The 72,089-nt window shown below is 43.9% G+C and overlaps 3 protein-coding genes and 2 pseudogenes across 3 annotated transcripts; all 5 read left to right on the forward strand.

Annotated features, from left to right (window-relative positions):
- Positions 1 to 10,728: 10,728 nt before the first annotated feature.
- On the forward strand, positions 10,729 to 11,760 carry LOC136154360 (melanoma-associated antigen B4-like). Its single transcript, XM_065916666.1, has one exon. It carries the CDS (start codon positions 10,729 to 10,731, stop codon positions 11,758 to 11,760), a length of 1,032 nt encoding a protein of 343 aa, XP_065772738.1.
- A 3,772-nt stretch (positions 11,761 to 15,532) lies between these two features.
- LOC136154361 (melanoma-associated antigen B5-like) lies at positions 15,533 to 23,140 on the forward strand (annotated as a pseudogene).
- Positions 23,141 to 23,205: 65 nt separating this feature from the next.
- On the forward strand, positions 23,206 to 44,010 carry LOC136154363 (melanoma-associated antigen B4-like). Its single transcript, XM_065916667.1, has 6 exons — positions 23,206 to 23,538; positions 23,673 to 23,820; positions 41,801 to 41,865; positions 42,075 to 42,157; positions 42,921 to 43,032; positions 43,120 to 44,010. Exons 1-6 carry the CDS (start codon positions 23,206 to 23,208, stop codon positions 44,008 to 44,010), a joined length of 1,632 nt encoding a protein of 543 aa, XP_065772739.1.
- A 17,538-nt stretch (positions 44,011 to 61,548) lies between these two features.
- Positions 61,549 to 62,580, forward strand: LOC136154364 (melanoma-associated antigen B4-like). The gene has a single exon (XM_065916668.1). It carries the CDS (start codon positions 61,549 to 61,551, stop codon positions 62,578 to 62,580), a length of 1,032 nt encoding a protein of 343 aa, XP_065772740.1.
- A 396-nt stretch (positions 62,581 to 62,976) lies between these two features.
- LOC136154365 (melanoma-associated antigen B5-like) overlaps positions 62,977 to 72,089 on the forward strand; it is an 11,391-nt pseudogene continuing 2,278 nt past the window's right edge.

Here is a 72,089-nt window from a genome sequence, read left to right on the forward strand (position 1 = left end):
AGAAGGGAATGAGAGTGTCAATTCGTAGGTAGTGGGGAATGAGAGAGTCAATTCCCAGGTAAGTTATAAGAAACCCAGGGTTCCTGAGGAGGAGATAGGGTTTGGAGCCTTCCAGAATGAGAAAGGGGTCTGGGGCTCTCAAGGAGAAATGGACAAATATATAAACATATAAATGTCCTTTTCTACATTGCTTTGTCTTTGTCAATATAATAATGTATCTTGCTTGAGAACATGTTTCTCCTTAACAAGAACCTTCTGACTATTCCTGTCATCTTAAAATGTATATTATGGAAGTGGGTCTGGTAAGACCTTTCTATTATTTGTTACACTCTTGTTAATTTAAGATGTTTGTTGTGATAATGGGTCTGGAAAAAGTATATAAAGCCTTGATATGACTAGCTAGGGGGCATTCTCCATCCCCCTTCTGATGTCTCTGTCAGAAGCTTTCTCTGTCTCTTTTGTTACTTTAACAAAACTCTGCTACACAAAAGCTCTTGAGTGATCAAACCTGGTCCCTGGTGCCTAAGCTAAATCTTCTTCAGAGATCATGAATCTGACATCGTTCACCTTAAGCGGGGCTTCCCTGGTGGCTCAGACATTAATGTGTCTGCCTACAATGTGGGAGACCTGGGGTTGATCCCTGGGTCGGGAAGACCCCCTGGAGAAGGAAATGGCAACCCAGTCCAAATTTCTTGCCTGGAAAATCCCATGGACTGTAGCCTATCAGGCTACTCGGCCCATGGGGTCCAAAAGAGTCAGACACGTCTGAGCAACTTCACTTTACTTCACTTCTTCACCTTAAGCTATCAATAGGCTGTTATTTAACACAGTGTTTTTATATGTTCACATGTATCTTTCAAAATGGGAATGTCATACAAAGGAAACTAGGATCCATAACTTTAAATATTTTTCTTTTTTACTGAAACTCTTTTTACTTTCCTAGTTAGTATGGGGGAGCAAAACATGCCATCTCAAAATGTCTCTTTTGATATGCAGATTATTTCTACCTGAAAACAATCAAGGCCAAATGACTCAGGAAGGAACTTGATCTTCTGCCTAACTGCCTCAAAGAATTCAGTCAGAACTTAAGAACAGGACAAAGGTCCTGTTCCCGGAACAGAACTATGACCAGAGATATCCACAAAGATTATGGGCAAAGTATGGTGGGGAAATCTTAGCAGGGCCTAGAGATGAGAGTCCACTCTGTGGTCCGGGGTCTCTGTCTGGCACAGCAATCATTTGCTTAACAACATTTGCTTTTCCATCTTCATGAGAATGGCTTTCCTATCCTTGCAAGTCCCAAACCACTACCATTAACTTCTTTTGCTTTCACAAAGGGCTTTGGCCATGTTGGTGAGTTATTCAGTTTTCCTGGGTCTCTCTCATGTATATGTGTTATTAAACTTTTATTTTATCCTATTAATCTGTCTCACCTCAATTTAATTCTTAGACCACACACAAAAATCTAGTAGGACAGAGGGAAATTTCACCCTCCCCCACATTAGCTACATCTCACATATTTCTTTCTGAGTTCAAAATCCCTCTTAATGAGGTTTTCAATGCAAACTTGATGTCTAAGAATGTCATTAATGATTTTACTCATATTAATATAATTACATATTTCATTATCCCACAGAAAGTTGTATTTATTTATCTTTGGAGATTCTAGGAATATACATATTATTTATTTAACTTTAGTTTTATTTTTTTTAACACCAAAAACATTTTGTACTGGGGTATAGTGGAATAACAACATTGTGATAGTTTCAGGTGAACACTGAAAGGACTCGGCCAGACATACACATGTAGAGTCATTTTTATCTCTTTTTTTTTGAATCCTGCTCTCTTTGCAAAATTTAATCCCTGAATATTCTGCAAATCTTTTTAATCTAAAGGTAACTCTGCAATTTTCCACAAGAGATGATATGAACAATATTTGTTTGCAGTGTAATTCTCCTAACCTACTAACATCACAATTAGGTACTGAACAACAATCGACAAGAGGATGTTGGAATCTACCAGAAAATGATACTTCACAACCAAGGAAAAAGGAGAAGCTACAAGGAGACAGTAGAATGGACGCAATCATAATAAAATGAAATGTCTTACCAGCCGGGTAGGCGACGCGCAAATTGGAGAACAATAATACAAAAGAAGTTCTCACACTGTGGCGAAAATTCTAGGCCCCAGATTGGATGTCGCAACGTGGGGATCCAGCAAAAGGAGTGGGAATCCCCAAGGGAATTTTACTTTGAAGGACTGTTAGATTTGATTACAGAACTCCCAGAGGATTGGCAGAAAAAGAGACTCTTGGAGGGCAGAAAGAAGAGTTTGTGTGCAGCAGGATACAAGGAAAATGAGCAGTGACATCACAAGAGACTGAGCCAAACCTGCCTGTGAGTGTCTGAGGGTCTTCTGCACAGTTGGACGGCCACAGTGGCCTGCTGCGAGGACAGCATGAAGACACCATGCCCACCAGAGCAAGAGTCAGGTTTCCCCACAGCCAGACAGACCCTCCCATCAGCAAGCTTCCACAAGCCTCTTAAACTCATTTTTCAGAGGACAGACAGAAGAAGCAAGAACTACAACCCCCAAGTCTCTAGAACAAAATGACAATCAGAAAAAGCTAACCTAAATGATCTCGTGGATCACACCCTTGTTCTAACTAAAGAACCTATGGGCCAAGGTGTGCAGGGCCACCCAAGGTGGACGGGTCACGGTGGAGAGTTCTAAGGAAATGTGGTCCACTGGAGAAGAGAATAGCAAAGAACTTCCATATCCTTGCCTGGAGAACCCCATGAACAGTATGAAAATGCAAAAAGATATGGTACCAGAAGATGAGCCCATCCAGGTACGTAGGTGTCTATTATACTATTGGGGAAGATCCCAGAAAGAGCTCCAGAAAGAATGAAGAGACTGGGCCAAAGTTAAAACGATGCTCAGTGGTGGTTGTGTCTGGTGGTAAATGTAAAGTCCGATGCTATAAAGAACAGTACTGCATAGGAACCTGGAACATTAGGTGCATGATCAACGGTAACTGGACGTGGACAAGAAGGAGATGGCAAGAGTGACCATCGACATTTTAGAAATCAGAGAACTAACATGGATGGGAAAGGGCGAGTTTGACTGAGATGACCATTACTTCTATGGGCAAAAATTCCTTAGAAGAAACGGACTAGCCTCATAGTCAATAAAAGACTGTGAAATGCAGTACTATGGTGCAGTGTCCACAAGGACAGAATGATCTTGGTTCGATTCTAAGGCAAAACATTCAGCATCACAGTAATCCAAGTCTATGCACCAATCCCTGATGCCAAAGAAGCTAAACTCAAATGATTCTATGAAATCCCACAACACCTTCTAGAGCCAAAACCCCCAAAAGGTGTCCTTCTCATCATAGGGGATTGGAATGCAAAAGCAGGTACTCAAGGGATAATTTGAGCAGAAGGTGGAGAAGCTGTACACAGTCAGCTAAAACAAGACCTGAAGCTGACTCTGGCTTAGATCATAAGCTCCTTATTGCAAATTTCAGGCTAAAATTGACGAAAGAAGGATAAATCACTAAGCCATTCAGATATAACCCAAACCAAGTCTCATGATTATACAGTGGAGGTGTGGAATAGCTTCAAGGGGTTAGATCTGGAAGACAGAGTGCCTGAAGAACTAAAGATGGAGGATCAGAACGAGGTACAGTTGGTAGTGACCAAAACCTACCCCAAGGAAAACAAATGCAACAAGGCAAAATGGTTGTCTGAGAAGGCTGTACAAATACGGGAGAAAAGAAGAGTAGTGAAAGGCAAAGAAGAAAAGGAAAGATATACAAATCTGAATGCAGATTTCCAAAGAACAGCAAGGAGAAATATGAAAGTGTTCTTAAGTGAACAATGCAAAGAAATAGAGCGAAGAAATAGAATGGGAAAGACTAGAGTTCTCTTCAAGAAAGTTAAAGATAACAAGGGATAGTTTCATGCCAAAATGGGCCCAATAAAGGACAGAAACACCAGGGATTGCACTGAAGCAAAAGATATTAAGATGAGGTGGCAAGGATACACTGAATTGTATCAACATGGTCTTAAAGACCCAGATAACAATGACGGTGTGATCACTCACCAAGAGCCAGACGTCCTGTAGTGTGAAGTCAAGCGGGGCTTAGGAAGCATCTTTATGAACAAAGTTAGGGGAGGTGATGTTATTCCAGCTGAGGTATTTCAAACCCTAAAAGATGATGCTGTGAAAGTGCTGCACTCAACATGCCTTCAAATTTGGAAAACTCAGCAGTGGGCACAATATTGGAAATGGTCAGCTTTCATTCCAACCTCAAAGAAGTGCAATGCCAAGGAATGTTCAAGCTATCATAGAACGTTACTCATTTCACAAGGGAAATGCTAGGAAGGGAATGCTCAAAATCCTTCATGCTATGCTTCAACAGAACGAGAACCAAAAACTTCAATCTATACAAGCTGGATTCAGAGAAGGCAGAGGACCAGATTACATTGCCAGTATCCGCGGGAAAAAACAAGGGAATTACAGAAAAACGTCTACTGGTTTCACTATGCTAAAGCCTTTGCCTGAGTGGATCAGAGCAAACTGGAAAATTCTTAAAGACAAGGGAATACCAGATCAACTTACCTGATTTCTGAGAGGCCTGCATACAGGGTATGAAGCAATAGTTAGAAGTGGACAAAGAACAACAGACTGGTTTCAAATTGGGAAAGGAGTAAGTCAAGGTGGTATATGGTCACCCTGCTTATTAAAGCTATCTGTAGAGTACAGCATGCACATTTATGGGCTGGATGAAACACAAGCTGAAATCAAATTGCTGGGAGAAATCTCAACACCCTCAGATATGCATAAGATACCACCCCTATGGCAGAAAGTCAAGTGGAACTAAAGAGACTCTTGATGAGGGTGAAAGGGGAGAGTGAAAAAGCTGGCTTAAAACTCAACATTCAAGAAACTAAGATCATGGCATCTGGTCCCAACACGTCATGGCAAACAGATGGGGAAAAAATTAGAAACAATGTCAGATTTAATTGTCTTCTCTGATATCACTGTGGAGGGTGAATGCAGCCATGACGGTGGTGGTGGTGGTTTAGTCACTAAGTCTTGCCTGACTCTTGCGACCCCATGGGCTGTAGCCTGCCAGGCTACTCTGTCCACAGGATTGTCTAGGCATGAATACCGAAGTGGGTTGCCATTTCCTTCAGGGGATCTTCCTGACCCAGGAATTGACCCCAGATCTCCTGCACTGCAGGCAGATTCTTTACCAACTGAGCTACGAGAGAAGCCCCAAATTAAAAGACACCATGAATTTAAAAGACGCTTGCAAGAAAAGCTATGGCAAACCTAGATCATGTAATAAAAAGCAGAGAGATCACATTGCCAAAAGAGGTGCGTCTTGTCAAAGCTATGTTTTTCCCAGTGGTCATGTGTGGATGTGAGTGCTGGATCGTAAAGAAGGCTGAGCGCTGAAAAATTGATGCTTTTGAATTGTGGTGCTGGAGAAGACTCTTGAGAGTGCCCTGGACAGAAAAGAGATCAAACCAGTCATTGCTGAAGGGAATCAACCCTGAATATTCATGGGAATATCTGATGCTGAAGTTGAAACTCCAAAATTGTGGCCACCTGATAGGAAGAGCCGAATCATAGGAAAAGACGCTGATGTTGGGAAAGATTGAAGGGAAAAAGAAAAGGAGGCAGCAGAGGATGAGATGGTTGCATGGCATCACTGACTGGATGGATATGAATTTGAGCCAGGTACAGGACATGGTAAAAGATAGGGAGCTTGGTGTGCTGTGGATCATGGGGTCACAGTCAGAGATGACTGAGCAACTGAACGAAAACAACATAGAACTGCCAAACAACAAAAGTAAAATAAATTGTAAACAATGGACAATAGTTAATAATACCATATTGATATTAGTTGCTCAGTTTTAACAAATGAACTTGTACCAGTTGAACCAATCCGAGATGTTAATAACAGAAAATGCTAAGTGGAGGAAGAGACTGGCTCTATAGAAACTCTGTACACTATCTGCTTAAATTTCTGTAGTCCTAAATCTGTTCTTTAAAAATAACACAGAGGCTCACAAGACAAGATGCTCACCACTCATTATGAAAGAAACTCAAAGGACAGTTACAACAATGTATCACCTCACACTTGCCAGAAAGGCTATCATAAAAAAATCTAGAAACAATAAGTGATGAAGTGGCGTGGAGAAAACAGAACCCTCTTGCACTTTGAGGGGAATGTAAGTTGATACAGCCACTATGGAGAAGTGTGGAGATTCCTTAAAAAACTGTAAATAGAACTGCCATATGACCCAGCAATGCCACTCCTGGGCATACACACCGAGGAAACCAGATCTGAAAGAGACACGTGTACCCCAATGTTCATCGCAGCACTGTTTATAACAGCCGGGACATGGAAGCAACCTAGATGCCCATCAGCAGATGAATGGATAAGGAAGATGTGGTACATATACACTATGGGGTATTACTCAGCCATTAAAAAGAATTCATTTTAATCAGTTCTAATGAGATGGATGAAACTAGAGCCCATTATACAGAGTGAAGTAAGCCAGAAAGATAAACACCAGTACAGTATACTAAAGCATATATGTGGAATTTTAAAAGATGGTAACGATAACCCTATATGCAAAACAGAAAAAGAGACACAGATGTACAGAACAGACTTTTAGTCTCTGTGGGAGAAGGTGAGGGTGGGACGTTCAGAGAGAACAACATTGAAACAAGAATACTATCAAGGGTGAAACAGATCACCAGCCCAGGTTGGATGCATGAGACAAGTGCTCAGGGCTGGTGCACTGGGAAGACCCAGAGGGATGGGATGGAGAGGGAGGCGGGAGGGGGGATCGGGATGTGGTACACATGTAAATCCATGGCTGATTCATGTCAATGTATGGCAAAAAAATGCTACAATATTGTAAGGTAATTAGCCTCCAACTAATAAAAATAAATGGGAAAAAATTTTAAAAATAAATAAAAAACAATAAATGATGAAGCAGCGTGGAGAAAAGAGAACCCTCTTGCACTTTGAGGGGGAATGTAAATTGATACAGCCACTATGGAGAACAGTATGGAGGTTCCTTTAACAACTAGAAATAAAACTACCTTATGACTCAGCAATCCCACTACCAGGCATACACACTGAGAAAGCCATCCTTGAAAAGATTCATGGACCGCACTGTTTCTTGCAGCAAAATTTACAATAAGTAGGACATGGAAGCAACCACCTGAACTTCCACTGACAGATGCATAGTTACAGAGGTTGTGCTCGATATATACAATGGAATATTACTCAACCATAAAAAGTAACAGATTTAAGTCAGTTGTAGTGAGGTGGATGCACCTAGAGTCTGTTATACAGAGTGAAGTCAGTCAGAAAGAGAACAAAAAATATTGTGTATTAACACATTTATATGGAATCTAGAAAATGGCACTTAGGAATCTATTTGCAGGGTACGAATAGAGACACATGTAGAGAAAAGATGTGGACACAGCAAGGGACGGAGAGAGAGGGACAATTTGAGAGTGGCAATGACATATATGCACGACCATGTGTACAAGAGATAGCTAGTGGCGAGATGCTGTATAACAGAGGGAGCTCAGACTACTGTTCTGTGACAACCTAGAGGACTGAGATGAGGGTTGCATGAGGGATGCTCACCGGGGCGGGGTATACATATAGCTGCTTCATACTGTTGTACAACAGAAACTAACACATTATAAAGCAATTATCGTCCAATTAAATTTTTCATAAATGTGCTACTGATTTAAAATGTAGAAAAAATCTGGACAAGAACACAAAGCCAGTACAGAGCTATATACAACAATGCCAAATGAATATGAGACAGGAACAATGAAAGGCAAATGATAACATAAGAATTTATCCTCGAATTAAAAATCTTAGGAAACATGCACATAAAATATCAAATAATTAAATAACTTCAGCTATCTGGTATACAATAATTCACCATAGCAAAATCAACAGTCTGGCCTGGAAGAATCAACAATTACTTAGATCACATAATAGAAAATACACCATAAACAAAAGCAACCATACACAAAATGTACCTACAACGAAACCTCAGAACAATGTATACATTCCACAAGGAGGCAACAAGAATTTCCTGACAGCTTTAGGAGAAAGAAGTCGCAAACAGAAGAGTATGTGTATTAATGAGGAGCAGAGATTGTAACACTGTCGATGTTCCTTAGCTCCTTTACAGATCTACTACCGTCAGACTAGCTGAGACCACAATCAAACATGGGCTGCTGATTTCTGTACCCAGAATAAACCATGGAAAACTTATACAAGGAATAAAGAAAACCAGTAACAGAAGCAAATACACAAAACTAAATAATCCCTGAGGGAAAATAAGTCTCCAATGATCTTGACCCTGTGAGTGCCAACGTGAGGGAGTACTCCCAGATTGACAAGGGGTGTGCAGCCTACAAGGGAAGCAGACAACAGGATCAGCTGCAAAAGGTGTTAAAGTTCAGCCCTTGATTCTTCCACTGTGCCCTGGGGCCATGACTCTCTATAGCCTCACTGAAGGAATCTGAGGTAGCATCTCAGAGGTCCCATGAAAAGACCATGGGCACAAAAGTTTGGGTTGGATGTGGCATTATGGCCCAGATGTCATGAAATAGCCAGCACAAACTTTCTCAGTGGATGACAACTGGCCCTTTTAAGTAACTACCTTAATAGACTATCACACAAAGACTAGAAGTGAAAACTTAGTACCACAGAAATTGTACCAAAGGACAGAAATTCAACTCAGAACTTTCGAGCAATGCCCCTGCAGTCGACTAAGAGCCCACAGTGAGAACTGTCGGGCTTAGGAGCCCCTTCACGTACTCTGCTGGGATTGTGTGGAACATGGTTGGGGACAGGGGAGGATTCATACCAGAAAGCGAAGGATTTCCAGGTCCTGCTAGCAGTCAGTATGAACATCCTGAGTGAGATGTGAGGGGTTCCACACCACAGAAGGCAGTCTCCCATCCTTCCCTCTCAGCTCATCTCTACCTGTAGCAGTTATTTCCTGGGAGCCTCAGGCAGAAGTGTCCAGAGGAGATGTGGGTTCACTTCTCACCAGGAGTCTTGGGGCTTGACGTTTCCGATGTGAGGCCTTGTCCTCAGGTCAGAAGAAGGGACATAGCCCACCACTTCAGGGGCCAAGGGAAGACACGGAGAGTGGATGGAGCATCACTCAGCACAGAAGACAGGGCCCGAAAATGCCCTTTCGTTCATTCTCAGGAGATCCAGGAAGCCTGTTCGGCCAGGCCACAAACAATTCTTGCCGGGATGCTGACGGAAGCTAGAGCCTGGGATGGAGATTCCTAGAATCAGCTCAGTAGAGGGAAGGTGTCAGGAACCCCTAAGATTCAAGGAACGGGGCACATGCCCATCCTGCCGGACACTCTCCCGGAACCCTGACCACCCTGGCCCCGACTCTCCTGTCCGCCTGGAACACAGAAGCACACGGCCGGAAGTGACGACACGCGCACTCACGCTGGGGCTGCGAAGCCATCTTTGACAGCTGCTGCCATCTTTGACAACTGCCGTGTAGGGGGCGCAGACGGAGGACTCCCAGGTCTCATCAGGTGCCCAAGTGTGAGGTGACGTGAGTTACAATTGTGGGAACACACATCCGGCACGGTCAAGCCTTTCCCTCTGAAAAGATGGGGCCGGACAACTCCCGGCCACCCTACCCTTGCTCTCACCCAGAAGATTTGGGCTTGCATCTTAGGCCCCAAGTTCATCCGCTTCACCCAGGTGGTCTCTGAGAGGAAGGCTTCGGTCCGGGGCTTGTAGACCCCAATTCTGCACAGTAGTGGGAAAGCCCTGAGCCCTGGAGCTAAAGGAGGGACCCTCGGGAGGCACTGTGAGGGTCTCCACACACCAGAACGGCGGCCATGCGAGGCCCCCACCCCCTGAGACTTGGCCTCGGAGCATCCGGGCAGGATCCGGGCAGCTCTAATGTTTGCGGGGCACCCTCATTGCGATCTCGGATGCGGGACACTGAGGGAGGAGGGGACCTCGGTCGGAGGGGCTGGTAGCTGGTCAGAACAGGGAGGATGTCAGAGCTCAGAAGTCGCCAGGGTGAGGACTTTCCTCCCCGACACATGCGCGAATCAGCACCCACTCCTGTGGTCAGCGCATCCTCCCGGCACAAGGGGAAGGGAGGCTTTGCTCTGAGTGGGGAGGTTAGAGATTGTTGCAGAAGGGCGGGTCCTGGAACCCTTCGGTGGGAGGCTGAGTGCTCCCTCCCTCCTCTCCTTCCCCAGAGTCACAGGGAAGGTGGCAGCATCACCTGCAGAGCAGAAGAGGGAACTGGGCTGGTGCTAGAGGGTCTTTCCCCATTTCTCATCCTAACTCTGAATGTGAACTGAAGGGACAGGCCTCCCCTGCCAGCCCCCACAGGCCCCCCTCTAATGCCCAGGCAGGGCTGTCTGGCTGCGCCCCAGGGCTCACTCTCACTTCCTCCTCAGGGGTCTCTGGGCACAGGCTCCCCAGGGAACAGGAGATTTGTGGGTCTTAGAACAGTGGACTCAAGGCCCCCTAAGGAGCGGACTTGGTTTAAGCCGGGAATGACTCTCCCTGATGAAGGTGCTCACAGCATTTCTTTGTCCTTCCTTAAAGTGCCCTCCTTGCCTGCCTTCCTAACTGTACGCCGCCTGAGGTCCCTGACCTGTGTCACCATGCCTCGGAAGCACAAAAACAAGTCTCATGCCCACGGGAAACGCCACCAGGTCCAGGGGGAAGCTCAGGAGCCCCAGGCCAGTGCTGCTGCAGCCCCAGGAGAGGAGCGCCCCTCCTCCCCCTCTTCTGTCCCTCAGGGTTCTCCCCCAAGCTCCCCTGCTTCTGGCGATCCCCAGGAGCTTCAGGGAGCCATGGCCCCTAGCTGTCCTGATGCAGGGCCTTCCTGCGCAGGATCTGATGAAGGTGCCCAGGGCCCAGAGGAGGAAAGTGAAGATGCCGCCCAGTCAGCCCTGGTCGTTCGGAGATTTCGCAGAGATCCTCTGAACAGGAAGGCCAGCATGCTGGTGGAGTTCCTGCTGGAGAAGTACAACAAGAAGGAGCCCATCACGCAGAACGCCCTGAAGAAGGTCATCAGCAGCAAGTACAAGGAGCACTTCCCTGAGATCCTGAGGAGAGCCTCAGAGCGCGTGGAGCTGGTGTTTGGCCTGGAGCTGAAGGAAGTCGACTGCAGCAGGAACATCTACGCCCTCATCAACAAGTTCAGTCTCGGGGCTGAGGAAGGTTCACGTGGTGAGCGGGGGATGCCCAAGTCTGGTCTCCTCATGGCGCTCCTGGGCATCATCTTTATGAAGGGTAACCGTGCCACCGAGGAGGAGGTCTGGGATTTCCTCAGTGTGTTGGGGATCTATGATGGGAGGAACCACTCCATCTTTGGGGAGCCCAGAAAGCTCATCACCAAAGATCTGGTGGAGAAGGGGTACCTAATCTACCGCCGGGTGTCCAGACGTGATCCTCCGAGCTACGAGTTCCTGTGGGGCCCGAGAGCTTATGCTGAGACCAGTAAGATGAAGGTGTTGGAAGTTCTGGCCAAGATCCAGGATACGGTCCCGAGTTCCTTCCCAGACCTCTTTCACGAGGCTCTGAGAGATCAGGTGCAGAGGGCAGGGCTGAGAGGCGCTGCCATTCCTCCACCTATGGCTAAGGCCAGTGCCCCTTCCAGGGCCAAGTCCTGCAGCTCCTCCCACATCTAGGGAGGGGGCAGGGCACTTTGTTCCCTTTGTGTCGGAAGAGAACGGTCCACCTCTATATAGCGTAGGGTAGTATGGGTGGAGGGAACAAAACCCATATGTTCTTCACAGTTCTAAGTAGTATGGGCGTTTAGGTGCAGTTTCAACAAAATGTGTATGTTTTCCTTTTATCCATATGAATTATATCTAGTCAAAAATAGATGATCTAGGTAGGTAGGTAGAGGTGTCTTATATTTTTAAATGTTACTACTCTTCATAACTTTTATTGTGCTACAGAATCTAGGTTTATTAATGTCATGGATGTCATGTTTACTGCTGTTAGGTTTATGATTAGGAGTTTGTTATTTGTAAACAAGTTGAAAAGACTTCAGTATCTTCCTAGTGGTCCAGAATGAGGTAACATAGTGTTGGAGTAGAATTTTACTTGGAAATGTGTAAGAATCCTAGAGATAAATATTTGGGATCACAAAACTTTCAGACTAAATGCTGGTTTACTCTTCGTTTGTCTTATCTGTCCTCTTTCCTAGTAAAAGTTAATAATGTGGACTAAGATTTGCTTAGCTTATTCAAACTGTATGACACTTCAATGATAATAAAATAGAGGCTTTGCTCATCATTTCCTTTTTCTTCCAAATTAATTGATCATCTTTTGTTTAGAAGGCTTTCTTATAGTACTGGTTTGGTAAGAAAATGACCAAGTCCCTACCCATGGAATTTTGAGTCTAGCAGCAGGTACCATATAAGGAAGGTGGTGAGATAAGTCTAAAGAATAACCAAATCATAAATTAAAAGGGGGGAGGTGTGGAAGAGGAGGCTCCAGATGAGAGCAAGCAAGTCTAAGTTACCTGATTAAGGCGGCATTGGTTCTTGGGAAACATCTAGTTCTCGGTGGGAGGTAATTTTCAGTCCAGATGCATGGTGGGCTAGATGAAGCTGTGGCAGTGATGCCAGACACTCATATGATGGTTCTCAGAGGTGAGGCTGTAAACCTGGAATATATCTAAACCATATATTCACCATTCTTTGGGGTTATCAGGAAACCATAGGGAATGGAAGGGGCCCTGTGCGCTTGAGCCAGTGCAAGTGAACACTCAAACTACATATTTTGATCAAAAGCTGTCCAGAGAGTTTCTGAGAAATAAGACTGATACCCATTGAAGTGAGATGCCAAGATGTCACTGGACTGTCTCTCTTTTTCGGGGATGGGAGCATCAGAGCTTGCTCTGTTCAACGGGAAGTTTAATTAGGTTATCTTGAGTGTAATTTGGCAAACTTTCAGGGAGGGCTCAATTATTAGTGGCAATAGTTATTAAATTAGGGGTGGTTTGGATAAAAGGGATCTGAGAGGGAAATTGCTGGTCCTTGAGACAAATGAACTTTTATTTGCATCCATGTGGAGAAGATAATTTCATATCCATATTAAAACAGAAGCTCCAATAGGGAAAAACTGCTTAGTTTTACTTGCTTGGGAGCATTAGTGCCAATGTGGATTTGATTATTATTTAAGGTTGCATATTCTCTAATATACACCGGAAATAAAATTATGTGATGGACGTTTGCTATCATTTGCAGTAAAAATCATCTTCATAATTACTGCCATTCATTGAAAGTACCAAAGTTTGTCTCATACTGTGCCAGGTGATTTACATACATCACACGTGTCTGTGGTCCCACACTATAGATTTTTCAAGCACAATTGGCAGATAAAAGGAGCTGGAATAAAGAAGCTCAAATTCAAAGGTCATAAATGACAGGAGCTGGACTGAACCCCAGCACCGTATTCCTCTAGAGTCCATACTGTGCCACTCCTCCAGGATGAGGCCAACTTGGGTCGCTTCCTCTTTCTGAACACTAGTCCAAAAGGTATTTCACACGTTAAATAGCAGAATTTCCCAAGAAGTCTTTCAGAGAAGAGACAGGAGTCAATGTAAAGATACATGAATGAAGGCCGAGGGGACAGAAAACACATCATAACTGAAGTCACAGAGAGACTGGCCTGTGTCTGCTCTCAGAAGGCCAAGACGGGGCTGCCAGGCTGAGGATTCCCTCCCTTCATTTCAGGGCTTGGAAGGACATGATCTTTGTTCTACATTGGTCACTGTAGTGTTAAAAATAGGAAATTTAGAATCCCCCAGGAGTCAAGGTGAAGAACCTGAGTGAGGGCATTACCCCAACGCTGAACAGAGTGGGCCCCAAGAAGCCTGAATCCTGATGTCATCCCTGAAGGGGCACATGTAGGAGTAGCATCATTTGCAATTCCCAGACTTTCCCTGTCTGGCACCACAGGACTGAGGACCTTAGTCTGAGGGGAGCTCCCTTGCGTAAACAAAGAAAGGAGCCCCAAACCCTGCCAGGAGTCAAGCTTTGGACTTGTGAAACCCCCTGACCTCAGAACTCAGGAAACCCCACAGAACCCTGCCCTGCCCTTCCTGGCATCCCTGGGATACCTCCTGATTGTTGACATGACATGCCCATTTCCTTCTGTGATGTCACAAGGGGATTTGGGACATGGCCCAAGGGGTATAGCCTAGGGCCAGCAGTGGGATTATTTCCAGATTTTCCAGAAACCAACTGAATACCCTGAAGTCAAACGGACCCACACACCTCAAAACCATACGATTCATCTCATCCTCTGCATCTCAGAAGACCAAGGACAGGTATGGAGGGATGAGGAGAATCTTACTTCCTCCTAGGGGTCTCATGGAGATGCTTGCCCTAATATAAGAAAGTACAGTAGTATAAGGGGTGGGCCTAAGGGGAAGGGAGATAGAATTTCAGGCCACAAAAGAGGTCAAAGCAAGGACTGAGGGATCATCTACCAATAAAAAGAAGTGATAACGAATACAGCCCTGTTCCTTGTAGCCCTTGAAGAACCAGGGCAGAGTGATCAAGCTGAAGTTCCACCAACATTTATTTATTTCAGGTGTGTAGGAGGTGAAACCCTTAGTATAAAGGTGCAAATACCATTCCAAGAAAGGGGTGGGGACACCAGGCCCTATGGGGAACCAAATGAAGTACTCTTAATGAGTATTGAGGACTCCAGAGGCCAGGACACAGCTTCCCACTGAGCACTCAGTACTGGGTGATAACTTCTGAATGGGGTGATAAGCTGAGGATCCCTTCACTTCTCAGAAATCCCACGGAGGTTTGTGATGCCAACTACAGAACAGCAGAGGGAATGGGTCTGATGACTGGCCACCAGTTCGGTCGTGGTCTTGAATGTGAAATAACAGAGGCCTCTGTGTAGGAGAATACCAGCCCCTTCTGTCAGCCCAGCATTCCCGAGGCAGGGGTAGCAGGAAACAGCCTAGAGATCACTCTAATTTCCTTCAAGAGGTTTCTCAAAGGACAGGCTCATTAGGAGAATAGGAACCCTGGGGGTTTTCAGAACAGTGCCCTCAAGAAAACCACAAATGTAGCCTTCCTTATAACCAAGGTGGTATTTCCCTGCTGCGGCTGCACACTCAATATTCGTCATCCTGCGGGTGCTTGTCACCTGCCCTCCTACTCACACTATCCCCCAGGGCAGTCGTTATGCCTTGGGGTCAGAATCATAAGCTCTGCATCTGTGAGAAATGCCACCAAGCCCAAGATGAGGCCCAGAGTCACAAGGGAGTTGAGCCCGCTAGAGTAATGGAAGGGCTTCCCTCTACCTCTTCTCTTTTAGAAGATAATTCACAGAGCTCATCAGCTACTGGGTCAAATAGCAGTTCCCAGGGGTCTTCGGAAGCCTCATCTACTACCAGCACTTTTTCAAGTACTTCTGACGTATCTGATGAGGAAGATAACCAGTCAAGATGAGGAAGATTCATGTTCCTCCCATGTCTCAACTTCTACTGAGAAGACCTACAGTGATACTCTGAACACCATGACAAGTTTGTTGGAGCAGTTCCTTCCGTATAAGTAAAAAATTAAGCAGTCCATTATGAAGGAAGACATGCTGAAGATTATCCACCCAAGATACCATGACCGATTTGCCGAGATTCTCGAGAGCTTCTGGACACATTGAGGCTCTCTTTGCAGTTGACTTGAAGGAAGTTGACTCAACCATCCACTCCTATGACCTTGTCAGAAAACTGAACCTGCCCAACAATGGCAGGGTGTGGGATGGTAGGTGCTTACCTAAAACCGGTCTCTTGATGACAGTTCTGGGTGTGATTTTCCTGAAGGGCAACTGTGCCACTGAGGAAGACATCTGGAGATTCTTGAATATAATGCTAGTATATGCTGGGAGAAAACACTTCTTCTTCGGAGAGCCCAGGAAGATCATCACCAAAGACTTAGTGATGATGAAGTACCTGGAGTACCACCAGGTTGCCAGCAGCGATCCTCCACATTACAAGTTCCTGTGGGGCCCAAGAGCCCATGCTGAAACCAGCAAAATGAAAGTCTTGGAATTTTTGGCAAAAGTCAATGATAGAGTTCCCAGTGCCTTCTCAACACAATATGAAGAAGCTTTGCGAGATGAGGAGGAGAGAGCTCGAGCCACAGACAGGTCTGGTATGACTGTCACTTCCAGGCACGTTCCATGGCCATGTCCAGCAGCTTCTCCCACATCTACTTAAAATCAAGACTTTTAAAAAACCATCCAGATAAGAACATTTGATATCAAAACAGGGACTTTTGTTGAAATGGGAAGCAATCTCACAGTAAAACTGCTGGGAGAATGGAATGAAAAAATAAAATGAAAAAATTTCAAAACATGATCAACCTTGATTTCTCTCCATCTTTTTTGTCTTCTGTTTTGTAAAATTAAATAATTAATACCTTGATATGCTTATTAAAAAATGCAGGAGGTATTAAACCTTAACAAGTTAGACCTCTTACTGTATTCATTTTTTTTTTGAGCATCTGCTCTTTGAAAGGCTCTATGCTAGTTTTGGTGAGGATAAGATCAAGACCTAGCCTATGCCCATACAACTTTAGAAACGGTCGCTGCAATTACATAAGGAAGATGTTGAGATTGCCTTTATGAATGACAGGAAAGTAAAAAGACTATCCAGGAAGAAATCTCTACCTGGGGTAACGTCCTGATTTGTTAGGCTTTCCACAACAAAATCCCACAGAATGCGTGGCTGAAACAACTGAAATTCTCAGAGTTCTAGAGGCTGCAAGTCCAAGATGAGGGCTGGTTTACCCTAAGGCCTCTCCCCTTGGCGGCCATGTGGCTGCCCTCTTCACTTGGAATTTCTTGTGAGTGCATATATCCCCGGTGCCTCCTCTTGTGTCCCAATCTCTTCTTGTCACACTGGGTTATGGCCCACCCTAATGACTTCATTTTAACTCAATCATCTCTTTAAAGACCTTATCTCTTACTACAGTTGCATTCTGAAGTACTCTGAGTTATGCCTTCAATATGCATTTTTGGAGGGGACACAATTTGGCCCCTAACAGACAGAAATGGAAGGTGTCTCTGCTCTAATCTCAACGCAGGAGATTCCAGTGCACAGACTGGTATTCTACACACATCATTTCCAGGGAGTTTCTGAGATGTAAGGGTGAACTCCCTTCAGGTGTGCAGGGAAGGAGGAAATTCTTCCCTTTACCCCTTTTGAGTTCTTGTGGTTAGACTACTAATAAAGCTGACACAAGACAGTGTAACAGGAGAAAAAGAGACAAATAGCAATTCATGTGCATAGTAGTGTCATAGAAATGGGACCTAAGAAGTCGGCAAAGTCGTATCCATTGAGTAGGTGATGCTGTCCAACAATTTCATGCTGTGTCATGCCCTCCTCTTCCTGCCAATCTTTCCCAGCATTGGGATCTTTTCCAAGGAGTCAGTTCTTCACATCAGGTCGCCACAGTATTGGAGTTTCAGCTTCAGCATCATTCCTTCCAATGAATGTTCAGGACTGATATCCTTTAGAATTGACTGGATAGATCTCCTTGCAGTCAAAGGGACTCTCACGCATCTTCCCCAGGAGGAACAAGACGGCAAGAGGAGTTGATGAACGTGGAATACATCTCTCTCCACGGATACATCAGGAATACACCTTCAGACACAGAAGTGCATGCAGAATACCAACTGAGAGTGGACAGGAGTACATGACCAGCAGAAAAGAATATATAGACCCACACAAAACTCAAGATCAAGCCCTGAGCCTTTAGAGTGGGTCACTGGCCCCAAGATCCTAGACTACCAGAGAACTAACCCTAGGGATATCAAATAGTGAGAATTCACACAAAAGAAACCACTGTAATACAAGACCTGCCATCACCAAACCACATAGCACCTTGTGCAGAACGCCTCATCTAAACAGCAAAGAAAACAAAAATACAAACCCCATCATCAGCAGACAGGATGACCAACTTACTCAGCCTTGCCCATCAGAGGAAAAAACAAACAAACAAAAACTCAGCACAAATCTCACCCTATAAGCAGCTTACACAAACCACTGGACCAACCTTAGAGCGCAGAAACAAAAAGCAAGAAATAATTCAACCTCGAAGCCTGGGAAGAGGAGACCTCAAAAATGATTATTAAAATAATAATAATAATGAAAAAGATAGAGAAATACTACACCAATGAAAGAACAAACCAGAAACACAGAAGTCCAAATAAATAAAGAGGAAATAGGCAAACTACGTGATCAAGAATTCATTGCTAAAGGGAATGCAGGGATAAAGATACTTTGGAAACTGTCTGGCAATTTCTTTTAAGTTAAATACCGTCTTATCATATGAGCTAGCAAATGAAAGTTAAGATATTTGCTGAAAAGAGCCAAAGGCTTAAGCCCATCCAAAAACATTCACCCAAATTTTAATAGCAGAATAAGTCATAGCTTCCAAGAACCGAAATCACCAAAGATGACCTTCAGTAGATGAGTGAGTAAACAAGCTATGGTAAGCTACATGGAACGCTATTCTGTCCTGGAAGAAAACATTTCAAACCATAAAAAGATATAGAGAAAATCCAATGTATATGGATTAGCAGAAGGAGCCAGTATCAAAAGCCTACATACTGTATGATTCCATCAATGTTATATTCAGGAAAATGCAAATCTTTGAAAAAGTAAAACGATCAGTAGTTGTCTGGGGTTCCAAGTGAGGTGTTGAGGGATGAACAGATGGAGCATGGGAGATACATAGGGCATTCAAACTCCTCTGTAGGACACAATGCTGACTGAGTTGATAAGAGCATACATTTGTCAAACACTAAAGAAGAAGAGAGTTCCAGAATAATATCTATTTCTGCTTTATTGTCTATGCCAAAGCCTTCGACTGTGTGGATCACAATAAACTGTGGAAAATTCTGAATGAGATGGGGATACCAGACCACCTGACCTGCCTCTTGAGAAAGCTGTATGCAGGTCAGGAAGCAACAGTTAGAACTGGACATGGAACAACAGACTGGTTTCAAAAAGGTGGGAATGGAAATTGATACAGCCACTATGGAGAACAGTAGGGAGATTCCTTTAAAAACTAGGATTAAAACTACCATATGACCCAGCAATAGAAATACTGGGCATAAACACTGAGAAAAGAATAATTGCAAAGACATCTGTATAATATCCAATGTTCATTGCAGCACTACTTACAATAGACAGGACATGGAAGCAAAGTAGACTTCAACTGACATATGACTGGATAAAGAAGTTGTGGTAGCCACATACAATGGAATAGTAGCCATAAAAAGGAACGCATGTAAGTCACCTGCAGTGAGGTGGATGCACCTAGAGCCTGTTATACAGAGCAAAGTAAGTTACAAACAGAAAAATAATGTACATTAACACATATACATGGAAAGTAGAAAATGGTTCTTAAGAACCTATTTGAAAGGCAGGAAGAGTGACCCAGATGTAGAGAATGGACATGTGGACACAACAACAGAAGGAGTGGGTGGGATGAATGGAGAGAGTGGCACTGACAAATATAGAGTACCATGTGTACAAAAGATAACTGGTGGGAAATTGCTATATAATACAGGGAGCTCAGCCTGGTGCTGTGTGACAGCCTAGAGAGGTGAGATGAGGGGGTGGGAGGAAGTCTCATCAGCCAGGAGGAATATGTATACTTAGAACTGATTCATCCTGGTGTATAGCAGAAACAACACAACATTATAAAGCAACTATCTGTCGATTAAAACAACTTTTTAAAAGTTGACTAATGTAAAAACTAGAAAAAAATATGGATAAGAACACATAGCCAGTACAGAGTTAGAGGCACCAATGCAAAATGAATAAAAGTCAGCAATAATGAAAAGCAAAATATCATGATAAGGATTTGATCCTCGAATTAAAATTCTTAGGTAACAGGCACAGAAGATATTGACACATGTAACAAACTTCAGAAATCTGGCATAAAAAAGATCAACAGAGCAAAATCAAGAGACTGGTCTAGAACAATCTACAATACTCAGACCATGTAACAGAAAACACACCATAAACAAAAGCAGCAATATAAATAATGTAGCTACAAAGAAACCTTAGAAAAATGCATGCAGTCTACAAAGGCAACAAGAAGAATTTCCTGAGTGCCATTGGAAAACAAGTCTCAAACAGAATAGTATGCTATGTGTATTCATGAGGACATAGTGTAAGACTGTTGAGTTTCCTTAAATTCTTTACAGATTTAGTTCCACATTCAGAGTAGCTGAGACCACAATCAAACGTGGGCAGTTGTTTCCTGTACCCAGAACAAACCATGGAAAGCTTATACAAGGAATAAAGACAACTACTAACAAAAGCAAGAACACAAAACTAAATAATCTCTGAGGAACAATAAGTCTCCATTGAACTGGACCCTATGACTGCCCAGGTCGGGGAGTACTTTGAGGCTGACACAGGTGTGCAGGCCACAAAGGAAACAGACAACAGGATCAGCTGGAAAAGGCTTTGAACTGGAGCACTTGATTCTTCCACCGGGCCGTGGGACCATGAATCTCTACCGCGTCACTGAAGGAACCTGAGGCAGCATCCCAGAGCCCCATGCCAGGATCACGGGGCACCAAAGTTTGGGGTGGACAAGGCAGTATGGCCCAGAGGTCATGAAATAACCAGCACAAACTTTGTTAGTGGTTGACAACTGGCACTTTTAAATGATCACCTTAAGAGACTGTCACACGTGGACCAAAAGAGAAAAGCTTGTATCAGAGTAGTTGTACAAAAGGACAGAAATTCATCTCAGGACTTTCGAGCAATGCTCCTGCAGTGGACGAAGAGCCCACAGCGAAAACTGCCAGGCTAAGGAGCCCCTTCACTTTCTCTGCTGGGATTGTGTGGGCCATGGTTGGGGACAGGCGTGGATTTATACCAGAAAGGGAAGGATTTCCAGGTCCGCCTGCACTCGATATGAAGATCCTGAGTGAGATGTGAGGGGTTCCATGCTACAGAAGGCATTCTCCCACCCTTCCCTCTCGCTTATCTTACCTGCAGCAGCCATTTCCAGGTAGTCTTAGGCAGAAGCGTCCAGATGAGATGCCCGTGCACTTCTCACCAGGACTCTGGGGATTTGACATCGTCCAGGTGATGCCTTGTCCTCAGGTCAGCAGCCGGGACGTAACGGAGCATTACGGTCAGGGCAAGATAGGGATAGAGGACAGAGAGCATCACTCAGCACACAGGAAGTGGCCCCAGAGTGCCCTCACTGTCCGTCTCAGCAGCTCCAGGAAGGCTGTCGGGCTCGGGATCCCAAGTTCTTCCTGCTTGGTTTATTGAGAAGTGCGAGGCAAGGAGTGAGGCCAGCTGAATGAGCTCAGCAGGGACGTCGCAGGACCCCCTATGAGGACAAGAAAGGAACACATCCCCATCTTGCGGAAAATTCCCCCGGAAGCCCGCCCACCCAGGCCCCGCCCCTGCTGTCCTCCTGCAGCCCAGATGCGCATGACAGGAAGTGACGGTCCGCTAACCAGGGTGGGGCTCATGCCATCTTTGAGATGGCTGCTATCTTTGAGAGCGGCTGTAGCTGTGACCAGAGGGAGGAGTCCGAGGTCTCATCAGGTGTCCAAGTTGGAGATGACATGAGTTACAAGTGCACTGCATAGTTACAAAGATACGCCCTGGCACTCCCAACACCCTTTCCATCCGAAAAGAGGGGACTTCAAGCTCCCCAGAAACCCTGCACCTGCTCTCCGCCTGGAGGCTCGGGCCTGGCTCTTAGGGCAATGTCCATTGGCTTCGTACGCGGGTTCTCAGGACATAACCTGGGTCCAGGGGTGGTCGATCTGGGTGCAGGGTTGGTGGACCCTGGCTCTGTTCAGTAGAATGAAGTCCGGGATTCTGTGGATTGAAGGAGGGACCTGTGGGGGGACTGAGGGTCTCCACACCCAAGATTGGCGGCCACGCCTAACCCCTTATGCAGCGTGACTTGGTGGGAGAGCAACTGGTCAGCACCTCAGCAGTTCTAAAGGCTGAGGGGATCCCTGACTGCGATCGCTGTCACGGGACACTCAGGGAAGCGGAGACCTCGTTCCGAAGGACCGGCAGCCAGTCAGCAGAGGGAGGATGTCCGGGACCGGGAGGAATCAGGGTAATCACCATCCTCCGCGTCACACGGCCAACTCAGGACCCTCCTCTGTGGTCAGCACTTCCTCCCACTCAAACACGGCGACGGGGGTGGCAGTCTGTCAGGGGAGGTTGGAGCTTGCTTGTGAAGGGGCACCCTTGAGACAGCAGAAGGGCGGGTGCCGGCACTCTTCATTGGGGGCCTGAGCACTACCTCCTCTCCTCCTCTGGGGTGACAGGGAAGGTGGCAGCGTCAACTTCAGAGCGAGAAAGGGAACAGGGTGGGTGGGTTTGTAGGTGGGGGTGGATATGAGGGATTCTTGCCCCAGTTTTCACCATGACTCTGAATGTGAACTGAGAGGAAATACCCCGTGCCAGCCCCAACAGGCCTCCCTCTAACGCCCAGGCAGGGCTGTCTGCCTGTGCCCCAGCAGTCACTCTCACTTCCTACTCAGCGGTCTCAAGGGACAAGCTCACCAGGAGAACACGAGACTTGTCGGTCCAAGAGGACTGGCCTCAAGGACCCCTCAGAGGCGACTTTGCTTATATCCGGGGAGGACTGTCCTCACTGAAGTTGCTCACAACATCTGCTTGTCCCTCCTTTAGGTGCCCTCCTTGCCTGCCACCCTGCCTGCACACACCTGTGACCCATAACCTGTGTCACCATGCCTCGGAGGCACAAGAACAAGTACCATGCCCGTGTGACATGCCACAGGTCCAGGGAGACGCTCACTTCCCAGGAGGCCCAGACTAGTGCTGCAGCCCCCAAAGAGGCGGGCCCTCCTCTCCCTTGTCTGTCCCTCAGGGTTTTCCCTCCAGCTCCCCTGCTACTGGAGATCACCAGGTACTTCAGGGAGCCATGGCCCCGAGCTCTCCTGATGCAGGGCCTTTCTGCACAGGATCTGATGAAGGTGCCCAGGGCCCAGAGGAGGAAAGTGTAGGAGTCTCCCAGGCAGCCCCAGCCACTCAGAGCACTCGCAAAGATCCTCTGACTACGAAGGCCAGCATGCTGGAGGGGTTCCTGCTGGACAAGTACCCCAAGCAGCAGCCCGTCACGCAGAACACCCTGCTGAAGGTCGTCAGCAGGAAGTACAGGCAGCACTTCCCCAAGATCCTCAGGAGAGCCTCTGAGCGCATGGAGCTGGTGTTTGGCCTGGAGTTGATGGATGTCGACCGTAGCAGGAAGATCTACGCCCTCATCAGCAAGCTCAACCTCAGGGGTGATGAAGGTCGGAGCGATGAAGGAGGGCTGCCCAAGTCCGGTCTCCTCATGGTGCTCCTGGGTATTATCCTCGTGAAGAGTAACTGCGCAACTGGGAGGAGATGTCGGAATTCCTCAGTGTGTTGTAGGTCTATGCTGGGTGGAGGCACTGGATCTTTGGGGAGACCAGAAGGCTCATCACCAAAGATCTGGTGCAGGGGAAGTACCTGAAGTACCGACCAGTGCCCAATAGTGATTCTCCCCACTTCTAGTTCCTGTGGGGCCCGAGAGCTTGTGCTGAGACCAATAGGATGAAGGTGTTGGAGGTGCTGGCCAAGATCCTCCATACGGTCCCTAGTTCCTTCCCAGACTTCTATGACGAGGCTCTGAGAGATCAGGTGGAGAGAGCAGGGCTGAGAAGTACGGCCAGGGGTCCAAGGATGGCTGAAGCCAGTTGCCCCTTCCAGGGCCAAGTCCTACAGCTCCTCCCACATCTAGGGAGGGGGACCCGGCCATTTTCTTCCCTTTTGTGTTGGAACAGAGCTGTCAGGCTCCTAACTAGTAAAGAGTAGTAGGGGTGGAGGGAACAAAACTTGTATGATCTTTACACTTTCATGTAGTAAGGGAGTTTAGGTACAATTCATTTCAACAAAATATATATCTTGTTTCCTTTATCCATAGGAGAAATAGCTAGTGAAAGTTGATTTAAATTAGATTGGTAAGGAGACGACGGAGGAGTTTAGTATTTTCAAATGTGAATTACTTTTCATAAGGTTTATTGTGCTTCAGAATACAAATGTACTAATCATAAAAATCACAGTTTGCTGTTTAAAATTTTGAAAGCCACAGTTTGGGTATTTGTAAAACATATTGAAAGTATTGAATATGTTGTTCACCATCTAAATAAGGTAAGATGACACTGGAACAGAATTTTCTCAAAGAGTAGTCAAGCTTCTATATAGTGCAGGTTAGGAGGGGTCGAGCAAACCATGTCTAGATCTCTATTTTCTTCCTGTTTTAAACTGCATATTATTCTACATATTATTTTTTTCATTTTTTTCATTTTTACTTCTAACAGATTCTTTTTCTTCAGAATATTGATTTGGTAATGATATTCCTGTTTTATCTATTGCTGTTTAAGGTTTTTAAAGTTACAGTTTTGGTAGATGTAAAACAAATTCATGAACCATCTGTATTTTCTATATGATCTGGAAGTAGGTAAGATGTTGCTGAAAGAGAGATTTTCATGGTAATTTGAAACAGGACCACAGAAAATTTTGAGAAACCAAAAAACAATTAAGCAATCATAATGGAAAAAGCCTTTAGTTTGTAGTTTGCCTTATTTCCTGTGACCTTTTTTTATGGTAAAAATAAAATATACTTTCTCTGAATTTAGCTCATTTAAGAATATTTATTTTTTTGTTCGAATGCACTGCATAGTCTCTGCTATCTACTGGCTAAAAATAACCTCAGATAGGAAGGTGGTACTTTGGAGGTTCATAATAATCATAAGTTCCATTAAATTAAAGACCAGTGTTTCTTAATCAGCATGACTCTGCTTTATATGTATTACATGCATTCCAGCATTCATGTAGGATAGGATTTAGCAGACTCCATTTATAGATGGATACCATGCAATTTTCTCAAGTTCACAAAACTGATAAAGTGACCTTCATAAGACATGTCCCCTGATGTACACTAGTCCGGAGTCTTTCCCTTTCTTTGCAAGGGCAAGAACTGAAGAAATCTCTTTCCACCAGTGACATATTTGGTACCGGGACTAGGATTGCTGCTGCACTGAACTCCAGTGGTCTTGCCCAAAATGCTGGCTGGAGACCCCTGACTTTCCCTCTATCTCTCCCATGAAAACTTGCTTGCTGTCACTCTCTGCTTTGTTCTCCTTCCATGACCCACAGGACAAGATCTGGGTCAGCTCACTGAGTCATGGCTCCCTTCAATTGAGAGCTGCAAGGAGTACCCCCAGGCTGTGTATACCCCCAGAACACTTGGGTGGCAGTTGACACTGTCCTTGGGGCCTGGTAGAAACAGAATTTCCAATGGTGAAGGCATCCACTGAGGCCAAGACTTTGCTCCTCTTAGTCTTTGTCACTTTCTCTATGTCTCTATCCATTTTGAGCTGAGAAGTTTAACTGGGAAGACTGCATGACATTCAAATTAAGACCATACAAATAATCAGGGACTTGATTGGGTGAATTTCCCCTTTGTAATTCCTTGAGCCCAATTCCCTCTCTACACGTTCTTAATTCCAGTCTGATTCTGGGACTCCAGAACTGCATCAGGGGCCAAAACTGGGGGCCTCTGCATCCTTCTCTAGATTTTTGGCCTGCCTGACTGCACCCCGACCTTACACTGTGGGCGAGCCCCTCACTCCTGGGGACCTCAAGCAGACTTTATCAACCCCAGAGCAGAGGCAGAAAGCGAGCACCTTTCTCAGTAGGCTTAGGACTCTCTGCCTAGGAGACAGTCCACTTACCCCAAGACCTATAACCAGGAACTCCAACCTCCCCCACTTCATAGCTCTACACCTTCCCTCGTATCCTGGATTTTGCTTCTGTCCTGCTCTCCAGACTTCTCACACTGTCTCTTGATCCTTGGGCCTGTTGCTGGTTAGGTGTTGTGTCTTTCACTCTATAAAGTTATGTGGTCAGTCGCTAAGTCATACCCAACCCTTTGTGGCCCCTTGGACTGAAGCCCCCCTGGATCCTCTGTCCACAGGATTTCCCAGGCAACAATACTTGAATGGATTACCATTTCCTTCTTTAGTGTATCTCCCCAATCCTGTGATTGAACCCACATCTCCTGCACTGCAGGCGGATTCTTAGCAAGGAGCCACTTCAGGAGTCCAAAGAGGAGCCCTCTTCAACATCACAACAACAATAGCCTGAGGGGACATTTTGCCTAGTATTGGTATCACTGCCTTGTGCTGCTCCAGTCCTACCTTTCGGCTCTGTGTCTTTTTCTTTTACTTCAGTGATATTAGTAAACACTTTAGTTGGCTCACAGCCTAGGTCTCGTCCCTCCCTCTCTGAAGACTGTAGGCCCTTGGACGCTGATCCTTTTTCCTCCCACTGGCTTCTGTTCCTTTTCAAGACTAACCCAATGGGCCTCCTCAGGCTCACCAACAGGTAGATTTCACGTGCTCACAGGGAACCCTCTGTTGACACTGGGAGTGCACCAGAACAAATAACTTCCATTGGGCCCTGTCTTCTGACATCCTAAACCAAAAATAGGAGGAGGGAAGTCCCATGGATACAAATGTTCATGACCATATTCCAAAATCCATGTCTAAAGAACTCCTTTTAACTCCCTCCTGTGAAAGTGCTCACACACCTTTGAAAGTGCCTCTTTTTCCAACAGGAGACTGATATTTTATATTATCAGCTTCTTAGTCTACTTTCCCCAGAACCACAACCTGAACTGCTTCCTTCCCAGTTCTGAGGGGGGGAACAGTTTGCCAGAACATCTTCCTCTAATGTACCATCTAGGCAGCTTTATACCGAAGACCCCCATATATCAACTCATGGATTTTGCCTTTGGCAAATTCAATGATAGAGATAGGGTTGAGCAGGCAAAAAGGATTCAGGGACAACAGGAAAAAGCATGATTACACAAAGTGACAGCTCAAACCCCTCACCACCTCAGGGCTACTCTCCCTTACCAAAGTCCATGGCGGTGACAGAATCCAGGAACCCTAGATCAGAGGCACTGTCTCATGCAAAAAGGATGGAACTATGTCCAGCCAGGAGGCTGACTGGAATGATGAATGCTCCCTGTTTGGGAAAACACTAGTACCCGACCGATAGATACAGAAACTAGAGGGCCACCAGAATCATGACCACAGTCCCTCCAGTCCTATAGGAGACTCGAGGCTGCCAGACCAAACTGACCAAGGGAACCAAACACTCATGGAGCCCCGGAATCTCTGTGGCTCCCAAAGGACACCTGGTCATTTCTCCAGAGGAGCCTCAGGTAACCCTTGATGTGGCAGGGAGGACAGTTTTTTTTATATGTGGGGCAGCTCCCCTGTGCTGATTTCCCTTGGCCCTTTTCATTCTAATCCTCCATGATAATGGGAATGGAAAAAAGGTCCCAAACCAAGTGACCTGCCCCTCCCATCAAGTCCTTGCTAGGAAAGTTTACCTTTGATCATCAGTTTCTGATCATGCAAGACTGTCCCCTCCTCTTGTTGGGAAGAACCTTGCTCACTGAATTCCAGACAACATTCCAAGCTGGAGACCCTCATGGAGAAGACACCCACCAAGAGAAATGACTGCTCTTGGTTGGGGGAGCCTGCCTCCATATGACAGGGATAGAATAGCATAGGATACAGGTAGCTGTCCCAAGTGACTTGGTGAAAAAGCATCCACCTGTAATGAGGGAGACGACAGTTCAATCCCTGGCTGTGGAACATGTCCTGGAGGAGGACCTGGCTACCCATTCCAGTATTCCTGCCTGGAGAATCCCCGGACAGAGAGCCTGGAGTACTACAGTTCATGGGGTTGCAACAAGTCAGACATGAATGAGGGCCTGAGTACAGACAGACAGACAGACGGGTAGCTATAGAAGTCTAGTAGGGGCCTAGAGATAGAGATAACTAGCAACCATTGGGAAACCAATATAAGTTACTAATCGCTCAAGAAATGTATCAGAAAATCGAGAATGGAAGTAGGCTTTCTTAAATATGAAGCCGAGAATAAAACATGAGATATGTTCCAGTCCCATAAGTAAAAGAAGAATGTCACCACCCTTTACTGATTTGACGATGTACTATGATAATCCGAGCTTGACCTCATAGGGTCAGATACTCTCCTGCCCCAAATGAAGTGGGAGTGAGTGATGTAGGCCTGAGCTCTATTCAGAGAAGTCACTCTTTCCCTGTCCTTCCCTTTCCTTTGACTACAAAATGTAGCCCACTTAATCTTCAGGGCAGAGCTCCATCACCTGCCTGCTTGCATCTCTTAGAAACATCCTATATTAATAATTCTATTTCCTGTCTTACATTTTGCCTTTCTGAATTCCTTCTGTGCTGAGACACAAAGAAGCTGAGCCTCAGTAAGTCCAGGCACTAAGTGAGTGATTCTAGTTAAAAGACCATGGTTCAAGTCCCAAACAGGATTTTGGCTGGATTCAAGTCTCAGCCAGGTGGGTTTCAGTCCCAGCCATGTGGGCTCAAGTCCCAACCTGAGGTGAATATTTTCAAATAGAGGAGGTCTCCATGCCACCCCATCCAAATTTTTCAACTTTGGGCTATTAAAGTTCTTCACAGTGCTAGAACTAGAGTCACTTTCTTCTGCATTTCTCTGCACCTAGACTCCCAATATCTTTCCCTTTGTGTGTACAAATCCAGACACTGTAAGCCATGAATGCCTCCACTTTGTGTGCTTATAAAATTCAAACCAACAGTGCCTGCAGGGTTGCAATGGACCAAAAAAGAAAGAAAGAACATGGTCTAAAAATTATCTGGCTACCTTTAGAAAGGGGGGCTTCCCTGGTGGCTCAGATGGTACGGAATCTGCCTGCAATGCAGGAAACCCAGGTTCGATCCCTGGGTTGGGAAGTGCCCCTGCAGAAGAGAAACACAACCCACTCTAGTATTCTTGCCTCAGAAATCCTATGAACAGTGGTGCCTGGCAGGCTACAGTCAATGTTGCTGCAAAGAATCAGACAGGACTCAACAACAAACTTCTCATAACTCTTCTCCTTCATCACTTCTTCTTGTATTTGTCCCACTTTCCCACATTTTGGGAGAGGTCTTGTTGATGTCTGACAGAAGAGAATCCTTCCTGCCCTACAGCTTCTAAAGATTTTCCACATTGTGTAGAATCTAGATTCCACATTTCCCTTATTTAGAGATGGAGAATTTGCATCCCCTTACATGACTATGGAGAAAGGACACACAAACTACCTCTTTGTTATTGTAATAACTCTGACGGATTTGAAAACATTTTTTAAATTGTTACATATCAGCCATTCCCACTGTCTTCTCATAATCTTTAGAGTAAAACATAAATCACCTTTCACTGTCTGAGATGTTACTGTTGAAGGAAAAGATGTCTGTGTTACTAAGAATGTTGCATCCATTGCTGGCAAATGCCAACAGCGTAAGATGACCTAACCACAAAGATCGCCAGCAGTTTCAATTATCCTCTGTATTCCTTTTGTAGCTGAAGTTAATATGCTCCCATTTTTGCAGATATAGTCTCTATCCTTTATAGCCTTTTCCACTTCTTGTAACTCAGAGATTATCTCTTGACTCTCTTTCTCTGTTTACATAAGCATTTCCTCATATCCTAATGTCTTTGTAAAGCTCAGCCTTCTAGTTTAAATCACTGCCTCTATCAGAAGCATATTCTAATCAGGTGACTCAGTCAATTGCAACGGGCTTAGGAAGGCTGTCCTATAAGGAGAGAGAACCTGGACACTATCAACTGAACCACGAGTTGCAGCCTCCCTGTTTATTTCAAACCCTTTATTTTGAAATAATAGATCCATAAATTGTAAAAACAATTATGGGAAAGGCTGAAGGCAGGAGGAGAAGGGGATGACAGAGGGTGAGATTTGTTACATGGCATCATGAACTCGATGTACATGAGTTTGAATAAGCTCCAGGACTTGGTGATGGACATGGAATCCTGGCATGCTACAGTCTATGGGGTCACAAAGAGTTGGACATGATTGAGAGACTGAACTGAATTGAATGGCAGTGAGCAACTTTTCATGGACCCATTTACCTTTTGTATGTCTTCTTTGGAGAAATATCTATTCAGATCTTTATATCTAATCAATAGATATGTCAAGGTGATAGGTGCCACTCCTATGGTTACATTACAGTACCTGATGGCATTCCTGTGATCACAGACATTATTTTATGAGACATTATTTTGCTAGCGGATATGTTCTTACTTCCCTACCTACCTTGAATAAGAAACCTGACAGAAGAGGAGCTAAGGTGGCGGATGAATAGGACGGGGAGACCACTTTCTCCGCCACAAATTAATTGAAAGATCATCTGAGTGCTGAGCAAACTCCACAAAACAACTTCTGATCACTAGCTGAGGACAGGAGACATCCAGAAAAGCAGCCCATTGTCTTCGAAAGGAGGTAGGACAAAATATAAAAGATAGAAAGTGAGACAATAGAGTTAGGGATGGAGATCCGTCCTGGGAAGGGAATCTTAACAGAGGAAGTTTCCAAACACCAGGAAACCCTCTCACCAGGGGGTCTGGGGGAAGTTGTCCAATCTCGGAGGGCAACCTAACTGGCAGGAAAAATAAATAAAACCCACAGATTACATGCCTAAAAGCAACTCCCAGCAGAAAAGAACCCCAGACGCTTGCATCCACCACCAGCAAGTAGAGGTTGAACGGAGAGGAATGGGCGGCAGCATTGCTTAGGCTAAGGACCAGGCCTGAAAGCCCTGAGGGCAATCTGAGGGAGCTAATGAGAGATGGCAACTTCAACTGTTGGATGCACTACCCGCCTGTTCCCAGAACAAAGGACTGAGCGAATACCAGAGAAGAGCTAGCCAGCTGCGGACCGGCCCATCCCCCGCTGGAGGCAAGAGGCAGGGGAAGGGGAAAGGGGCAACCTCGGCCCCAGAGAGGGCATCCCCTACCAAACTGCAAACTGGCTTCCAGTCTCTAACCAAAGACTTCCTGAGATTCTGGATGGTTGACATCTGCGGGAAGGGTCACAGCCAGAGATCAGCTCCCCAGAACAGACAGAAGGCGCACCGGACCTGCGGGCGGAAACTGAGGCTGGGACCCTAGAGGGGATGAGCCACACCGCACCTGGAGAGAGTGCGCCCGTCAAGCTCCTGGCTGCCTGAGCTGCTCCGGCCGGGGAAGGCACAGAACTCAGGCCCAAACGAGTCTGCGCTTTTGTGGAGTACCCGAAAACTGGAACCACAAGCAACTCAAGGTCTGCTCCCTATAGAGCAGCCGGGAGCCTGAGCAGTGTAGATGGGGAAATTACACACGCCATGAGTGGGGGCAAACCCAGTGTGGCTGGAACACTGCGAGCACTCCCCACACACGCCAGGGACATTTGTCTGCAGTGCCCCTGCCTCCCCACAGCACGAATGAACAAGCGAACCTGAACAAGAGACCACCTCCGCCCACTTGCGTCAGGGCCGAAATTAGACACTGTAGAAACCAGCAAACAGAACCCAAATAAACAAAAGGAACCGCTTCAGAAGTGACCTGTGCAGCAGATTAAAATCCCTGTAGTTGACACTGACTACACCGGAAAGGGCCTAGAGATATGGAGAAGTGTAAGCTGGAACAAGGAGTTATCTGAAACTGAATTGAACCCACACTGCCCACAACAGCTCTGGAGAAATTCCTAGATATATTTTTACTATTATTATTATTTTTTAATTAAAATTTTTTTTCTTATTTTTTTAAAGTCCTCTATTACTCCTCTATTACTCCTTAATTTTCATTTTTATAACCTACTATAACCTGGCAAAAAAAGGACACTATTTTTAAAGCGAACTTCATATATATTTCTTTAATTTTTTGTTTTTGTGTTTCTTTTTAATTGTATTTTAAAGAGTCTAACCTCTAATCTAGATTTTTAATCTTTGTTTTTCAGTATTTGATATCAGTTTTGGACATTTAAGAATCCAAACTTCAGTACCCAGTTTTACCCAGGAGTGTGATTACTGGATTGATTACTCTCTCCCCCTTTTGACTCTCCTTTTTCTCCCCCAGATCACCTCTATTTCCTCCCTCCCCCTTCACTTCTCAATCCAATCCTGTGAATCTCTGTGGGTGTTCTGGGCTGTGGAGAACACTTAGGGAACAGAGAACTGCCTAGATCTGTCTCTCTCCTCTTGAGTCCCCCCTTTTCTCCTCCTGCTCACCTCTATCTCCTTCCCCCCTCTCCTCTTCTTCATGTAACTCTGTGAACCTCTCTGGGTGTCCCCCACTGTGGAGAATCCTTTCACAATTAACCTAGAGGTTTTATTATCAGTGCTGTATGGATGGATAAGTCTTGAGGCTACTGGAAGAATAAGGATGAAATCCAGAGGCAAGAGGCTTAAGCCCAAAACCTGAGAACACCAGAGAACTCCTGACTACAGGGAACATTAAGTAATAAGAGATCATCCAAAAGCCTCCATACCTACGCTGAAACCAACCACCACCCAAGAGCCAATAAGTTCCAGAGCAAGACATACCGTGCAGATTCTCCAGCAACGCAGGAACATAGCCCTGAGCGTCAATATACAGGCTGCCCAAAGTCACACCAAACACATAGACCCATCTCAAAACTCACTACTGGACACTCCATTGCACTCCAGAGAGAAGAAATCCAGCTCCACTCACCAGAACACCGACACAAGCTTCCCTAACCAAGAAGCCTTGACAAGCCAATTGTCCAACCCCACCCACTGGGAGAAACCTCCACAATAAAAAGGACCCACAGATCACCAGCATACAGAGAGGCCACTCCAAACACAGCAATCTAAACAAGATGAAAAGGCAGAGAAATACCCAGCAGGTAAAGGAACATGAAAAATGCCCACCAAGCCAAACAAAAGAGGAGGAGATAGGGAATCTACCTGAAAAAGAATTTAGAATAATGATAATAAAAATGATCCAAAATCTTGAAAACAAAATGGAGTTACAGATAAATAGCCTGGAGACAAGGATTGAGAAGATGCAAGAAATGTTTAACAAGGACCTAGAAGAAATAAAAAAGAGTCAATTAAAAATGAATAGTGCAATAAATGAGATCAAAAATACTCTGGAGGGAAGCAAGAGTAGAATAATTGAGACAGAAGATAGGATAAGTGATGTAGAAGATAAAATGTTGGAAATAAATGAAGCAGAGAGGAAAAAAGAATCAAAAGAAAAGAGGACAACCTCAGGGACCTCTTGGACAATGTGAAACATCCCAACATTCAAATCATAGGAGTCACAGAAGAAGACAAAAAGAAAGGCCATGATAAAATACTCGAGGAGATAATAGCTGAAAACTTTCCTAAACTGGGGAAGGAAACAGTGACACAAGTCTAAGAAACCCAGAGAGTCCCAAACAGGATAAACCCAAGGCAAAACACCCCAAGACACATATTAATCAAATTAACAAATATCAAACATAAAGATCAAATATTAAAAGCAGCAAGGAAAATTTTAAAAAAAATAAATAAAAGTAAAATAAAAGCAGCAAGGGAGAAACAACAAATAACACACAAAGGGATTCCCATAAGGATAACAGCTGATCTATCAATAGAAACTCTTCAGTCCAGAAGAGGATGGCAGGACATACTTAAATTAATGAAAGAGACTAACCTACAACCCAGATTACGGTACCCAGCAAGGATCTCATTCAGATAGGAAGGAGAATTCAAAAGCTTTACAGACAAGCAAAAGTTGAGAGAATTCAGCACCACCAAACCAGCTCTTCAACAAATGCTAAAGGATCTTCTCTAGACAGGAAACACAGAAAGGTTGTAAAACGCGAGCCCAATACGTGTAACTCTATGGCTGATTCATATCAATGTATGACAAAACCCACTGAAAAATAAAAAATTAAAAAAAAAAAAAAAAACTCGAGCCCAAAACAACAAAGTAAATCGCAACAGGACCATACTTATCAAAATTACCTTAAATGTAAATGGGTTGAATGCCTTAGCCAGAAAAAAAAGGATGGTGTTATTTAAAAGAGGATTTGAATGTGTTGCAAATGTATCATGCAAACTCTACAAAAAGCAGTAAAAAATTTTTAAACATGTAACTGATCTCCCAAGAGGAGAGATAATAAAATCATGTTAAATCTTCATTCAAAACTACACAAGGCAGAAATACATAAGAATATTAAAAACAACAACAACAACAACAACAAAGAACAAATTCAATGAATAGAAAACAGTTACACATATGGTCGGTCATTTTTAAACAAACTCTGCATAATCACTTGTAATGTGAATGGTCTAAATATACAAATTAAAAGGTAGAGATTGATTAAAAGAAATTGAAACAACAAAAATATACTAAACCCTATGCTGTCCATCTTTATTTTGGGCTTCCCTGGAAGCTCAGATGGTAAAGAATCCACCTGCATTGTAGGAGACCAAGGTTCAACACCTGGGTTGGGAAGATCCCCTGGAGTAGGGCATGGCAGCCCACTCCAGTATTCTTGCCTGTAGAATCCCCATGGACTGAGCAGTCTGGCAGGCTACAGTCCATGGGCACGCAAAGAGTCGAACAGGACTGAGTGACTAAGCACAAGGGGTCTATAAGAAACCCACACTAAATTCAAAGACATGAATAGATTAAAAGTAAAGGGATAGAGAAAACTATATCATGCTAATATGAGTGGTTAAAAAAAAAAAAACTGTACTCGCTAAATCTATTTCTGGTAAAGCAGTATCCAGAACAAGAAAATCAGGAATAAAGATGGGCATTACTTAAAGATTAAGTGGTCAGTACTCAAAGAACTCATAACTAACCTTAAGGTGTATGGACCAAAACAGCTGTGTTAAAATAAAATACCCACACATGTAAATCCATGGTTGATTCATGTCAATGTATGGCAAAAATCACTACAGTATTGTAAAGTAATTAGCCTCCAACTAATAAAATTAAATGAAAAAAATAAATAAAATAAAATACCCAGAGCAAACACTGATGTGGCAAATATGCTCTCACAGGAGATATCAACACATCTCTTTCAGTAATTGACAGATTCAGTAGGTGGCAAATCAGTAAGGTCCAGTTGAACTGAAAAGTAAGTAACAACCATTAACGAGATCTAAATGACATTTCTCGAATGACAGCAAGAAACACATTATTTTCAAGTTCACGTGGAACATACATCAAGATAGATCAAAGTCCAAGCCATAAAATGTACATCATCAAATTTAAAAGAATACAAATAATACAGAGAATGCTCTCCGAGTGTGACGGAAATAAACTAGAAATTGATAACAAAAAGACAGCAGGAAAATTAAAGATTATTTGCAGACTAAACAATAAACATCTAAATAACACATGAGCCAAAGAGAAAATTTAATGAGAAATTTTAACATATTTTCACAAAATGAAAACAAATTACAAGTTATCAGAAGTTGTGTGATACAGCAAAATCAGTAAAGAGACATATACAGCATTGAATGCCTATAACAAAAAAAAAAAAACCTACAATTAATAACTTAAGCTTCTGTATTAGTAAACTTCTGAAAGAAAAGAAAAAGCAGAGGAAGAATAAATCAAAGCAGAAACCAATGACACTGAAAATGGAAAATAATGCAGAAAAAGAACAAAATCCGAAGAAGTTTCTTTAAAGATACAAAATAAAAAGAAGATAAAACTCTCCCCAGGCTAAAGAAGAAAAAAGATAGAAAACACAAATTAAATTACTAATAGTAGAAATGAAGTAGAGGCCATAACTACTGATTCCATGGACATTAAAAGGATAATGAGTGAATATTATAAACAACTCTGTGCCTACAATAATGAAAGGTTCAATGGAGAAACTTCTTGAAGGTATAACTTAGAACCATTTTCACAAAGAAAAATAGATAACACTATCTATTAAAGAAATTTAATCTATAACTAATAAGCTTCCAACAAAGACAGCAATAGACCCAGATGTTTCCACGAATGAATTCTAACAAAAATTTAAGGGAGAAATGATAACAATTCTCTACAATCTCTCCCAGAAAATAGAAGCAAAAGGAACACCTCCTAATTCCTTTTCTATGAGGTGAACATTACACTTGAATATCAAAATCAGATGAAGAAATTAAGAGAAAAAATTTGCACACAAATACCTCTGATGAACATAAAAGAAAATTCCCCAACAAAATATAAGAAAATAAACCAAACAATCCATAGAAGGAATTACATACTGTATCTAAGTAGGATGCATTTCAGATGTGCAACATTTGAAAGTCAGTAATCATAAATCATAATATCAATAGTCTAAGGAAGATAATCACAAGATCATATGAACAGATGAAGGGAAAAAATCATCTGATATAATCCAACATCCATTCATCATAAAAATTCTCATCAAACTAGATACAGACAGGCACTTCCTCAGCTTCATATAAACCATCTAAAAAGAAGTATAGGTAAAACATCATACTTCATAGTGAGAAGACAGAAGCTGTCACACTAAGGTGAGGAACAAGGCAAGGATATCCCTTCTCACCATGCTTATTCAACACCGGACTGAAAGTCCTAGCCAGTGTGATGAGATAAGAGAAGAAAGCAACAGATACAGATATTTGGAAGGGAAAAATGGAATTATAATCACCACCAACAAAAACACTCCTGGCATTAATAAGCCAGGAGTATATATTAATAAGGTTACTATATTATCAATATATAATGATTATATAATTAATATATTAGTAAGGTTAATGTATAATAGTCAATTGTTTTCCAAGAAAGAGATGGAACTTGCAATTAAAAATCTAACACCACTTACATTACCACCAAAATATATTAAAAATAATTCTTTAAAAAATATGTGTAAGATATACATGAGAAAAATAAACTGCACTGAAAAAAATTAAAGAAGATTTAAGTAAATAGACCTTTCACGTTCTTAGAGTCGGAGATGCTATATTGTTGAGATGTCAATAATTTCCAACTTAATCTAGATACTTAATGCAATTCTGTTCAAAATTCTAGCAAGTTAGCTTGTAGATAGCAACAAACAATTTAAAGCTTATGTAAAAAATGGAATGATCCATAAAAGTCAATGTTAAGGAAGATCAAAGTCAGAGAATTGATAATATGGGATGTCAAAACTTACTTTAAAGCTACAATAATCAAGACTGTATGCTATTAAGAGAATAATAGACAGATCAATGGCACAGAACAGAAAATCTACAAAAAGACACCCCAAACACTCAACCAACCTTTAACAAAGGACCAAAGGCAATTCAATGGAAAAGGACAGTCTTTTAAACCTACAGTCCTGGGACAACTAAATATCCATATAGAAGAAAAATGAATCCACATACAAACTCTAAACCTTTCAAAATAATTAACTGAAAAGCAATGACAGACCTAAATGAAAAACTCATAATTAAAAAAAAAAAAATTGCAGGGACATCCCTGGCAGTCCAGTGTTTAAGACTCAACACTTCCACTGCAGGGGGAACAGCTTTGATCGCTGGTCAGGGACTAGGATTCCACATGCCATATGGAATAGGCAAAAAAAATCTGGATGATAACACGGAGGCAAAACTTGAGTTTGGAATGAGATTTTAGGCACAACATCAAAAGCACAATCCATGAAAGAAAATAATAAGCTGAACTTTGTTAATATCGAAAATTTCTATCTGCAAAATATACTATGAAGAGAATGAAAAAGAAAGGCCACAAACTGGGAAAAATAATTCTAAGACATATCTCATGATAAACATGTGGCAAAAATATACAATCAACTCTTAAAACTTGACAATAAGAAAACAAATAAGTCAATCTAAAAGTGGTTAAAAGAGCTGAACAGACATCTCACCGAAGAATATACACAGATGGCAACCAGCCTATGAAAAGATGGTCTACATCACATGTCTTTAGGGAATTTCAGATTAATACAACAATGACATACCTATTAATAGGGATAACACAAAAACAAACACCTGATGATATCAAATGCTGGCAAGGACCGGGACCAAAAGGAAGTCTAACTCAGCACTGAAAGGAATGCAGTGACACAGACATACTGGAAACTGTCTGGCAATTTCTTCTAAGTTAAACATAATCTTATATGATCTAGAAGATGTTCACTTAGGTATTTACTCAGAAGAGCTGAAAATTTATCTCCATCCAAAAACCTTCAAAAATATTAACAGCAGGCGAATTCATAGCTGCCAAAAACTGAAATCAACCAAGATGGCCTTCAGTACATGAATGGGTAAACAAACCTGGTAGTTTACATGATGGAATGCTATTCAGCCTTCAAAGGAAAAATTTCAAACCATAAAAACATACAGAGAAACAAATGAATACTGAATAGTAGAAGGAGCCAGTATAAAAAGCCTACATCCTGTATTATTCTATTAATATTATATTCTGGGAAAGGCCAATTGTTAGAAAGAAGAAAACTTAGAGTAGTTGTCAGGAGCTCAAAGTGAGGTTTTGAGGGATGGGCAGGTGGATCATGGGAGATTTATAGTACACTGAAACTCCCCTGCATGACACTATGTTTCTTGAGCAGGTAATGTCATGCATTTGTGAAGCACTACAGAACTGTGAGAGAGAAAAAGTAAAAAATATTGAAACAATGGACAAGAGCTAAAAATAACGTATTGATATTAGTTGATCAATTCTAAGAAATGAACGTGTATCCATTCAAACAATACAAGATGTTAATATACTAAGTAGAAGAAGAGACTGGATATATGGGGACTCTATATAATCTGCTTAATTTTCTGTAATCCTATTTTGGTTATATATAAAAAAACAACAAACAGATGGTCCAAAAGAACATGAAAAAAGACTCAACATCGTTCATTACGAGAGAAATGCAAATCTAACTACATAGGGTATCACCTCACACCAGTCAGAAAAGTCATCTTAAAAAAAAATCTACCAATAAGAAATGAAGGAGAGGATGTGACTAATAGGGAACCCTCTTGCACTCTGAGGGGGAATGTAAATTGATATAGCCACTATGGAAGGCAGTATGGAGATTCCTTTAAAATATAGAAAGAAAATTGTCGTCTGATGCAGCAATACCACTACTGGGCATATACACTGAGTAAATAACTTAAATAGGTAAAAAACTTAAAAGATACATGTATCACACTGCTCATTGCAACACTATTTACAACAGCCAGGACATGGAAAGTAACCTCAATTTTCACTGACAGATGAGTGGATAAAGGCCTTGTGGTGGATATAGACAATGGAATATTACTCATTTATGCAAAAGAACAAATTTAAGTCAGTTGTAGTGAATTGGATGCACCTAGAGCCTGTTATACAGAGTGAAATAAGTTAGAAAGAGAAAACCATTGTATGTTAACACATCCATATATGGAATCTAGAAATGGTAGTTATACACCTCACCTATTTGCAGGGCAAGAATGGAGACACAGACGTAGAGGACATACATGTTGACACATCGCGGGAAGCAGACAGAGACGAACTGAGAGAGTGGCATGGACAAACACACACTACCGTGTGGACAACAGGCATCTGGGGAAGTTCCTCTATGACACAAGGAGTCAGCTCTGTGACGACCTAGAGGGGTGAGGTCGGGGGTGGGAGGGAGGTGCATGAGGGAGGGGACATATGGATACTTACAGCTGCTTCATACAAGAGAACCTGACACAACAGTTAATGATCTTCCCATTAAAAATAATTGTTAAAAATCTATGAATTAAAAAAACTAGAAAAAAAATCTGGAGTACACATAGCCACTAGAGTTATATACAACAATGCCAAATGAATAAAAGACACAAGTAATGAAAAGCAAAACATCACAGTAACAATTTGATTCTCGAATTAAAAATCATAGAAAACAGGACAGGAAACACTCAAACATATAAGGAATTTCAAAAATCTTCTATAAACAAAAAGATTAGCACAGCAAAATCAAGAGATTGGTCTGGAAGAATAAACAATTACTTACCGCAAGTAACAGAAAATACACCATAAACAAAAGCAACCATACAAAAATTTACCTAGAAAGAAACTTTAGAAAAATGTCTATAGTCTTCATGGAGGCAACAAGAAGAATTTCCTGAGAGTCTCAGGAGAAAGAGGGCTCAAACAGAATAGTATGTTGTGTATATTCATGACGAACAGATATTGTAAGATGGTCAATTTTCCCTAACTCCTGTATAGAGTTAGTACCACATTCAGAGTCGCTGAGACCACAATGAAACTCGGTCCGCTATTTCTTCTACCCAGAAGTAACCATGGAAATGTTAGGAAGGAATAAAGAAAACTATTAACAAAAGTAAAAACATAAAATTAAATACTCCCTGATGGACAATAAGTCTCCACTGAACTTGACCCTTTGCGTGCCAAGGTGGGGCAGTACTCAGAGACTGGCACACATGTGCAGCTGGCAAGGAAAGCAGACACCAGGATCAGCTGGAAAAGGCTTTAAAAGGCTCAGTCCAGGCTTGAGCACTGGATTCTACCACTCTGCCCTGGGATCATGAATCTCCACTGCTTCACTGGAGGAATCTGAGACAGCATTTCCGAGGCCCCATGCCAGGAACTTGTGGCACCAAAGTTTGGGTTGAATGTGGTAGGATGGGCCAGATCATGAAACAACCAGCACAAAGTTCATTTTGTGTGTGCTTAGTCACTTAGTTGTGTCCGACTCTTTGGGACCCCATGGACTGTAGCCCACGAGGCTCCTTTGTCCAAGGGTGATACTCCAGACAAGAATACTAGAGGGGTTTGCCATGCCCTCCTCCAGGGGATCTTCCCAACCCACAGATTGAACCCATATCTCCTGCACTGCAAGCAGATTCTTTACTGGCTGAGCACCAGGGAATGTTAGTGGATGAGAACTGGCCCTTTTAAATGACCACCTTAATAGACTATCACACAAGGACTAAAAGATAAAAGTTAGTATCACAGTAATTGTACAAAACGACAGAACTTCATCTCAGAACTTTTGAGCAATGACCCTGCAGTCGACTGCGAGCCCACAGTGAGAACTGGCAGGCTAAAGAGCCCCTTCACTATTTCTCTGAAATTGTATGAGCATAGTTGGGGACAGGGGTGGACTTAAACCAGAAAGGGAAGGATGTCCAGGCCCTGTCAGCACTCAATATGAATGAAGATTCTGAGTGACATGTGAGGGGTTCCACACCACAGAAGACAAGTCTCCCATCCTTCCCTCCCAGCTTATTTTACCTGTAGCAGCCATTTCCAGGAAGCCTCAGGTAGAAATGGCGAGATGAGATGTATGTGCACTTCATACCAGGAGACTCGGGGGTTCACATCTTTGATGTGAGGCCTTGGCCTCAGGTCAGCAGATGGGACGTAGCCCAGCACCTACAGGGGTTAAGGGAAGGCATGGAGAACGACAGAGCATCACTTACTACAGAAGAGGGAGCCCAAGAGAGCCCTCGCATGTAGTCTCATGGTCTCCAGGAAGGCTGCTGGGCTTGGGCTCCCCAATTCTTCCAGTTGGGGGTGCTGACACAAGTGAGAGGCATGCACTGAGCCAGCTGACTGTTCAGGACAGGGACGGCCCAGGACCCCTTAAGAGTCAAGGGAACGTCCACGTGCCAATCCTGTGAGAACCTCCCCCGGAACCCCGCCTGTCCAAGCCCCGCCCCTATCTTCCTCTTCAAGCCCAGATGCGCATGACAGGAAGTGACGTCCTCCTAAGCACGCTGGGGGTGTGACGCCATCCTTGACTGTGCCGCCATCTCTGACAGCTGCCATTGACAGTGGCCTGAGGGAGTCGGCCCAAGTCTCATTAGGTGTCAAGATCAGAGGTGACGTGAGTTATGAGTGCAGGATACATCTGTCTCTGCACCCCAAATCCCTTTTCTCTCCAAAAAGAGGGGGCCGCAAAACCTCCGGCCGCTCTACCGCTACACTCAGAACAGAGGGTCCAGCCTAGCTCTTAGGCCCCAAGACCATCCACTAGGGGGTGTCGTGAAAGAATGCCTCGGTCAGGCTCTGCTGGACCCCAGCTCCGCTCCGCAGAGGGAGAGCCATGGGCCCTGGGGACTGAAGGAGGAACCCTCGGGGCAACTGAGGGTCTCCATACACCAGAACGGCAGCCATGTGTAACCCCCCACTCACCGCGATTTGGCCGCGGATCATCTGGGCAGCAGCCGGGCAGCTCTAAAGGCTGAGGGGCTCCCTCACTGCGACCTCGTCTGCAGGACACTCAGGGAAGAGGGGACCTTGGTCTGAGGGGCTGGAAGCCGGTCAGTAGAGCGAGGATGTCAGGGTTTGGGAAGAGTCAGGATGAGGACCATCCTCCCTGACAAACGGGCAACTCAGGATCCTCCCCTGTGGTCAGCGCTTCCTCCTGGCAAAACATCGGGAAGAGGGGTGGCGGTCTGAGAGGGGAGCTTGGAGCCTGGTCGTGAAGGGGAAGCCACGAGACAGCTGAAGGGAGGGTCCTGGGACCCTTCAGTGGGGGGCTGAGTACGCCCTCCTCTCCTCATCTGGGGTGACTGGGAAGCTGGCAGAGCCAATTTCAGATAGGAGAGGGATCGGGCTGTGTGCTGGAGAGGGGGCGTTGGATATGGGGAGTCTCGCACCAATTTTCATCCTGACTCTGAATGTCAGCTGAGAGGACTTGCCTCCCCTGCCAGCCCCCACTGGCTACCCCTCTAACGCCCAGGCAGGACTGTCTGCTGCGCCCCAGGGCTCACTCTCACTTGCTACTCAGCGACCTCAGGGGCCCGGATGAGCAGGAGAACAGGAGCCCTGTGGGTCCTAGAGCACTGACCTCAAGGACCCCTCAGAGGCGGCTTCCATTCAAGCCAGGGAGGACTCTCCTTGCTGAAGGTGCTCAGTGTCTCCTTCTCCCTCTTCCAGGTGCCCTCCTTGCCAGCCTTCCTGCCCGCACTCCCACCTGCGGACCCTGACCTGTGTCACCATGCCTCGGAGGCACAAGAACAAGTACCATGCCCACGGGAAACGCCACCAGGTCTGGGGGGCTACTAAGGAGGCCCAGGCCAGTGCTGCTGCAGCCCCAGGAGAGGAGTGCCCCTCCTCCCCCTCTTCTGTCCCTCAGGGTTCTCCCCCGAGCACCCCTGATACTGGCGATCCCCAGGAGCTTCAGGGAGCCACGGCCCCTAGCTGTCCTGATGCAGGGCCTGCCTGCGTAGGATCTGATGAAGGTGCCCAGGGCCCAGAGGAAAGTGCAGGTGCTTCCCAGGCGGCGCCTGCCATGGAGAGCACTGTCAAAGATCCTCTGGCCAGGAAGGCCAAGATGCTGGTGGAGTTCCTGCTGGAGAAATACACCAAGAAGGAGCCCATCACGCAGAAGGCCCTGATGAATGTCGTCAGCAGGAAGTACAGGCAGCACTTCCCTGAAATCCTCAGGATAGCCTCTGAGCGCGTGGAGCTGGTGTTTGGCCTGGAGCTGAAGGAAGTCGACCGCAGCAAGAACATCTACGCCCTCATCAGCAAGCTCAGCCTCGGGGGCGACGAAGGTCCAAATGATGAGGGTGGGGTTCCCAAGTCCGGTCTCCTCATGTTGCTCCTGGGGGTCATCTTCATGAATGGTAACCGGGCCACCGAGGAGGAGGTCTGGGAATTCCTCAGTATCTTGGGAATCTATGCTGGGAGGAGGCACTGGATCTTTGGGGAGCCTAGGAGGCTCATCACCAAAGATCTGGTGCAGAAGGAATACCTGAACTACCGCCAGGTGCCCAATAGTGATCCTCCACGCTATGAGTTCCTGTGGGGCCCGAGAGCTTGTGCTGAGACCAGTAAGATGAAGGTACTGGAGGTTCTGGCCAAGATCCTCCATTCGGTCCCTAGTTCCTTCCCAGACCTCTATGAGGAGGCTCTGAGAGATCAGGCGGAGAGAGCAGGGCCGAGAGGCGCGGCCAGGACTCCAACCATGGCCGAGGCCAGTGCCCCTTCCAGGGCCAAGCCCTGCAGCTCCTCCCACATCTAGGGAGGCGGGCAGGGCACTTTGTTCCCTTTGTGTTGGAAGAGAGCAGTCAAGCTCCTAAATAGTGCAGGGTAGTAGGGTGTAGGAAACAAAACCCATATGTTCTGACAGTTGTAAATGGTAAGCGAGTTTAGGTGCAGCTTCTTTTAACAAAATATATATCTGTTTTCTTTTATCCATATGAGAAATACCTAATGAAAGATGATTTAAAGTAGATAGGTAAAGAGATGAAGGAGGTGTTTAGTGTTTTCAAATGTGATTACTTTTGTTAATGTGTATTGTACTTATGAATTCATATGTATGAATCATAAGTCATAGTTTCTTGCTGTTTTAATGTTTTCAAAGTGTGGGGATTTGTAAAGCACACTGAAAGTATTGAATATGTTGTTCACAATCTAAACAAGATAACATGACACCAGAAGAGAATTTTTCTTGAAGAGTAGTCAAGCTTCTAGAGTGCATGATCGTAGGGGTGGAGTAATAAAATTTAGATCTCATTGATCTTTCTGTTGCACACAAATAAATTCTACATATAATTGTTTCATTTATTTCAAATATTTTTACTTCTAAGAGTTTGTTTTTCTTCAGAGTATTAATTTGGTAATGGTACTGCTGTTATATTTATTGCTCTTATAAAAGTTTTAAAGGTACACTTTTGGTAGAATTAAAGATGTTCATGAACCATCCATATTATCTTTATGATCTGGAAATAGGTAACATAGCACTGAAGAGATTTTTATGGAAATGTGAAAGACAACCCCAGAAAACATTGAAAAACACAAAGAAAATAGAGAAAAAAAAAATAGAGTAAAAAGTCTTTAAGTTGTGGTTTGCCTCATTTCTTTTAAACTTTCTTTTAGTAAAAATAAGAAATAGTTTGACTCATTGAGCTCATTTAAGAATATTTGTTTCTTTTGTACTAATTTACTGCCTATTCTTTGTTCCCTTCTGGATTAAAAATAATTCCAGATGGGAAGGTGGTATTTGAGGGGTTCATAGAAATCATAACTTTCATTTATTACAAAACAATACTTCTTCATCAGTATGCCACTGCTTTATATGTAGTACATGCATTGCAGCATTCATGCAGGATCAGATTTAGCAGACTCCGTTTATGGAGTTACGTGCAAATTTCTCAAGTTCACAAACTGATGAAGTGACGTTCCCAGGACTAATGCCCTGATCTGGATTGGTGCAGAGCCCACAAAGTGCCACTTCTCCCAGCCTAAGCCAGACATCATGTCTTTTCATTCATTTTTCCTCTAAACACTCCAAAAACTGTATGCCTGTTTTAAATAACTCAGGAGTCACTGTCTTTCCTAGTCTAATGTCCATCCTATGAAAAATGGTTGTCATAAGTATATTGCCATTATGCTGGGTTGTTTTGTTAGATGTTTCAGGCAAGCCACTGAATCTGGTCTCTGTGATTCCATCTTTGCCTGATGTGGCAGTACAATACAGATTTAAAAACAAAATTAGCACAGCATGCAAGTGCCCTAAAATGGAATCCAACATTTCAAACACATTTATTTAAAACTCAGACGAAAAGTTTGTGGGACACACAGACACATTTACACAAGTAACATACATATATATTTGCTATATGTGTGAACGTATACATATATATGTGTATATATATATATATATATATATATATATATATATATATCTCGATAGATACATATATCTGTTCATACAGATATAGTCAAACAGAAACAGGAAAGTATGAGCCTGTAAAGCAAAATATAATCAAGGTTCCTTTTCTAAGAGTGTAAAATTACAGGAATTGAAAATCATATTTATGTTTGATGTTTTCTAACACTGCTGAAACACATACAAAATACTATTAAACTGTAAGATAATACAAATATTCCAAATGAGAGAGATCAAAGATAAATGTATAACCTCTAGAGGTTTTATTTTCCCCCAATATTGATTAACTTTTGGCCTCATTCTATTCAGCCTCTGATTTACTCACTCCTATTCTAAATAGGGAAATGTATTACTAGTAGTAGGATCTGTGTACTGAACCAACTGAAGAGCTTCCCTCCAGGAGAATTAGTAACTTATATTTTAAAAGAGCAAATGATATCTATATTGAAAACATTTTCCTTGACATGAGTGTACTCATTATTTACATGAAGACCTCTATGTAGGTGATCTTGGCAGCAGTAAAAAACATTGATCACATTCTGTATTGTAAATGCTATATCTATATATATATATATGAAGAAATTGTGCTATTTAAAGGCTCAGCAAGATCTTTTTTCACTCACCTCCTAGAATAATGAAAATAAAGACAAAAATAAATGGGAACTAATCTAACGTAAAATCTTTTACACAACAAAAGAAACATTAAACAAGACAAAGACAACTGTGAGAATGGGAGAATATTTTTCCAAATGAAGCAACGGACAAAGGATTAATCTGTGAAATACACAAGCACTTCATGCAGCTCAATATAAAAAAAAAAACCCAATTAAAAGATTGGCAGATGATCTACATAGACACTTCTCCAAAGAAAACATACACATATTCAACAAATACGGGAAAAGATGACCCCCACCACTAATTATTAGGGAAATAGAAATATAAACTATAATGAGGTATCACTTCACACCAGGCAGAAGGGTCACCATCAAAAATCTTCAAAAATAAAGGCTGGAGAGGGTAGGAGAAAAGGGAATGCACTTACAGAGTTGGTGGGAATGTAAACTGGTACAACCACTATGCAAAACAATACGGAGGTTCCTTACAAAATAAAAAAGAACTACTGTATGACACAGCAATCTCCTTCTTGGGTATATATCCAGAGAAAACCGTAATTCAAAAAGATACATGCACTGTAGAATTCACCGCAGGACTGTTAACAATAACCATGACATGGAAGCAACCTACACGTCCATTAACAGACGCAAGAATAAAGAAGCTGTGGTATGTATATGCAATGGAATATTGTTCTTGTTATTTTGTTGCCAAGTTGTGTCTCACTCTATTGCAACTCCAAGGACTGCAGCTACCCAGAAACCTCTGTCCATGGGATTTCCCAGGTAAGAATACTGGGGTGTATTGCCACTTCCTTCTTTGGGGTACCTTCCTGACCCAGAGATTGAACCCAGGCTCTTGCAATGGGAGGTGGATTTTGTCCCAATGACCCACCAGGGAAACCTGGTGGAATATTACTCAGCCATAAAAAGGAACATAATAGGGTCACTGGTAGAAACATGGATGGACCTAGAGAGTGTCATACAGAGAGAAAGAAATCAAAACAGAAAAACAAATATTGAATATTAACGTATATATGTGGGGTTGAGAAAAATGGTATAGATGATCCTATTTAAAAAGCAGAAATGGAGACACAGATATAGAGAACAAATGTATGGATACCAAGGGGGAAAGGGTTAGGGTGAGAGGAATTGGAATACTGGGATTGACACATACACACTATAGATACTCCGTATAAAATAGACAACCATTGGGAATAGACTCTATAGCACAGGGAATTCTACTTAATTCACTGGAGTGTCCTCAATGTGAGGGAAATCCCAAGTGAGAGGATATACCCATAGGAATGTCTGATTGCTTTTACTATGAAACAGAAGCTAACACACCATTGTAAAGCAACATACTGCAAAAAAATTAGTAAAAAAAAAATAACGTAAAGCAAATGCATTCTTTTCTCTTTGTTGCCCGTAATTCTAAATAGTGACTGAAAATGTACTTTTATTTAGACATTCCTTGATTTTCCAAAGAAAAATGCAAAGTAAATCAAATTTTTCCTTCAGAGTGAGAGAGTCAATTCCTAAGTACGTTGATAAGAAGTCCAGGGATCTAGAGAAGGTGGAGGAGGAGGAGAAAGGGGTCTGGAGCCTTGGACAAGGAGAAAGGGGTGTGGACCTCTCAAGGAGAAAGTTCTTTTTTACATTGCTTTACCGTCATCAATATAACCATGTATCTCGCTGGAGGACACGGTTCCCCTTAAGCAGTGCTTCTATCCACATAGATAGGAGAACATAACCATGACAAAGACTCACTTTCATGTCGCTGGCCCCTGAGGCAGGCAGCCAAGAGTGACCTCTAGCCTGAGATGTTCCTGGAGCTAGAGTTTCGCCTCTCTCCCAAAAGTGCTGTTAGAAGCTTTCTAGAGAGGCTTGCCTAGTCTAGCAAGACTAACCGCTTCCATACACGTGGTCTAAGTAAAAGTACACAATAACTGCATGGATCACAAGTCCCTTGAAAGTCTGTCAGCTGACAGATTAGGTTATTAGTTCTAATTCCCCATGCATTTTTGAAATGTTCAATGAGACTAGGCAAAGCTGACCAAGGAAAACGTTCGGTCGACATGCTTCGCTCATTTCTGGCTGCTCCGCTCGCAGGGATGTTGGGTGTCTCTTAGCATTGGCAGGTCAGTTAACACCCCCTACAAGACTCCTGTTTTGGGGGCTGCCTTCAGTCATTACCAGGCACCGTGAAACCCCAGGGCAGGGCTCATCACTCACTTCACCCAGGGCATATCATTCATTCACACAAGCACATCGAAGAGTTAGTAAAGTAAAGCAGAATGCATGTATACTGAGAAAGCAGAGAGGCTAGAGCTCGGAGTGTTCTTACCTTGTCCTGAAGATCCCGGACGAGCTCCCAAGATGATAGCTTACAGTGAACAATATTAGCTTAGGAACCAGAGACCAGGCTTGATCACTGGAGAGCTTTTGTGTAGCAGAGTTCTACTAAAGTAAGAAAAGGGGCAGAGAAAACTTCTGACATAGACATCAGAAGGGGGATGGAGAATGCCCCCTAGCTAGACTTATCAAGGCCTTATATACTTTTTTCAGACCCATTCCCACAACCAGCATCTTAAATTAACAAGATTAGAATGAACAATAGGAAGATCTTCCTAGACCCACTCCCAAAATGTACATTTTAAGATGACAGGTTTAGTCAGAAGTCTCTTGTGACCATGAGGTGTTTGACGACACACATGAGAAAGTGCAGGATCTGGTCAGATTGGAAAAGAAATGGGCTTCTTCCTTTTGTAGTCCTAGCTCTTAGCAGACCACAGAAGGCTCTCTGATGTATGCTGTCTCATCTCCTTAGATAGTTCTTTTGTGGAAGCTGTGGAAATGAACTGGAAGGATTGGCCCTAGTAGCTTGAGGACAAAAATCACTCTTTCCTCACTGGCTAACCCTCCACAACCTCTTTTACTATCACATATAGTGGCGTGGTTACACTCAGAAGGGACATCTTGGTTGTTGTTCTTCCCTTTATGACTCACCGCTTCTACTGTGGTCAGGACTGTACTCAGGAATGTGCATAAGGATGTGAAAGATGGAGGCCTCCCCTAGGAGTCCTCGCTTGGGAAACATTCTGGGAAAACTACTCTGGTCCAACCCAGGTGGCATCAGAGAAAAGGGCAAATCTCTCAAACAAAGGCCTTGGTGGTAAGGAACTAGAAATCGATTTGGGTTGCCGTCAGGTCTACCCCTGGTGCATCTCCACCCCACCTCGGTGGTAAAACTGGGAGGGACAATCAAGATGCCTGCATCGGTGAAGGACAGACTACATCTGACCAGGAAAGGAAAGCTTTGGTGGAGAGTCTGTCTGCATCCCCATCTAGAGCAGGGAAGGATGCTTCCAGTGGAAAAAAGCCACGGCTTTGGATGCCGCTTTTCTCTCTCTTACAGATGGGAGCTAGCAGTTTCAAAACCATTCCTTTAAAATGTATTTAAAAAATAAAGATGCTGGGACAATTGTGATCCCCCAGAGTTTAGAAATATAGGCCTGATCATCTTCTGTGATACATAATGGCCACACTATCCTTTGGAAGACGAGGAATGCTGACCTGTTGAAGGTTCTCAATTATTACTGTTTTACAACTAGACCGGTTCTGTAGAAAATAAGGGAAATGGGTTCCTTATGTGTTGTTCTTTATCTCTCTGTGAGACATGCCTGACTTATGTTCTAAGGGTACATATTTGGGTGTGAAACCTTCAGCTCCCTCCTGTTCTCTTACTTGGCCCCTTTATCTGGGGCTCCCAATTGAACAGGCTAAGAATCAGGCCACCCTTCTAGGAGGGGTTGCCTCAGTCTTGGTCTTTCAAACAGTCCCATTTGAGGTTGAGACTATTCAGAGGATGCAAAATGTACACAGAAGACTTTACAGGACTAACTTTACTTTATGACCTTACTTGGCGAGATGTAATGTATGTCTAGGGACAAACACTGACTCCTGACTCGCAAACTTGAGTTTTGGTGGAAGCTAGCAACGCTGGGCGGAGGAAGCACAAGCTGGTATCAAGATTGCCGGGAGAAATTTCAATAACCTCAGATATGCAGATGACACCACCCTTATGGTAGAAAGTGAAAAAGAATTAAAGAGCCTCTTGATGAAATTGAAAGAAGAGAGTTAAAATGTTGGGATAAAGCTCAACATTCAGAAAACTTAAGATTATGGCATTCGGTCCCATCACTTCATGGAAAATAGCTGGGGAAACAGTGGAAACAGTGGCTGACTTTAACTTTTGGGGCTCCAAGATCACTGCAAGTGGTGATTGCAGCCATGGAATTAAAAGATGCTCACTCGTTGAAAGGAAAGTTATGACCAACATAGACAGCATATTAAAAAGGAGAGATATTACCTTGCCAACAAAGGTCCACCTAGTCAAGGCTGTGGTTTTTCTAGTGGTCACGTATGAATGTGAGCATTGGACTGTGAAGAAATCTGAGTCCTGAAGAATCATGCTTTGGAACTGTGGTGTGGAGAAGACTCTTGAGCGTCCCTTGGACTGCAAGGAGACCGAATCAGTCTATCCTAAAGGGGATCAGTCCTGGGTGTTCATTGCAAGGACTGATGTTGAAGCTGAAGCTCCAGTACTTTGGCCACCTGATGCAAAGAGCTGACTCATTAGAAAAGACCCTGATTCTGGGAAAGATTGAGGACAGGAGGAGAAGGGGAAGACAGAGGATGAGATGTTTGGATGGCATCACCAACTCAAAGGACATGGGTTTGGGTGGTCTCCGGGAGTTGGTCATGGACAGGGAGGCTGTGGTTCATGGGGTCGCAAAGAGTTGGACATGACTGAGAGACTAAACTGAACTGCTTTAGGAGATGAATGTCTTTACGTGAGACAAGCGGAAAGAGGGAACACAAAATAGCCCTCCTTCCTACTGCGAGCCAAGAGGTTCCAATAACAGAGCTGAGCAAGCCCACGCTGAGAATTTAGACTATGCTAAGTTGACTGACATAGAACAGGGAGAGAAGGAAAATCCTGGAAAATTCCTAGATAAACTATGGGAGGCTCTCTACAAGTTTACTGATGTTGAGCTCGAAAGTGCAGAAGGAGGAATGATCTTAAAGGATAAACCTCTCACTCAGTCAGCTCCAGATAGGTGCTGTAAGTTACAAAAACAGGCAATTGTACCAAATCAGTCTTTAGAAAAACTGCTACTTCTGGCTCAGTTGCTATATTATAGTAGAGAATATAAAGAGGAAAATAAGAGGCAAAAAAGAATGAGACAAAGTTTGAAGCTCCAACAGTGGCTGTTAGATCTGCTCTGAAACAGCCTGAGGAAAAATGCCCAGAGGAACCGAATGAAAATGGATGGATTTGCTATTACTGTGGAAAGGAGAGGCATCTCCAGTGGGACTGCCCTCAGGCATCTAAGCCACCCCCGGCTCCAGTCTGGTTTGCAAAAGCCCATAGTGGACAAGAGACTGCCCTCCAAGATGTAGGCCCCAGGGGTCAGACTCTCAAGCCAATCTGGACTGAAGGTGCCCGGGAGGCCCCACACAAGCTCCCGTCCTAATTACATCTGAAGCAACCCAGGTATTAACAACTGTGAGGGGTCAATCAGCTGACTTCTCCTGGACACTGAGGCAACTTTATCTGTGCTCCCTGAAGCCCCTGGCCTGCTTTCCTCCTGATCCACTACCATAATGGACTATGACCAGAGATATCCGCAAAGATTATGGGCAAGGTATGGTGGGGAAATCTTGGCAGGGCCTAGAGATGAGAGTCCACTCTGTGGCCTGGGGTCTCTGTCTGGCGCAGCAATCATTTGCTTAACAACATTTGTTTTTCCATCTCTGTGAGAATTGCTTTCCTATCCTTTCAAGTCCCCAACCACCACCGTTAACATCTTCTTTTGCTTTCACACAGGGCTTTGGCCATGTTGGTGAGTTATTCCATTTTCCTGGGTGCTTTCATGCATATGTGTTATTAAACTTTTATGTTATCCTAATAAACTGTCTCATGTCAAATTAATTCTTAGACCACACACAAAAACCTAGATGGGCAGAGGGAAATTTCATCCTCCCCCACATTAGGTACGTCTCACATATTTCTTTCTAAGTTCAAAATCCCTCTTAATGAGCTTTTCAATTACAAACTGGACAGCTAAGAATATCATTAATGAGTTTACTCGTATTGATATAATTGCGTATTTCGCTATGCCACAGATATTTGTATTTATTTATTTATTTTTGGAGCAGTTAGGAATACTCATTTTATTTATCTAACTTTAGTGTTATATTTTTCTTGACTACCGAAAACATTTTGTATTAGGGTATAGCCGAATAACAACATTGTGATAGTTTCAGGTGAACACTGAAGGGACTCAGCCACACATATACATGTGCAATCATTTTTATATCTTTATTTTTTGAACCATGCTCTCTTTGCAAAATTTAATCCCTGAACATTCTGCAAATCTTTTTGATCTAAAGGTAATTCTGCAAATTTTTCATGACAGTTGTTTACAATATCTCTTTGCAGTGTAATTATCCTATAATATTTATATCTGTCCTTTTCAAAATATGGGTTTATATACTCTAAAACAGATTTTAAATATAGTTAATAAATCCAGTAGTTTTTCAAATATTGCCTTGCACTTGAACTGGCATTTCATTCTTGGAAATAGGACTTTTCATATTTTGACACATTATTATCTTGTTTCTATAATATGCTGCTGTAAAGATCTGAATAACTGACTGACTCTTACATACTTTTTGAGCGAGTATACAGCAGGGCTGGATTGAAAGGCAGTTAACCCTACTATGCTTTATCATGTATTCTGTCACCTTTGCCCATTTGGCAACTCCTACATTAGATATTCAAGACTGAATGTGAACAGGTTCATATACTTTTATCTTATCAAAAACCATTTCTGCTCCACGTTCCGCATCTTTAATTTGTCAGAGTGTCAGCACATTAACAAGAAAAATCGCAAACTTTTTTGCATTTCATGCTAGTTTGAATGTCAAGGTATGGCACTCCTCATGTTATTTAAAAATACACAACTCTCAAGCCATCTGTACCCTGTGTTCTTGAAAAATGCACAGACTGGACATGGTTCCAGCCAATTTGCCACCCTGCCTTCAGGTTCTCCTGCTCTGCTGAGCTTTTGAATAGATTCTCCTAACCTCCTAATATCACAATTAGCTACTGAACAACAACTGACAAGAGGATGTTGGAGCCCACCAAAAAGTGATACCTAACATCCAAAGAAAAAGGAGAAGCTATAAGGAGACAGTAGGATGGGTGTGATCACTTTGAAATTGAATCCTTTACCAGCCGGGTAGGTGACCCGCAAATCGGAGAACAAAAATACAAAAGAAGTTCTCGTACTGTGGTTAAAATTCTAGGCCCCAGATTAGATGTCCCAACATGGGGATCCAACAAACAGAATGGGAATCCCCAGGGAATTTTACTTTGAAGGACAGTAGGATTTGATTACAGAACTCCCAGAGGATTGGGAGGAAAACAGACTCTTGGAGGGCAGAAAGAAAAGCTTGATTGCACCTGGATCCAGGGAAAATGAGCAGTGACATCACAAGAGACTGAGCCAAACCTGCCTGTGAGTACCTGAGGGTCTCCTGCAGAGCTGAAGGGTCACAGTGGCCTGCTGCGAGGACAGGCGAACTGCTAGCAGCATTCCTGGGAGGCATGTGTTGTCATGAGTCACTTTGGAGGTCACCTTTAGTCCTACCATAGAATCTGTAGACTCCAGGACTGAGAAGAGTCAGGAAATACAAGTAAAAGGGAAGGAGCACAGCTGCACTCATCACCAGAAAATTGGATTAAAGATTTACTAAGCATTACCATGCCCACCAGAGCAAGAGTCAGGTTTCCCTACAGCCAGACCCTCCCATCAGCAAGCTTCCACAAGCCTCTTAAACTCATTTTGCAGAGGGCAGACAGAAGAAGCAGGAACTACAATCCCCAACTCTAGAACAAAAACCACAATCACACCAAGCTAACCTAAATGATCTCATGGATCACACCCTTGATCTAACTCAAGTACCTATGGGCCAGGGCATTCAGGGAAAATGTGGACAGGTCATGGTGGAGAGTTCTAAGAAAACGTGGTCCACTGGAGAAGAGAATAGCAAAACACTTCCACATCCTTGCCTGGAGAACCCCATGAACAGTATGAAAAGGCAAAAAGATATGGTACCAAAAGATAAGCCCACACAAGTAGGTACGTATCTATTATAATATAGGGGAAGAGCCCAGAAATATCTCCGGAAAAATGAAGAGACTGGGCCAAAGTCAAAATGATGTTCACTTGTGGTTGTGTCTGGTGGTAAAAGTAATGTCACATGCTGTAAAGAACATTACTGCATAGGAACCTGGGACATTAGGTGAATCAATGGAAACTGGACGTGGACAAGAAGGAGATGGCAAGAGTGACCATCGACATTTTAGAAATCAGAGAACTAACATGGATGGGAAAGGGCAAGTTTAACTGAGATGACCACTACATCTGTGGACAAAGATCCCTTAGAAGACAGAGGTAGCCTCATAGTCAAAAAAAAAAAAAAAGAAAAAAGAAAAAAAAGCCTGTGAAATGCAGTACTGGGTTGCAGTGTCCATAAGGACAGAATGATCTTGGTTCATTTCTAAGGCAAAACATTCAGCATCACAGTAATCCAAGCCTATGCTCCAACCACTGATGCCAAAGAAGCTAAAGTCAAATGATTCTATGAAATCCTACAACACCTTCTAGAGCTAACAACCCCAAAATGTGTTATTTACATCATAGGGGTTGGAATGCAAAAGCAGATCCTCAAGGGTTAATGTGCTGCAGAAGATAGAAAAGCTCTACACAGTCAGCAAAAACAAGACCTGGAGCTGAATCTGGCTCAGATCATAAGCTCCTTATTGCAAAATTCAGAAATTGAAGAAAGAAGGATAAATCACTCAGCCATTCATATATGACCGAAACCATGGCTCATGATTATACAGTGGAGGTGTGGAATAGTTTCAAAGGGTTAGATCTGGAAGACAGAGTGCCTGAAGAACTAAAGATGGAGGATCAGAATGAGGTACAGGTGGTGGTGACCAAAACCTTCCCCAAGAAAAATAAATGCAACAAGGCAAAATGGTTGTCTGAGAAAGCTATACAAATACATGAGAAAAGAAGAGAAGTGAAAGGCAAAGAAGAAAGGGAAAGATACGAATCTGAATGCAGATTTCCAAAGAATAGCAAGGAGAAATATGAAAGTATTCTTAAATGAACAATGCGAAGAAATAGAGGGGGAAAAATTAAGACTCGAGTTCTCTTTAAGAAAACTGAAGACACCATGGGAACCTTTCATGCAAAGATGGGCACAATAAAGGACAGAAACACTAGGGATTGAACAGAAGCAAAAGATATTAAGATGAGGTGGCAAGGATACACAAAACTGCACAAACATGGTCTTCAAGACCCAGATAACAATGACGGTGTGGTCACTCACCGAGAGCCTTCAGTGTGAAGTCAAGCAGGCCTTAGGAAGCATCTTTATGAACAAAGTTAGTAGAGCTGATGCAATAACCAGCTGAGATATTTCAAACCCTAAAAGATGATGCTGTGAAACTGCTGCACTCAATATGCCCTCAAATTTGGAAAACCCAGCAGTGGGCACAGGATTGGAAATGGTCAGCTTTCATTCCAACCTCAAAGAAGTGCAATGTCAAGGAATGTTCAAACTATCATATAATTTCACTCATTTCACAAGGGAAATGCTAGGAAGGGAATGCTCAAAATCCTTCATGCTATGCTTCAACAGAATCTGAACCAAACACTTCAATCTGTACAAGCTGGATTAAGAAAAGGCAGAGGACCAGATTACATTGCCAACGCCCGTTGGAAAAAACAAGGGAATTCTAGAAAAACGTCTAATGGATTCACTATGCTAAAGTCTTTACCTGCGTGGATCAGAGCAAAGTGTGGAAAATTCTTAAAGACAAGGGAATACCAGACCAACTTACCTGCCTTATGAGAGGACTGCATACAGGGTAAGAAGCAACAGTTAGAAGTGGACAAAGAACAACAGACTAGTTCCAAATTGGGCAAGGAGTAAGTCAAGGTGGTATATGGTCACCCCGCTTATTAAAGCTATCTGTAGAGTACAGCATGCACATTTATGGGCTGGATGAAACACAAGCTGAAATCAAATTGCTGGGAGAAATCTCAACACCCTCAGATATGCATAGGATACCACCCTTATGGCAGAAAGTCAAGTGGAACTAAAGAGACTCTTGATGAGGGTGAAAGGGGAGAGCGAAAAAGCTGGCTTAAAACTCAACATTCAAGAAACTAAGATCATGGCATCTGGTCCCAACACGACATGGCAAACAGATGGGGAAAAAGAAGAAACAATGTAAGATTTAATTGTCTTCTCTGATATCACTGTGGAGGGTGAATGCAGCCATGACGGTGGTGGTGGTGGTTTAGTCACTAAGTCTTGTCTGACTCTTGCGACCCCATGGGCTGTAGCCTGCCAGGCTCCTCTGTCCACGGGATTGTCCAGGCATGAATACCGAAGTGGGTTTCCATTTCCTTCTCTAGGGGATCTTCCTGACCCAGGAATTGACCCCAGATCTCCTGCACTGCAGGCAGATTCTTTACCAACTGAGCTACTGAGCCCCAAATTAAAAGACACCATGAAGTTAAAAGACGGTTAGTCCTTGCAAGAGAAGCTATGACAAACCTAGATCACGTAATAAAAAGCAGAGAGATCACATAGCCAAAAGAGGTGTGTCTAGTCAAAGCTATGATTTTCCCAGTGGTCATGTGTGGATGTGAGCACTAGACCGTAAAGAAGGCTGAGCGCTGAAAAATTGATGCTTTTGAATTGTGGTGCTGGAGAAGACTCTTGAGAGTGCCCTGGACAGAAAAGAGATCAAACCAGTCATTGCTGAAGGGAATCAATCCTGAATATTCATGGGAATATCTGATGCTGAAGTTGAAACTAAAACTTTTGGCCACCTGATGGGAAGAGCCGACTCATTGGGAAAGATGCTGATGTCAGGAAAGATTGAAGGGAAAAAGAAAAGGAGGCAGCAGAGGATGAGATGCTTGGATGGCATCACTGACTGGATGGACATTAGTTTGAACCAAGTACAGGACATGGTGAAAGATAGGGAGCTTGGCGTGCTACGGATCATGGGGTCACAGTCAGAGATGACTGAGCAACTGAACAAAAACAACACAGAACTGCAAAGGAAAAGTAAAACAAACTGTAAACAATGGACAATTGTTAATAATACCATATTGATATTAGTTGCTCAGTTTTAACAAATGAACTTGTATCAGTTGAAACAATCCAAGATGTTAAAAACATATGATGCTAAGTGGAGGAAGAGACTGGCTCTATAGGAACTCTGTACACTATCTGCTTAAATTTCTGTAGTCCTAAATCTGCTCTTTAAAAATAATACAAAAAAAAATAATAATACAGATACTCATAAGACAAGATGCTCACCATTCATTATGAAAGAAATGCAAAGCAAAGCTACAATGTTGTATCACCTCACACTTGCCAGAAAGCCTATCATAAAAAAATCTAGAAACAATAAATGATGAAGCAGCGTGGAGAAAAGAGAACCCTCTTGCACTTTGAGGGGGAATGTAAACTGATAAAGCCACTATGGACAACAGTATGGAGGTTCCTTTAACAACTAGAAATAAAACTACCCTATGACTCAGCAATCCCATTACTGGGCATACACACTGAGTAAGCCATCCTTGAAAAGACTCATGGACCGCACTGTTTCTTCTAGCACTATTTACAATAGCTAGGGCATGGAAGCAACCACCTCAACTTCCACTGACAGATGAATATTTACAGAAGTTGTGCTCGATATATACAATGAAATATTACTCAACCATAAAAAGTAACAGATTTAAGTCAGTTGTAGTGAGGTGGATGCACCTAGAGTCTGTTATACAGAGTGAAGTCAGTCAGAAAGAGAACAAAATATATTGCGTATTCACGCATTTATATGGAATCTACAAAATGCCACTTAGGAATCTATTTGCAGGGTAGGAATAGAGACACACATAGAGAAAAGACGTGGACACAGCAAGGGAAGGAGAGAGAGGGACAAATTGAGAGTGGCAATGACATATATGCACGACCATGTGTACAAGAGATAGCTAGTGGCGAGATGCTGTATAAGAGAGGGAGCTCAGACTGCTGTTCATTGACAACCTAGAGGACTGAGATGGGGGTGGCGTAAGTGATACTCACGGGGAGGGGGATATATGTATACATATAGCTGCTTTGTACTGTTGTACAACAGAAACTAACACATTATAAAGCAATTATCCTCCAATTAAAATTTTTCATAAATGCACTACTGATTTAAAATGTAGAAAAAATCTGGACAAGAACAGATAGCCAGTACATACAACAATGCCAGATGAATATGAGACAGGAACAATGAAAGGCAAAAGAGAATGTAAGAATTTATCCTCGAATTAAAAATCTTAGGAAACATGCACATAAAATTATCAAATAATTAAATAACTTGAGCTATCTGGTATAAAAGAGTTCACCATAGCAAAATCAAGAGTCTGGCCTGGAAGAATCAACAATTACTTAGATCAGATAAAAGAAAATACACGATAAACAAAAGCAACCATACAAAAAACGTACCTACAACGAAACCTCAGAACAATGTATACATTCCACATGGAGGCAACAAGAGTGTCCTGACAACCTTAGGAGAAAGAAGTTGCAAACAGAATAGTATGTTATGTGTATTCATGAGGAGCAGATATTGTAAGACTGTCGATGTTCCTTACCTCCTTTACAGACCTACTACCGTCAGACTAGCTGAGACCACAATCAAACATGGGCTGCTGATTCCTGTACCCAGAATAAACCAAGGAAAACTTATACAAGCGATAAAGACAACTAGTAACAGAAGCAAAAACACAAAACTAAATAATCCCTGAGGGAAAATAAGTCTCCAATGAACTTAACCCTGTGAGTGCCAAGGTGAGGGAGTACTCGGAGACTGACAAGGGGTGTGCAGCCTACAAGGGAAGCAGACAACAGGATCACCTGCAAAAGGTGTTAAAGTTCAGCCCTCGATTCTTCCACTGTGCCCTGGGGCCATGACTCTCTACAGCCTCACTGAAGGAATCAGAGATGGCACCTCAGAGGTCCCATGACAAGACCATGGGCACAAAAGTTTGGGTTGGATGTGGCAGTATGACCCAGAGGTCATGAAATAGCCAGCACAAACTTTCTTAGTGGATGACAAGTGGCCCTTTAGAGTGATCACCTTAATAGACTATCAAACGGGGACTAAAGGAGAAAACTTAGTACCACAGAAATTGTACCAAGGGACAGAAATTCACCTCAGAACTTTCTAGCAATGCCCCTGCAGTCGACTAAGAGCCCACAGTGAGAACTGTCGGGCTTAGGAGCCCCTTCACTTACTCTGCTGGGATTGTGTGGGGCATGGTTGGGGACAGGGTTGGACTCATACCCGAAAGAGAAGGATTTCCAGGTCCTGCTAGCAGTCAGTATGAACATCCTCAGTGAGATGTGAGAGGTTCCACACCACAGAAGTCAGTCTCCCATCCTTCCCTCTCAGCTCATCTTACCTGCAGCAGCTATTTCCTGGAAGCCTCAGGCAGAAGTATCCAGAGTTCACTTCTCACCAGGAGTCTCGGAGCTTGACGTCTTCGATGTGAGGCCTTGTCCTCAGGTCAGCAGATGGGACATAGCCCACCACTTATAGGGGCCAAGGGAAGACACGGAGAGTGGATGGAGCATCACTCAGCATAGAAGACGGGGCCCAAAAGTGCCCTTCCTGTCATTCTCAGGAGTTCCAGTAAGCCTGTTCGGCCAGGCCACAAACAATTCCTGCCGGGATGCTTATGGAAGCTAGAACCTGAGACGGAGACTTGTAGACTCAGCTTAGTAGAGGGAAAGGATCCCCTAAGATTCAAGGAACTGGGCACATGCCCATCCTGCGGGACGCTCTCCCGGAACCCTGACCGCCCTGGCCCCGACTCTCCTGTCCGCCTGGAACACAGAAGCACATGGCCGGAAGTGACGACACGCGCACTCACGCTGGGGCTGCGAAGCCATCTTTGACAGCGGCTGCCATCTTTGACAACTGCCGTGTAGGGGGCCCCCACAGAGGACTCCCAGGTCTCATCAGGTGCCCAAGTGTGAGGTGACGTGAGTTACAAATGTGGGGACACACGTCCGGCACGGTCAAGCCTTTCCCTCTGAAAAGAGGGGGCCGGAGAACCCCCGGCCACCTGCCCCTGCTCTCACCTGGATGATTCGGGCCTGCATCTTAAGCCCCAAATTCATCCGCTTCACCCAGGTGGTCTCTGAGAGGACGGCTTCAGTCCGGGGCTGTGGACTCCAATCCTACACAGTAGAGGGAAAGCCCTGAGCCCTGTAGCTAAAGAAGGGACCCTCGGGGGGGGACTGTAGGGTCTCCACACCCCAGAACGGTGGCCACGCGAAACACCCACTCCCTGCGACTTGGCCTCAGAGCATCTGGGTAGGATCCGGGCAGCTCTAACGTTTGTGGGGCACCCTCATTGCGATCTCAGATGCGGGACACTGAGGGAGGAGGGGACCTCGGCCGGAGGGGCTGGTAGCTGGTCAGAACAGGGAGGATGTCAGGGCTCAGGGGCAGCCAGCGTGAGGACCATTCTCCCCGACACATGGGCGAATCAGCACCCTCCGCTGTGGTCAGCGCTTCTCAAAGCCAAACACAGGGAAGGGAGGCTTCGCTCTGAGTGGGGAGGTTAGAGCTTGCTTGCAGAAGGGCGGGTCCTGGGACCCTTCGGTGGGAGGCTGAGTGCTCCCTCCTCTCCTTCTCCAGAGTCACAGGGAAGGTGGCAGCATCACCTTCAGAACAGAAGAGGGAACGGGGCGGCTGCTAGAGGGTCTTTCCCCATTTCTCATCCTAACTCTGAATGTGAACTGAAAGGACAGGCCTCCCCTGCCAGCCCCCACAGGCCCCCCTCTAACGCCCAGGCAGGGCTGTCTGGCTGCGCCCCAGGGCTCACTCTCACTTCCTCCTCAGGGGTCTCAGGGCACAGGCTCCCCAGCAAACAGGAGATTTGTGGGTCTTAGAACAGTGGACTCAAGGCCCCCTAAGAAGCGGACTTGGTTTAAGCCGGGAATGACTCTCCCTGATGAAGGTGCTCACAGCATTTCTTTGTCCTTCCTTAAGGTGCCCTCCTTGCCTGCCTTCCTAACTGCACGCCGCCTGAGGTCCCTGACCTCTGTCACCATGCCTCGGAAGCACAAAAACAAGTCTCATGCCCACGGGAAACGCCACCAGGTCCAGGGGGAAGCTCAGGAGCCCCAGGCCAGTGCTGCTGCAGCCCCAGGAGAGCAGCGCCCCTCCTCCCCCTCTTCTGTCCCTCAGGGTTCTCCCCCAAGCTCCCCTGCTTCTGGCGATCCCCAGGAGCTTCAGGGAGCCATGGCCCCTAGCTGTCCTGATGCAGGGCCTTCCTGCGCAGGATCTGATGAAGGTGCCCAGGGCCCAGAGGAGGAAAGTGAAGATGCCGCCCAGTCAGCCCTGGTCGTTCGGAGATTTCGCAGAGATCCTCTGAACAGGAAGGCCAGCATGCTGGTGGAGTTCCTGCTGGAGAAGTACAACAAGAAGGAGCCCATCACGCAGAACGCCCTGAAGAAGGTCATCAGCAGCAAGTACAAGGAGCACTTCCCTGAGATCCTGAGGAGAGCCTCAGAGCGCGTGGAGCTGGTGTTTGGCCTGGAGCTGAAGGAAGTCGACTGCAGCAGGAACATCTACGCCCTCATCAACAAGTTCAGTCTCGGGGCTGAGGAAGGTTCACGTGGTGAGCGGGGGATGCCCAAGTCTGGTCTCCTCATGGCGCTCCTGGGCATCATCTTTATGAAGGGTAACCGTGCCACCGAGGAGGAGGTCTGGGATTTCCTCAGTGTGTTGGGGATCTATGATGGGAGGAACCACTCCATCTTTGGGGAGCCCAGAAAGCTCATCACCAAAGATCTGGTGGAGAAGGGGTACCTAATCTACCGCCGGGTGTCCAGACGTGATCCTCCGAGCTACGAGTTCCTGTGGGGCCCGAGAGCTTATGCTGAGACCAGTAAGATGAAGGTGTTGGAAGTTCTGGCCAAGATCCAGGATACGGTCCCGAGTTCCTTCCCAGACCTCTTTCACGAGGCTCTGAGAGATCAGGTGCAGAGGGCAGGGCTGAGAGGCGCTGCCATTCCTCCACCTATGGCTAAGGCCAGTGCCCCTTCCAGGGCCAAGTCCTGCAGCTCCTCCCACATCTAGGGAGGGGGCAGGGCACTTTGTTCCCTTTGTGTCGGAAGAGAACGGTCCACCTCTATATAGCGTAGGGTAGTATGGGTGGAGGGAACAAAACCCATATGTTCTTCACAGTTCTAAGTAGTATGGGCGTTTAGGTGCAGTTTCAACAAAATGTGTATGTTTTCCTTTTATCCATATGAATTACACCTAGTCAAAATAGATGATCTAGGGAGGTAGGTAGTAGTGTTTTATATTTTTAAATGTTACTACTCTTCATAATGTTTATTGTGCTACAGAATCTAGGTTTATTAATGTCATGGATGTCATGTTTACTGCTGTTAGGTTTATGATTAGGAGTTTTTATTTGTAAACAAGTTGAAAAAACTTCAGTATTTTCTTGGTGGCCCAGAACGAGGTAACATGGCGTTGGAATAGAATTTAACTTGGAAATGTGTAAGAATCCTAGAGATAAATATTTGGGATCACAAAGCTTTCAGAGTAAATGCTGGTTTACTCTTCGTTTGTCTTATCTGTCCTCTTTCCTAGTAAAAGTTAATAACTTGGACTAAGATTTGCTTAGCTTACTCAAACTGTATGACACTTAAATGATAATAAAGTAAAGTCTTTTCTCATCATTTCCTTTTTTCCAAATTAATTGATCATCTTCTGTTTAGAAGGCTTTTTTATAGTACTGGGTTGGTAAAAAAAAATGACTAAGTTCCTGCCCATGGAATTTTGAGTCTAGCAGCAGGTACCATATAAGGAAGGTGGTGAGATAAGTTTAAAGAATAAACAAATCATAAATTAAAAGGGGGGAGGTGTGGAAGAGGAGGCTCCAGATGAGAGCAAGCAAGTCTAAGTTACCTGATTAAGGCGGCATTGGTTCTTGGGAAACATCTAGTTCTCGGTGGGAGGTAATTTTCAGTCCAGATGCATGGTGGGCTAGATGAAGCTGTGGCAGTGATGCCAGACACTCACATGATGGTTCTCAGAGGTGAGGCTGTAAACCTGGAATCTATCTAAACCATATATTCACCATTATTTAGGGATATCAGGAAACCATAGGGAATGGAAGGGGCCCTGTTCGCTTGAGCCAGTGCAAGTGAACCCTCAAACTACATGTTTTCATCAAAAGCTGACCAGAGAGTTTCTGAGAATTAAGGCTGATACCTATTGAAGTGAGATGGCAAGATGTCACTGGACTGTCTCTCTTTTTCGGGGATGGGAGCATCAGAGCTTGCTCTGTTCAATGGGAAGTTTAATTAGGTTATCTTGAGTGTAATTTGGCAAACTTTCAGAGAGGGCACAATTGTTAGTGGCAATGGTTATTAAATTAGGGGTGGTTTGGATAAAAGGGATCTGAGAGGGAAATTGCTGGTCCTTGAGACAAATGAACTTGTACTTGCATCCATGTGGAGAAGATAACTTCACATCCATATTAAAACAGAAGCTCCAATAGGGAAAAACGGCTTAATTTTACTTGCTTAGGAGCATTAGTGCCAATGTGGATTTGATTATTGTTTGAGGTTGAATATTCTCTAATATAGACTGGAAATAAAATTATGTGATGGACGTTTGCTATCATTTGGGGTAAAAATCATCTTTGTAATTACTGCCATTCATTGAAATTACCAACGTTTGTCTCATACTCTGCCAGGTGATTTACATACATCACACGTGTCTGTGGTCCCACACTAAAGACTCTCAAGCACACTTTGCAGATAAAGAAGCTGGAATAAAGAAGCTCAAATTCAAAGCTCATGAAAGACAGGAGCTGGACTGATCCCCGGCACCGAAATCCTCTAGAGCCCATACCATGCCACTCCTCCAGGAGTGACCAACCTTGGGTCACTTCCTCTTTCTGAACACTAGTCCAAAAGGTATTTCACACGTTAAATAGCAGAATTTCCCAAGAAGGCTTTCAGAGAAGAGACAGCAGTCAATGAAAAGATAGATGAATGAAGGCTGAGGAGACAAAAAACACATCATAACTGAAGTCACAGAGAGACTGGCCTGTGTCTGCTCTCAGATGTCCAAGACAGGGCTGCCAGGCTGAGGATTCCCTCCCTTCATTTCAGGGCTTGGAAGGACATGATCTTTGTTCTACAAGGGTCACTGTAGTGTTAAAAATAGGAAATTCAGAGTCCCCCAGGAGTCATGGTGAGGAACCTGAGTGAGGGCATTACCCCAACGCTGAACAGAGTGGGCCCCAAGAAGCCTGAATCCTGATGTCATCCCTGAAGGGGCACAGGTAGGAGTAGCCTCGAGTGGCATTCCCAGACTTTCCCTCTCTGGCACCACAGGACTGAGGACCTTAGTCTGAGGAGAGCTCCCTTATGTAAACAAAGAAAGGAGCCCCAAACCCTGCCAGGAGTCAAGCTTTGGACTTGTGAAACCCCCTGACCTCAGAACTCAGGAAACCCCACAGAACCCTGCCCTGCCCTTCCTGGCATCCCTGGGATACCTCCTGATTGTTGACATGACATGCCCATTTCCTTCTGTGATGTCACAAGGGGATTTGGGACATGGTCCAAGAGGTGTAGCCTAGGGCCAGCAGTGGGATTATTTCCAGGTTTTCCAGAAACCAGCTGAATACCCTGAAGTCAAAGGGACCCACACACCCCAAGACCATATGATTCATCTCATCCTCTTCACCTCAGAAGATCAAGGACAGGTATGGAGGGATGAGGAGAATCTTACTTCCTCCTAGGGGTCTCATGGAGATGCTTGCCCTACTATAAGAAAGTACAGTAGTATAAGGGGTGGGCCTAAGCGGAAGGGAGATAGAATTTCAGGCCACAAAAGAGGTCAAAGCAAGGACTGAGGGATCATCTACCAATAAAAAGAAGTGATAAAGAATCCAGCCCTGTTCTTATAGCCCTTGAAGAACCAGGGCAGAGTGATCAAGCTGAAGTACCACAAACATTTATTTATTTCAGGTGTGTAGAAGATGAAACCCTTAGTATGAAGTTGCAGATACCATTCCAAGAAAGGGGTGGGGACACCAGGCCCTATGGGGAACCAAATGAAGTACTCTTAATGAGTATTGAGGACTCCAGAGGCCAGGACACAACTTCCCACTGAGCACTCAGTACCGGGTGATAACTACTGAATGGGGTGATAAGCTGAGGATCCCTTCACTCCTCAGAAATCCTACGGAGATTTGTGATGCCAACTATCGAACACCAGAGGGAAAGGTTCCGATGACTGGCCACCAGTTGGGTGGTGGTCTTGAATGTGAAATAACAGAGGCCTCTGTGTAAGAGAATACCAGCCCCTTCTGTCAGCCCAGCATACCCGAGGCAGGGGTAGCAGGAAACAGCCTAGAGATCACTCTAATTTCCTTCAAGAGGTTTCTCAAAGGACAGGCTCATTAGGAGAATAGGAACCCTGGGGGTTTTCAGAACAGTGCCTCAAGAAAACCACAAATGTAGCCTTCCTTATAACCAAGGTGGTATTTCCCTGCTGCAGCTACACATTCAACATTCATCATCCTGCGGGCGCTTGTCACCTACCCTCCTACTCACACTTATAATCACTATCCCCTAGCACAGTCATCATGCCTCGGGGTCAGAATCATAAGCTCTGCGTCCAAGAGAAACCCCACCAGGCCCAAGATGAGCCACAGAGTCACTAGGGAGTTGACCCCGCTGCAGTAATGGAAGAGCTTCCCTCTACCTTTTCTCTTTTAGAAGATAATTCACAGAGCTCATCAGCTACTGGGTCAAATAGCACTTCCCAGGGGTCTTCCGAGCCCTATCTACTACCAGCACCTTTTCAAGTACTTCTGACGTATCTGATGAGGAAGATACCAGTCAATATGAGGAAGATTCACGTTCCTCCCATGGCTCATCTTCTACCGAGAACACCTACAGTGATACTCTTAACACCATGACAAGTTTGTTGGAGCAGTTCCTCCTGTATAAGTAAAAAATAAAGTAGCCCATTATTAAGGAAGACATGCTGAAGATTATCCACCCAAGATACCATGACCGATCTGCCGAGATTCTCAAGAGAGCTTCTGAACACATCGAGGCTCTCTTTGTAGTTGACTTGAAGGAAGTTGACTCAACCATCCACTCCTATGACCTTGTCAGAAAACTGAACCTGCCCAACAATGGCAGGGAGTGGGATGGTAGGGGCTTACCTAAGACCAGTTTCTTGATGATAGTTCTGGGTGTCATATTCGTGAAGGGTGACTGTGCCGCTGAGGAAGACATCTGGAGATTCTTGAATATGATGTGAGTATATGCTGGGAGAAAATACTTCATCTACACTTCATCTACGGAGAGCCCAGGAAGATCATCACCAAAGACTTAGTGATAATGAAGTACCTGGAGTACCACCAGGTTGCCAGCAGTGATCCTGCATGTTACGAGTTCCTGTGGGACCCAAGAGCCCATGCTGAAACCAGCAAAATGAAAGTCTTGGGATTTTTGGCAAAAGTGAATGATACGGCCTCCAGTGCCTTCTCATCACTATATCAAGAAGCTTTGCGAGATGAGGAGAGAGCTCGAGCCACAGGCAGGCCTGGAACAACTGTCACTTCCAGGCACATGCCATGGCCACGTCCAGCAATTTCTCCCACCTTTACTGAAGACCAAGACTTTTAAAAAATCATCCAGATAAGAACATTTGATATCAAAATAGGGACTTTTGTTGAAATGGGATAAAATTGCTGGGAGAACGAAATGAAAAAATAAAATGAAAAAAATTTCAAAACATGATCAACCTTGATTTTTCTCCATCTTTTTTGTCTTCTGTTTTGTAAAATTAAATAATTTATACCTCAATAGGCTTATTAAAAAATGCAGGAGGTATTAAACCTTAACAAGTTAGACCTCTCACTGTATTCACTTATTTCTTGAACATCTGCTCTTTGAAAGGCTCTATGCTAGTTCTGGTGAGGCTAATATCAAGACCAAGCCTATGCCCATACAACTTTAGAAACAGGAGCTGCAATCACATAAGGAAGATGTTGAGATTGCCTTTATGAACGACAGGAAAGTAAAAAGACTATCCAGGAAGAAATCTCTACCTGGGGTAACATCCTGATTTGCTAGGCTTTCCACAACAAAATCCCACAGGATGCGTGGCTGAAAGAACTGAAATTCTCAGAGTTCTAGAGGCTGCAAGTCCAAGTTGAGGGCTGGTTTACCCTAAGGCCTCTCCCCTTGGTGGCCATGTGGCCGCCCTCTTCACTTGGAATTCCTTTTGAGTGCATATATCCCTGGTGCCTCCTTTTGTGTCCCAATCACTTCTTTTGTCACACTGGGTTATGGCTCACCCTAATGACTTCATTTTACCTCACCATTTCTTTAAAGACCTTATCTCTTACTACAGTTGCATTCTGAAGTACTCTGAGTTATGCCTTCAATATGCATTTTTGGAGGGGACACAATTTGGCCCCTAACAGACAGAAATCGAAGGTGTCTCTGCTCTAATCTCAACGCAGGAGATTCCAGTGCGCAGACTGCTATTCTTCAAACATCGTCTCCAGGGAGTTTCTGAGATGTAACGGTGAACTCCCTTCAGGTGTGCAGGGAAGGAGGAAATTCTTCCCTTTACCCCTTTTGAGTTCTTGTGGTTAGACTACTAATAAAGCTGACACAAGACAGTGTAACAGGAGAAAAAGAGACAAATAGCAATTCATGTGCATAGTAGTGTCATAGAAATGGGACCTAAGAGGTCGACAAAGTCATATCCATTGAGTAGGTGATGCTGTCCAACCATTTAATGCTGTGTCTTCCCCTCCTCTTCCTGCCTTCAATCTTTCCCTGCATCTCAACCTTTTCCAATGAGACAGTTCTTCACATCAGGTCGCCAAATGTTGGAGTTTCAGCTTCAACATCATTCCTTCCAATGAATGTTCAGGACTGATATCTCTTAGAATTGACTGGTTAGATGTCCTTGCAGTCCAAGGGACACTCACTCATCTTCCCCAAGAGGAGCAAGATGGCAAGAGGAGTTGATGAACGTGGAATACATCTCTCTCCACGGATACATCAGGAATACACCTTCAGACACAGAAGTGCATGCAGAATGACAGCTGAGAGTGGACAGGAGTACATGACAAGCAGAAAAGAATATATAGACCAACCCAAACATCAAGATCAGGCCCTGAGCCTTTAGAGTGGGTCCACTGGCCCCAAGATCCTAGACTACCAGAGAAATAACCCTAGGGATATCAAATAGTGAGAATTCACACAAAAGAAACCACTGTAATACAAGACTTGCCATCACCAAATCAGATAGCACACTCTGCACGATGCTTCATCCAAACAGCAAAGCAAACAAAAATACAAATCCCATCATCAGCAGACAGGATGACCAACTTACTCAGCCTTGCCCATCAGAGGAAAAAACAAACAAACAAAAACTCAGCACAAATCTCACCCTATAAGCAGCTTACACAAACCACTGGACCAACCTTAGAGCGCAGAAACAAAAAGGAAGAAACAATTCAACCTTGAAGCCTGGGAAGAGGAGACGTCAAATATGATAAGTAAAATAATAATAATAATGAAAAAGATAGAGAAATAGTACACCAATGAAAGAACAAACCAGAAACACAGAAGTCCAAATAAATGAAGAGGAAATAGACAAACTACCTGATCAAGAATTCATTGCTAAAGGGAATGCAGTGATACAGATACTTTGGAAACTGTCTGGCAATTTCTTTTAAGTTAAATACCGTCTTATCATATGATCTAGCAAATGAAAGTTAAGGTATTTGCTGAAAAGAGCCAAAGGCTTAAGCCCATCCAAAAACATTCACCCAAATTTTAATAGCAGAATAAGTCATAGCTTCCAAGAACCGAAATCACCAAAGATGACCTTCAGTAGATGAGTGAGTAAACAAGCTATGGTAAGCTACATGGAACGCTATTCTGTCCTGGAAGAAAACATTTCAAACCATAAAAAGATATAGAGAAAATCCAATGTATATGGATTAGCAGAAGGAGCCAGTATCAAAAGCCTACATACTGTATGATTCCATCAATGTTACATTCAGGAAAATGCAAATCTTTGAAAAAGTAAAACGATCAGTAGTTGTCTGGGGTTCCAAGTGAGGTGTTGAGGGATGAACAGATGGAGCATGGGAGATACATAGGGCATTCAAACTCCTCTGTAGGACACAATGTTGACTGAGTTGATAAGATCATACATTTGTCAAACACTAAAGAAGAAGAGAGTTCCAGAATAATATCTATTTCTGCTTTATTGTCTATGCCAAAGCCTTCGACTGTGTGGATCACAATAAACTGTGGAAAATTCTGAATGAGATGGGGATACCAGACCACCTGACCTGCCTCTTGAGAAAGCTGTATGCAGGTCAGGAAGCAACAGTTAGAACTGGACATGGAAAAACAGACTGGTTCCAAAAAGGTGGGAATGGAAATTGATACAGCCACTATGGAGAACAGTAGGGAGAGTCCTTTAAAAACTAGGATTAAAACTACCATATGACCCAGCAATAGAAATACTGGGCATAAACACTGAGGAAAGAAAAATTGAAAAGACATCTGTATAATATCCAATGTTCATTGCAGCACTACTTACAATAGACAGGACATGGAAGCAAAGTAGACTTCAACTGACAGATGACTGGATAAAGAAGTTGTGGTAGCCACATACAATGGAATAGTAGCCATAAAAAAGAACACATGTAAGTCACTTGCAGTGAGGTGGATGCACCTAGAGCCTATTATACAGAGCAAAGTAAGTTACAAACAGAAAAATAATGTACATTAACACATATACATGGAAAGTAGAAAATGGTTCTTAAGAACCTATTTGAAAGGCAGGAAGAGTGACCCAGATGTAGAGAATGGACATGTGGACACAACAACAGAAGGAGTGGGTAGGATGAATTGAGAGAGTGGCACTGACAAATATAGAGTACCATGTGTACAAAAGATAACTGGGGAGAAATTGCTATATAATACAGGGAGCTCAGCCTGGTGCTGTGTGACAGCCTAGAGAGGTGAGATGAGGGGGTGGGAGGAAGTCTCATCAGCCAGGAGGAATATGTATACTTAGAGCTGATTCATCCTGGTGTATGGCAGAAACAACACAACATTATAAAGCAACTATCTGTCGATTAAAACAACTTTTTAAAAGTTGACTAATGTAAAAACTAGAAAAAAATATGGATAAGAACACGTAGCCAGTACAGAGTTATCGGCACAAATGCAAAATGAATAAAAGTCAGCAATAATGAAAAGCAAAATATCACAATAAGGATTTGATCCTCGAATTAAAATTCTTAGGTAACAGGCACAGAAGATATTGACACATGTAACGAACTTCAGAAATCTGGCATAAAAAAGATCAACAGAGCAAAATCAAGAGACTGGTCTCGAACAATCTACAATACTCAGACCATGTAACAGAAAACACACCATAAACAAAAGCAGCAATATAAATAATGTAGCTACAAAGAAACCTTAGAAAAATGCATGCAGTCTACAAAGGCAACAAGAATTTCCTGAGCGCCATAGGAAAAAGAAGTCTCAAACAGAATAGTATGCTATGTGTATTCAGTGTAAGACTGTTGACTTTCCTTAAATCCTTTACAGATTTAGTTCCACATTCAGAGTAGCTGAGACCACAATCAAACGTGGGCAGTTGTTTCCTGTACCCAGAACAAACCATGGAAAGCTTATACAAGGAATAAAGACAACTACTAACAAAAGCAAGAATACAAAACGAAACAATCTCTGAGGAACAATAAGTCTCCATTGAACTGGACCCTATGACTGCCCAGGTCGGGGAGTACTTTGAGACTGACACAGGTGCACAGGCCACAAAGAAAACAGACAACAGGATCAGCTGGAAAAGGCTTTGAACTAGAGCAGATGATTCTTCCACCGGGTCGTGGGACCATGAATCTCTACCGCGTCACTTAAAGAACCTGAGGCAGCATCCCAGAGCCCCATGCCAGGATCACGGGGCATCAAAGTTTGGGGTGGACCTGGCAGTATGGCCTAGAGGTCATGAAATAACCAGCACAAACTTTGTTAGTGGATGACAACTGGCACTTTTAAATGATCAGCTTAAGAGACTGTCACACATGGACTAAAAGAAAAAATCTTGTATCACAGTAAGTGTACAAAAGGACAGAAATTCATCTCAGGACTTTCGAGCAATGCCCCTGCAGTGGACGAAGAGCCCACAGCGAAAACTGCCAGGCTAAGGAGCCCCTTCACTTTCTCTGCTGGGATTGTGTGGGGCATGGATGGGGACAGGCGTGGATTTATACCAGAAAGGGAAGGATTTCCAGGCTCCGCCTGCAGTCAACATGAAGATCCTGAGTGAGATGTGAGGAGTTCCACGCTACAGAAGGCATTCTCCCACCCTTCCCTCTCGCTTATCTTACCTGCAGCAGCCATTTCCAGGTAGTCTTAGGCAGAAGCGTCCAGATGAGATGCCCGTGCACTTCTCACCAGGACTCTGGGGATTTGACATCGTCCAGGTGATGCCTTGTCCTCAGGTCAGCAGACGGGATGTAACGGAGCATTACGGTCAGG

This window comes from Muntiacus reevesi, chromosome X, assembly GCF_963930625.1.
Source record: "Muntiacus reevesi chromosome X, mMunRee1.1, whole genome shotgun sequence".
NCBI classification, from domain to species: domain Eukaryota; kingdom Metazoa; phylum Chordata; class Mammalia; order Artiodactyla; family Cervidae; genus Muntiacus; species Muntiacus reevesi.

Bases quoted from the DNA above. Each gene is read 5' to 3' on its own strand.
- LOC136154360 (XM_065916666.1), top strand. From the start codon at position 10,729: ATGCCTCGGAAGCACAAAAACAAGTCTCATGCCCACGGGAAACGCCAC.
- LOC136154363 (XM_065916667.1), top strand. From the start codon at position 23,206: ATGCTGGAGGGGTTCCTGCTGGACAAGTACCCCAAGCAGCAGCCCGTC. The intron at 23,821-41,800 runs GTACGGCCAGGG...CATCTCTGACAG, and splicing joins GGAGAGAGCAGGGCTGAGAA to CTGCCATTGACAGTGGCCTG. The intron at 42,158-42,920 runs GTAACCCCCCAC...TCCCTCTTCCAG, and splicing joins CACCAGAACGGCAGCCATGT to GTGCCCTCCTTGCCAGCCTT.
- LOC136154364 (XM_065916668.1), top strand. From the start codon at position 61,549: ATGCCTCGGAAGCACAAAAACAAGTCTCATGCCCACGGGAAACGCCAC.